This window comes from Crinia signifera, chromosome 3, assembly GCF_055691185.1.
Source record: "Crinia signifera chromosome 3, ASM5569118v1, whole genome shotgun sequence".
NCBI lineage: Eukaryota > Metazoa > Chordata > Amphibia > Anura > Myobatrachidae > Crinia > Crinia signifera.
This window is the reverse complement of record NC_139219.1, coordinates 288,240,744-288,312,832: the sequence shown is the minus strand read 5'-3', so window position 1 is coordinate 288,312,832 and position 72,089 is coordinate 288,240,744.

The window sequence follows — 72,089 nt, the reverse complement described above, 5'->3', positions numbered from 1 at the left end:
GTCACTCAATGAGAGGGGGGGATGTTGAATCCGCGGCCAGCGCCATTTTATGTTGCACAGTGAGTCTGTCTCACTCTGACAACTCTGACTTCAAGCAACCTAACCAGCCTGCTACTTCTTTTGTGTGGACTCAGAGACGGTGCAACACACACAGTATGTATAATAATGTATGCTGGGATATTTTGGCACTGTGGGCCGGGGGGGCATATATGGCACTGGGGTATATGTCTGGCACTGTAGGGGCATCTATGGCACTGTGGGGGCATAAAATATCTGTGTCTGGCACTATGGGGGCATATGTGATTGTAATGGGCATCATGGTGTGGGGTGTAATGGGCAGCATTATGGTATTGGGAGTATTGTGTAAATAATTACCATCACAGTGTAGGGTGTAATGGGCATCATGGTGTGCAGTGTAATAGGCATCACGGTGTGCGGCGTATTGTGTAATTGGCATCACGTTATGTGGCGTAATGGGCATCATGGTGTGCAGTCTAATGGTGGTATGAAACGGGGGGGTGACACCATGACTTACTACACCGGGTGACACCAACCCTAGTGACGCCACTGGGTCATTGTCCTGTTGTGGAGGAGGAAAACGGCTCCATTCCAGAACTGTCCACAGTGTATAGCATGAGTGATAGCCTTCCTTATTCAAAATCCCCTTTACCTTGGACTTCTTCTTTGCCATTCTGCCTAGAAGTCCAGCATCCCAGAGTTGCCTCTTTACTGTAGACTTTGACAGTGGGGTTTTGCAGGTATCATTTAACGAGCTGCCAGTTGAGGGCCTAAAAGTAGAGACTTTAATGTACTTGTCTTCCTGCTCATTTGAGCCTCCCACTTCTCTTTCTACTCTGGTTAGATCCTGTTTGTGCTGTTCTCTGAAGGGAGTAGTACACAACATTGTAGGAAAGGTTCAGTTTCTTGGCAATTTTTCACATGGAATAGCATAAATTTCGAAGACCGGGAATAGACTGTCAAGTTTCACATGAAAGTTCTCTTTTTCAGGACATTTTTAGAGTATAATCAAACCCACAAATGTGATGCTCCTGATACTCATCTTGCTTAAAGGAAGGCCCGTTTTATAGCTTCTCTAATGAGCAAACCTGTTTTCAGCTGTGCTAACATAATTGCACAAGGGTTTTCAAGGGCTTTTGTAATCACCCTTTATTCTTCTTATGCAATTAGCGGTACTTATGTAGTATCTAGGCTGCCGATTTTGTGATTGTATGCCTTACCTTAAGGCATACAATCAGATGCGATGCGATGCGATTCGATGCGATTTTGCATAGGATTCAATGTTAAGAAGGTCCTGTTCATTTCCCCACTATCCAAGTGGGCATAGAGTTGATTTTATATAGCGTGGCGAGCGCAGCGAGCCACCGAGCCCGAAGCGTGGCGAGCGAACGCATATTTCTTAAAAAGTATTCTGTGTCCCCTCGCGGGGCTCGCTACGCTCGCCACGCTTCGGGCTCGGTGGCTCGCTACGCTCGCCACAGGTTTATATCCAACTCCATGCCCACTTGGATAGTGGGGAAAGGAAAAGGACCCCTTTTTCCCATTGAATTCTATGTTAAAATGGACTCAGACCATTTTAACATTGAATCCTATGGAAAAATCTTGACCATCGCATCGCATACGATTTGGTCGCATGCGATGCGATACGATTCGATGCGATCCGATCCGATTTCTAAATCGGCAGCCCAGATACTACATAAGTACCCAATTAGCAAACACAATGTACCATTAGAACACCCGAGAGATGGTTGCTGGAAATGGGCCTCTATACAACTATGTAGATACTCCTTTAAAAAACAGTCATTTACAGCTAGTATAGTCATTTACCACAATAACAATGTATAGATTTTAATTTAATGTTATCTTCATTGAAAAAACGGCTTCTTTTCAAAAATAATGACATTTCTAAGTGACCGCAAACTTTTAAGGGATTATGAAATCAATAAACACAAAAAAGTATCAGATAGATACAGTACAATTTTAATCATTGTAAAGCTCTGGTATAATTTGGGATGATGACATCACCTGTTTACTTATTCTGCTGTCATACCGTATTTATGTTTTTCTATAAACGTTGGGGAATTTGCTAAGTGACTGCATGCTTAATTGACTAGTAAGCAGTTCATCTAGCGTAGAGCTTATAATAGGTCAACCTGCTCCTTTAATTACTGTGGAACTTTCCCTTCCAAAAATAACTGCCTTATCTGTGGACTCCAAAAGACCATCAGTGAGTTTTGCTTCCCTCTGATTGGCTCATTATTACAGATTGAAAAGCACCCTAGGTACCAGAGTGAGAAATACCGGGTTATTAACAGTATATTTCAGTACTGCCCTGTGGCTCATGAAATCAGTAAAGTTTATGCCGCACCTGTTGAAACGAACCACAACTGGAAAAGATCGAGGCCATTAGTATAATGAGTTTGCCTTGTTATTTAACCCTCCTTCTAGTAGAGGTGCACAGAGTAAAACAGCAATATCTAAAATAAACTTCTAATGGAAGTGACCACTGAGCTGTTAGCTACAGTATCTCAGTATCATTGGTGTATATACAGTATAATGGGTGTAGGGCAGGCATGTCCAAACTGTGTCCCTCCAGCTGTTTTGAAACTACATATCCCAGCATGCCTTGCAATAGTTTTCGCATTCCCTAATTTAAAAACTGTGGCAAGGAATGATGGAGCTTGTAGTTTCACAACACCTGAAGGGCCATAGTTTGGCCATGCCTGGTGTAGGGATGCAGTAGCTCTGGTTTCTGGGAAACAGGGGGGTGGGGGGGGGGGGGTGGAGGGAGACACCACAAGAAAAATAGATCCCATTGAGTGCAGACCAGCACAAATACACAATTCCCATATACTGTAACTGCTACAGAAATGCATCTTTCTGGTGATATATTCAGTAAATGGGCACTAGCTCAAAGATCACAAAAAATAACTTTATTTTATAAAGCTTCATGCAAACACATCAGTGTTGGACATCAGTTATATCAGTATTTCTGATACCGGGTCCTCATGTCCGCAGCAGCTCATGGTTTGAGTATACCTCCAAACTGCCCTGATTTTCAAAGGACAGTATACATTTTTGGGGACTGTACCACCCATGGACCGCAGTGTACCACGGTGTTGCGGGTGCATGGAGCAGTTGGGAGTCACCCTGCATGTGCATAGCATGTATTCACCAAAGAAAGAGGAACCGAGGGCATGCCAGCTGCTCATAGACCACTGGGTATGCCCCCACAGTGATGGCAAATGAGAGGCTTGGCTGACATTATTTGTCGAGGTCATCACCCATGCTGGGAGTGTGACTTCGCCGCACGTGGGAGTCTCGTCTGAATTATTTAAAATGTTGGGTGTTATGGTTTGAGGATTGCTGTCTGTGGAGACAGCTAGGATGGTTAGTGACCAAGCCAGAGTTGGAACTACCATCGGTGCAGCAGGTGCAGTGCATCGGAGCCCCTGAGGACTAAGGGGCACACTGTTGCCCCGTTACGTTTTTCTTGTCACCCAATGTTTTTCCCGGTTACACTGCCTCTCCCTGCCACGCTCTGCCTCTCCCAGTCACGCTCTGCCTCTCCCAGTCACGCTCTGATTTTTCCTGTCATCCAGTGAAGTTGCATATTGTGAACTTGAGGGGATGGAGGAGAGCCCAAATTATATATTTGCACCATCCACAATTTCCACCACTGGACCGAGTCTAATATTTTACTACATGTCATCATTGCATTACTGCAGAAATCATGAAAACCAGAGCCTGTCTCCATCCCATTCATCGCACAACTGCTGCTAACCTTGTGAGGAAACGGACACCTAGTCATACAAACTGTGTCTTCAAGCATTGCTGGATGGTATGCTACATAAGCAGGTGACAAGTGCCAAAAAAATGCACCTATAGACTGTATGGTTTCTAATGCTTCGGAGCTTGTTTTAACCTTTAACTTTTTCTTCAATTGTTAGATTAAATTGTACATTTCTGTAATACTATACATGCATCGGCAGGCACACATACAGTCTGCAAAGCAGAGAGGCACTGAGCAGGAAAGTGCTGCTGTCTCATACCTCACAACTTTGCCTTACATGCAGGAGGTATTATGTGCATAAGCAGTGCTACTCCTGCGGGCGCATTGTGTGCATAAGTGGTGATACTCCTGTGAGCATTGTGCGCGTAAGCAGCGCTACACCTGTGGGCATTATGTGCATATGGGGTGCTACTCCTGTGAGAACTATGTGCATAACCAGTGCTACAGCTGTAGGCATTCTATGTGTATGCTTCACTTCTACTGTGGGCATTATGTGTGTAAGGGGCGCTACCACTGTGAGCATTATCTATATAAGTGGTGTTACCACTGTGGGTTATTATGTGTAAGTGGCACTACTACTGTGGCCATATGTGTATAGCGGCACTATACTGTTTATATACCTGTCTCAGTGTGGCTCTACTTGCCACAACATGTCTAAGGGACTACATGGTGCAGTGTATCTAAGGGGCTCTTAGGTGGTGCAGTGTGTTTAAGAGGCTCTACTTGATGCAGTGTGTCGTTGTGGTTCTACTTGGCATACTGTGTCTAAGGGGTTCTACTTGAATCAATGTGTACAAGTGATACTATGTGGTGCAATATTGGACACTACTGTGTGGTGTTGTGAACTGGTACTATTAGGTGACCACACCCCTTTCCATGAAGCCATACCTCTAATTTTTGGTGTTTGTTTTTGGCACGCAGCATCTCTATTTTTAGACCCCGGGGTGCCAGTTCTGGCATAGGGCACTAAAATGTCTAGTTACGGCACTGGGGTACAGCAACCCCCCCACACACACACACACACACACACACACACACACACACACACACACCTAAAACCATTTAAGAGGCACCAATCACTGCAGTGCACTCTGCACTTCATTATACAGTGAGTCGGTGGGCACTGAGACCCACCAAGACTCACATTACAGGTCCATTCTGAAAGTGCTACTGTGCAGTTGTGACAATGCTGTGGGTATCTCTCGCTCAATGCTCCCCAGATCCTCCGGGCCCTGCTGCATCTTGTGTGGCTCCAGTTAGTCCCCTTTGCAACATCTTTAATTCATTTGATCAGCATCACCTGAAAGAGAGAGACAGGTTCACTTAAAAACATTTTGCAGTGAAACCAAGCTGCTGTACCTGTGTCAGTGATGAATTAGGTCATCTATGTTTATTACAAAAGAAACAAAGCTTTTTCCTTACAAAGTCACAGAAAGCAGCAATGCATCCACATTACAGAAAGCCTGAAACATTTGCACAATCATTAATTTCTAGGTACTCAAGAACCCTTCTACCCTTACAGAGTATGATGCATGCTGAACCAGGTGCACTACAGTGCCCAGAGAACCCTGTACAGCTACTGCAGGTCAAATCCCAGTATTACTCTGCTCTGTTCCTGCACTTCCCTGGTAATGTATGATTGCCATCACCTGTGGTGAAACACCTTTCTTATCAATTACCCAGCTCACCACAGGTGCTGGCAATCATACATTACCAGTGAAGCCCAGGAACAGAGCATTTTCTCCCTCATGGATCAGGTAGGGTCAGGTAGGCAAGTATGCGTTAACCCCAACATCAGGTAGGTAGTGTGGTGGGATTTTACAGCTGCTTCTAAGGAGGAGGACTTTAGAAGCACTAAAATGATATATATTGCACCCACAAACTAAAAAAGTTAACACCTGTTATGGATATTTGATAATCAAAAATAAATGAAGGCCCTTATTCGGTTCACTCACAAAGGCAAATTCCTTCTCAAATGGACAAAACCATGTGCAATGCAGGTGGGGCAGATGTAACTTGTGCAGAGAGAGTCCTTGAAGATTGTTATTCAGGTAGATGTGTATACACGCAGTGCCCGTGCAAGGCTCCGATGCTCTCCCACTCCCCGGGGAGGGGATGGGGGGGTGCTCCAATCTGGCCGGGGGGGTTTCTGGTAATTGCAGCGGCAGGCCGCCGCGGCGTTCCACGGGGGGGGGGGAGAGTTGGGGCCACCGCCGTTGCCACTCCGGATGGGGGGGAGAGTTGCGGCCGCCGCCAGTCGCTCTTAATGGGGGGGAGAATTTCGGCCGCTGCCACTCACCTCCATCTGGGGGGGGGGGGGGACCTGCTGCAAACTGCCGCCCTCCAGAGGCCCTGTATACATGGAGCCCGCAAATGAGATATATTGCTTACTGCTTACAGGAAAATTCTTCAGTCTTATATACTTTAAAACATTGCCATTACAGATCAAGGTAGACCAATCAAAATAACTGTTTAACAAGTCAATCATGTGCAAAGGCCCTTATTCAGATCTGATCGCAATACAGATGTATGGTTTCTAATGCTTCGGAGCTTGTTTTAACCTTTAACTTTTTTCTTCAATTGTTAGAATAAATTTGTACATTTCTGTAATACTGTACATGTATCCGTTGGCACACACACAGTATGCAAAGCAGGGAGGCGCTTTGCAGGAATGGCGCTTATTCAGATCTGATCGCAATACAAATTTGTTTTCAAAATGGGCAAAACCATGTGCACTGCAGGTGGGGCAGATGTAACATGTATAGAGAGAGTTAGATTTGTGTGAGTTATTTTGTTTTTATGCAGGGTAAATACTGGCTGCATTATTTTTACACTGCAATTCAGATTTCAGTTTCAACACACCCGCCCGAATTTAACTCTGTAAATGTTTCATCTGCCCCACCTGCAGTGCACATGGTTTTGCCCATTTTAAGATAAACAAATTTGTACTGCGATCAGATCTGAATAAGGGCAATAGACCAATCAAATACTGTCATTTGGATTATTCATAAAACGATTTAAATAATAGTACAACCCAATGTCATAGCAGCTTATATTGATATTGAAATGATAACTCCCTTAAGCTTAATTTTCCAATTCCCAATTTTCTGGATGCTAGCTGACCACAGTCTTATGATATTGTGGCCACCTGGTGCACTTGCATAGTTTCTAGTAGTGTTTTAGACTGGTTACTAATGAGCCATTCAGTGAGCTGGGAGAAACCATGTATTGTTACTTACTCAGTATACCCCTCCTCCCATGCACCTGAATGGAATTACTAAACTAATTGAGCACCTGGCACTAGCTATGTGCACTTGCATAGTAAGCAGAACCTGTTACAGACATCAATTATATAATAATCATTGTTACAAAGACATTATCTTTTTTATTCCTGTATATATTAAAGCATATTAAGCTTCCAATAATTATTTAATAATCCATATCACACCACTGCATTCCTGTGATGTTGGATAGTGACTGTCCACTCCCAGAGTGCTTGACCCTGTACATCAGCAATGCTCACACACATAGTTATAGCAATGAACGGGGGTCATAGATGAGGGAGAAAGAGGAAAAGAGGGAAGAAAAAGATGGAGATACTGTATATGGGTGGGGAAAGTCTAATGGCCCACTTACACTTGTAAGATTTTGTCAGATTTGACCCAATTCAGACGGATTAGGACAATTTATCTGACAGGATCTGATGCGCCTGTCTGACAAAATCTTTGGTGTCTGATGTGTAGGACCCAATGCACAATCCCGTGCCATTGGGTATAACCAAGAGATTGGAAGAGATTGATCCTCCTGCACATAGGATAAATCTCGAGTCAATCAGGTCCAACTTGTTGGACAATAAGTTGAAGAAGTGTAAGGGGGCCTTAAGGGAGTAGGCCAGGTTTGGGAGGGGGGTAGAGTTTGGGAGGTGGGAGAAGTGGTGGTGTTTCCCTCCACTGCCATCCTAACTGCCACATCTCCAGTTTAGAGAACATTGGGGCAGATGTAGTAAGCCTGGAGAAGAGGTAAACTGTAGATAAAGTGAAGATAAAGTAAAAGGAGATAAAGCACCAGCCAATCAACTCCCAGCTGTAATTTTCAAACACAGTTCATTGGCTGGTGCTTAATCTCCTTCACTTTATCTCCATTTTATCTCCAGTTTATCTCTTCTCCAGGTTTAATACATCTGCCCCATTGACAGATGGTGCTGAAAAGACGTAGGGGGATGAGGTTACAGATGAAGCGCTGCTCATTTAGAGGGGGTCTGGTGGTTGGATTGCCAACCGCCAGCCCCCACCAGCAGCCGGAAGGGGACACACGCACATCCCCCACTCTATCCCACATCCCTGCTCTCCCCCTAACCCTGCCCTTATCCCTGAAGAGGAGATGTCCCAGTCACAGATGCAGTGCCTCTCTGCAGTTAGATCGTCAGCGGGGGCATTCTGGAGATCCCTGGAGCTGGCTAAGAGGCGCTCCATCTGTATATGGCAGACTCACTAACTAGCAACCTGGAAAAGAACAAGTCAAAACTATTAGTTTTTGTGAGATGCTGGTACAGGATGGCAATATAGTGAGTGGTGAGAAAAATGTGACATAACAATGACATCATCAGCTGGAGATGGGAATATAACCAGAGGAAGACACTGACATGCTTTTCTTGATATCACAATATATTTTCAAGCCTATAGTGCCACTAGCGAACCAGCTCATAACTGTCATTTTTCGAACACAGTCGGAACATGACAGTTAGGGGCTGGTTGACTGGTATGTTATCTCCACCTACAGGTTAGAATTTTTTGCCAGTAGTAACAGCGAGCACTCATATCTGCATTCAAAGAAGTACAGAGCTATCCTCTTTCTAAAGGCTAGAGCTGTACTCAGACCCCATGATTTGGTTTAGGTTTTGGTTCTAAATTATCATTGTGTTTGATTGGGAATTATGGTCTGGTTTTAAATTGATAAACAAAACCAATAGTCATTGATAAATATCGATAGAAATAGATAAAACAGCTAAAATCATGTACAGTAATATATGCAATCCAAAAACAGAAACTTCGGATTCAAAATTTGAATGCCAAACTGCGGGAATATTTGAACCAGGTCTCAGTTCGGATCAGACCTCCTCAGGGGTTCCATACCAAGCTTTGGTTCGGATTCACAAAATGACAACCTCTTATCTGGCTGCCAGTATAATCACAAATAGTGCCAACCTCTGTGATATGACTAAAACATTAAAGAGGGTAAATAATCATTTGGTTAATCCTTATTTAAAGCAATAAACTTGCCATCGGTAATCCTTATGCCCCGACACTTTAATAACTTATCTAAACTTATCTAACTTATACTAAAATAAAGAGACAGACACAAGTGCTGGCGTTTCAATATGAATGTCAAATTTATTATTGACAACTATTTATATATATTGATCTATAAAAGAGGGTGGCGGCCCTAAAGAACGGTCATAGAGAAAAGAAGGGTAAGATGACATCACACCATTCACACAGCGTTGGTGTTCAACTCTCCCACGCAACCCACCCGTGCGGATGGTGCAGCCCATCCCCTGTCCAAGGGGCATGGGCTCGTGGCGTATCATTGAGGGGAGAGCGCACCCCACTATCCTCATATCAGCATTTGAACAAGGACCGTTCTTTACCGCCACAAGCCAAGCCTTAGGCTGCAGCACCGCCACCCTAACGCTCAGCACTTCCACCTAACAACTATAACTTCAACTAAAAACCTCTAAACAGGTCGTCCAGGAATATTGCCATTCCTTCGGGACTTAAATGGACACCGTCCGGCCTATACAGGGAACCCCGCTTATAGACGATGGAGTCATGCCTGATGACACCACCGCTATTCGCCAACAGGTATCGCTGCACCGCAGCATTGACCTTTCTCCGTGCGCCATCCAAGCGGGGCCCTGACCTGGCTGTCCTCCAGACCCGCCTGGGAATCATTGAGGACCAGACCAGGCGGCAGCAAGGGAGCGTCTGGGCTATAATATGCAGGTCCCTGATAATAATTGACCGCAACTCTAAGGCAGTGCATCGGCCTAGATCATTTCCGCCCAGGTGCAAAATTAGCACCTCAGGGACTCCAAAGTCCCGCACTGACCTTAGCAATAAGCCCTGCAACGCTCCCCAAAGCATGCCACGCACTCCCAACCATCGAACCATTCGAGCTTTTGCATGCATACCCTCAGTCAAACTCTCACACGCTTGTGACGCCCAGTGGACAAACGAGTGTCCCATCACCCACACCATCTTGACGTCTCTGGGACCTGCAAGATGTAAACAGGTTAGGACGCATGCCATCAACATCTCGCCGCTCTCAACAATACAATCACACTGGAGAGGGAGAGAAGAGAAAGAAACCGTAGCCGACCAGACCTTGAGGCACACTGCACAGAAAACCCCCGGAGTAAACTATCCATGACGCCATGTCAAATTGTAATTCAGCCGAATTGTGCCCCCGGGGGAAAGTGGACCACCTCAAGACTCCCGCTAAAGTGAGACGAGTACTTATGCGTCCAGTCGGCTACAGTCAGGCAGTTGGACAGACAGACCAGGCCGAATGTATCTGCGGAATGCTGCCGAACGCCATCGACCCAGAGACTGTATCTCTGCGTCGGATTGACCCCCAGCAGCGGCAGATGTGGCCGCCCCAGTCCGCAAAGAGTTTGTTCCAAACTCCTTCTGATCAAGGCCAAGCGAGACCAGGGCACGCCCCAAAACGTGGCAGAACTGGTATTTTGTCAATGAGGAACCATCCAAGTGCATTAGCCATGCCCCCGGGCAGTCGGGCCGCAACAGGGCGTAGGCGCTTGCCATCGTCACTGGGCATATCCCTTCCACCGGGCACGGCTGCAATGACAGCCATTGACCTCTCCCAGCCTGGTCCGTCTTGGAACGCCGGACCCGGCACCAAACCAAGTCGACCTGAATTACCACGTCCTCTATCAACAGAGGCGAAGGCCGCTGCCTTGACGGGGCTACCAGCTCGCCAAACCTGAAAGCTCCGTGGAAAGCCATAGCATATGCCAGGCGAAACAGTTGGACCTCATAATCGGAATGACATATATCCCTTACTGCCCCCAATAAAGGAGGCAGCAGGGACACGTCTATGGGCCGCCTGCTATCCGGAGCCACAGGGCAAGCGCGGCGCCAGCCCCTCAAGGCTCTAGACACCACAAAAGACCAGCCGGGGTCCGATCTCCCATACAGCGATGAGAAGAACGACACACCGGCCAACAGCCGTCTCACGGCCGACACAGTCTGCCCCCTGGAGTACAAACTCCACACAAAAGCCTTCATGGCATCACTCGGGGCCTTACCTGCTTGGGATGCGGACAGTCTGAATTGTTCCCATTCCAGCCAGCCAGCTTGGTAACAACGCAGCGTCCTGGGGGCAATAGCCCGCATGGCTAGTTCCTCCATGCCTGCCTGATGACCTGCCAAACATAAGGAGGACAGAGCTCACCACTCAATTCGGCCCCTGGAGCCAGGGACCAAAACCTAGCCCAGTCACGTCTGGACAGGGCATCGGCAATCGAGTTGTCCACCCCTGGCACGTGCCTGGCAACAAAATGCACGTTAATCTGCAAACATTTCAAAACAAGGTGGGCCAACAAACGCACTACCGGCAGCGAAGACGAGCTCTGCTTATTGATGGCCTGCACCACCCCCAGGTTATCACACCAGAAGGTGATGCAGGCATCGCGCAAGCGGTCGCCCCAAAGTTCTAAGGCCACCACTATTGGGAACAGTTCCAGCAGTAGCATGTTCCTGGTGAGCCCCTCCTCCGCCCATTCGTCCGGCCATGTCGCAGCGCACCAGGATCCATGCAGGAATGCGCCGAAACCAATGCCCCCCGCAGCATCGGTGTATAGCTGCAATTCCCTGCTATTGCTTGCAGGGCTAGGCCACAACAGTACCCCATTAAAATCACGTAGGAAAACCTCCCACACTCTTAGGTCTCTTTTGAGCTCTGCGTTCAGGCGTACAAAGAACTGGGGCCTATTGGGGCCGGACATGGCGAGCTCCAGTTTTCAGCAGAAAACCCGGCCCATGGGGATTACCCGGCACGCAAAGTGGAACAGTCCCAGGAGGGACTGAAGCTGGCGCACCCTGAGCTTGCCAGAGGCCAGGGCCTGGGAGATCGCCCCCCGCAGCCGTGCAAGCTTATCGGAGGGCAACCTGCAGCACCCGGCCTGCGTGTCAATCTCAATACCCAGAAAAGACAGGCACATAGTCGGCCCCTCTGTCTTGTCTGCCGCGATGGCCACGCACTATCGCCAAAGCCTCTTCAAAGGATTGGTATCGTACATGACACAACTCCACCGGAATTGCGTCATTCACGGATAACCCCGGAGGGTGCGATAGGTGTTGTATCAGCCGGAACTTGCCCTGCTCCTTCTTGGGCACCACCCCCAACGGGGACAGGACCAAATTCTGAACCGGGGGTTCAGGAAATGGACCCACCATCCTACCCAGGCTTACTTCCTTGGACACCTTTTCCAGGACCACGTGGGGCATATCGATGGCCGATTTCAGGTTTCTAGGACACCCAGACGCCACCTCCCCTTGGATGGGGAGACGGAATCCCTGCGAGAAACCTGTGGCCAGAAACTTCGCCTCCTCTCTGAGAGGGTACCGCCCCAGCCAAACGGCCAGGCGGTCACCCCTCACCGGAGAAGGAGCTCTACTGAGGAAGGGGTGGAGCCGGGGCTGCTCCGGCATTATTCCTGGCAGCCCCGCCTGTTTGCTTGGTGCGCGGGCAGTCCTTGACCGAGTGCCCTCCCCAGCATTTGGTGCACTGATGCTTAAATCTGCAGCGAGCCCCATTAAAAGCAAAGCATCTCCCAGCTGCCTGTCCTCCACCTGCGCCCCCGCGAAAGGACGAAGGGCCCCTGCGCGGGACCGCCGGCGCTGCCGGGGCCGCGGATGCAGCAGTCGTGGTGGTCGAAGCCGATGGCTTCTTACCCATCCATACCTCCACATCCTTGGCCCCTAGAGCCATGATCTCGCAACCCGACTGCTTTCGCCGGAATTGCTCATCATAAGCCCACCATACGCTCTCGCCATCATCCATGTACATGGCATGCATCATGTGAATGTACCTTATCACATTCATATGTTCCTGGGGCCTGGTTTCCAAATAACATGCCGCGAACATGAATAGTCCCACTTGCCACCTCTGGTACGTGCAATAAGCAGCCTCCCCTATGCCCCCTTTGCGCTTCGCTGCGCGATAATCTTTCTCATCTTGAGCAGTCATCGTGAAAAAGCTCACGTACCTGCCCTCCCTGATACGGTCCCTGACGCTACGCCGTAGGCCTCTCAGGACTGCTGTGTTTTCGCAATGTACTACCTGTCCCCTAGGGAACAGCGGGGAGCCCGAGTCACCGCTAGAGGACTGGGATCGCCTGCGACGTCTCCCAGAACGGCGGTGCTTGCGTCTGGACCTATGACCCCCCTCCTCACCGGACGTCACTGATTCAGACCCCGATGACGAGGAGGTACGGGAACGTCTACGCCTGCGCTTTTTGTGTGTGCTGGAGGACCCACCTGGAACAGCTCCTGCTGTGGACGCTCCTGTGGACCCCGAAGGACCGGCCACCTCTGTCGGCCCTGCCGCCTCGACACCCGCCAGCCGTTGTGGTGTCACTGCTGGGCCTGGGACCGCGGAAGGAATGGACCCCATCGCCGTGGGTGAAAGGCCAAGGGCAGCCAGCACGTGAGAAGCAGGCCCTCCCTCAGCTATAGTACCAGCAGCAGGGGTAGTGGGGGGCGGGGACGCCAGTCCTGTCCCGGTGTGTGGTGTAGGCTGCTGACCCGCCAGCTGCCTCACCACAGCCATGTCAACAGCCTGTGAAGACGTCTGCGCAGGGGGAGGGGCTGGAGCCGCGATGTTAGACTCCCCACCCTGTGATGGCCTATAGCCCTGTGTTAACAGGCGGGCCCTGCTGAGCCACCTTCTCCTAGCCCTCTGCAGGGGAGTCATGGGGGGCCCCGCCGGCAGGCGCCGTGGGGTTGATGGAAGCGGAGCTGTGGCTCCCTCAAGCGCTACCCTTGTATTGTCAGGAGCCCCCTGCGCCCCCCTCCCCACCGTTCTCCTGGATGCTGGAGGAGTGCGCGCACTCTGGGCATGCTGGGGGACGCTGCGCGCTGCTGTAGCCCGGCGGCCATCTTGCCGCACTGTGGGAGCGCCTATCGCGTGCCCTGCAGCTCTCCCCCTCGACCTGGTGCCTCTCCTGGGACCCGCGCCGCCCCCAGGGGGCCTCCCCGCCCAGCCGGCTCGCCGCCAGCCGGGGCAGGATCAGAGGGGGAGCCTTGATCCAGGTAACGGGCGGGTGGGTTGCGCGATCTACGTGGGCGCGGCATAACTAGGCCGTACTGCTGAGGAGCACGCTGCAGTGACAGAGAAGGCTGTCAGAACCCCGGAAAAGAGCGAGATAGGGGAGAGAGAGGAGAGAGATATATAAAGAAAGAGGAGATGTGAGGATTATGAGAGATGTAAAGGAATTTAAGCAGAATCAAAGTAGTTGTACAGGAGGGGGTTCTGAACACACCTTGCAGCCAGGAAATTCGGACCAGAGAGGCAGATCACCTGACCCTCTGGCTATTCCTAACTGCATGAACTCCTCCCCTGCTCCCTAATTGGCTATTTGCTGCAGCATCATAGCCCCCTTAACAACACAACTTAAAGTGCAGGCATCTCGGATTCCTTCAGCAGTTTATGGCACCTCTAGCTTAATCAGCCCTCGGTTCTCTTATGGTGCCCGTGTTGCCTTCCTGTGTTGAGAACTGGTTTCTCAGCACTCGATAATGGTACTATTGGGTAATGTCATCATTCCACACATGTGTCTAAAATAGCATTTGTTTTATAATTCAATCTCACAAATCAACATACTGGGAGAGGGGGGCAGTTATATATTTTTTATACCACTTCAGCCCACATAATTGGTACATATCGGGACGGTATTCAATTGTTTTATACCAGAATTTCAGCTTGATATCCCCGGGGGTGGTGAGCTGAAATGAGCGAATGCATTGTTAAACCTGACCATAATGAGCACTACAATATGTGCAAAAAAAAAAAAAAGATCTATTGAATATCCCCCCAACAATAGCTCTTTATTTTAGAGACTAGATCACAAGTTTTATAACAATTGAATACCACCCATTGTGTCAGCAGGGCTGCCCCTCGACACCCACCCCGCCCCCACCCCCACTTGAGGCACTTTTAATACCTTAAGGCTGGGGACCGGGTCTGGCAGCTCCTCTCTCCATATTACGCAGCAGCTTGCAGCAAGTCTCGTGACTGTGCTGTTGCGCTGTTCTTCGATCAGTCTCAGTCACGCGCGGCGTGACGTCATTAAGTCATGTCACTGTTGGGGCGGGGCTCCATCCTTTGCCGAGTCTCAGCGGCTGCCTTTTGAATGATGCTGCATCTGCTATGTGCCGCCACGGCCGCCAGGCTCGTAATCAACTTGGAGCCAGGCAGGCGGGTGGGCAGGCTCAAGCCGGACACAGTGAGGGGGTGAGTGACTGCTGGGTAGAGTTGCCTGGGCCCTACCCTCGGTCAGAGCCGGCGGGGCCCGGGACTCAAGTACCCCCAGACCCCCCCTGTCGGCGGCCCTGTGTGTCAGGACATAGGACTGTATAGCAGTAATAGCCTTGTAGTGCAAGAATGTCCATGCAAAGTATTGAAGGTCCAGTTTCAGTCATCGCTGGGTGCTGCTCCTTATTAAAAAAGGTGACAACAAAAACAGCAGTATCGATGCTCTGTGAATCAAAAAAATCACAAGTATAAACCACGTATTAATCTACACAATGAGTACGTACGCTTAGAAAATATTAAGGTGTGAAAACAAACCCTAGGTGTTCAGCTAAGCCCATTAAGTAATATGCATTCTATGCAACTATGCATTCAGTACAGTACTGCATACAGTATGCTAGAGATCACATGTCTAGATGTACCTGGATGAATGAATCGCTATGTATTACTAGACAAGATAATGTTTAAGCATGTGGAAACATGTACTTTTACCTGCAAAGTAATTTATTTCCTACCAATTAATAATAAAATAATAATGTTTTCCTAGCAACTAATAATAAAATAATAATATTTTCCTAGCAACTAATAATAAAAAGTAATACAAAAATGTTTTTTTTTTTTTCTTTTCAATTGTATGCAAATTATTGCTGATGTTTCAAGTTTTTATTTCGGCTGCATAATTATTATTTCCTTTTCCTTTGATTTAAATGAAGAAAGTTCCTTTTGAACTGCAGGAATCTGGTTTTTGCATTCGACTCAACAGCATCCCACAGACTGTTTAGAATGGCTTTGAATTTGTAACTGTGATTAAAGTGCTGTTATCACATATTTGCCTTCAAACACTTTGCAAAAGCCAGCAAGAATCCCAGCATTTGGTCCATTGCTACTTAGTAATCATCTACTTATAGATCACCGTATATACTGTACTGTGTATATATATGTATATAGCACTATAGCCCCAATTATATATAAAATACATTAAATAAAATACTGTATATATTTAGGTATCTTTATATGTATATATTTTTATAGGTATCACCTATATATATGTCAAGTGTATGTGTGTCTCTGAAACACTGCCATCTGTTGGAAGCGGGTAAAACTACATCACTTTCTCTCTTACACATGCACAAACACAGAGGCAAGTGTTTGTGCATGTTTGTATAAAGTACTAGATTAGCTTTGAGCGGGCTTACTTCTATCTATCTATCTATCTATCTATCTATCTATCTATCTATCTATCTATCTATCTATATATATTTATATATATATATATATATATATATATATATATATATATATATATATATATATATATATATATATATTGCCCATTCAACAATGGGTGGTAAAACAATCAGCTTCCAACAATCATTTTTCAAACACATGACAGTTGTGAGCTGAATACATGATATGTGCTAAGCTTTGGAGAAAAATTAAGCATTGAACGTTAAAGTACCAGCCAATAAGCTCCCAACTTCCATGTTATAGACTGGGGTTTAAAATGACATTTAGGAGCTAGTTGGCTGGTACTTTATCTCACTCTGCTTAATCTCTCTCCAAGGGTAAGTATATAGACCCCTCTGTCTGGTGCTATATTTCCACTTATTTCTTCTAATATGCACAATTTAATTATAAGTTTTATTCATATTACATTGTCTTTGAGTTTGGCTAAGTACAGCAAGCATTTCCAAACTATTGCCTTCCAACTGTTTTTGAAACTACAAGTCCCATCATGCCTTGCCACAGTTTTGCTATTAGGGAATGCTAAAACTATTGTAAGGCATGCTGGGATGTGTACTTTTGCAACAGCTGGAGGACCATAGTTTGTACTGATGTACCGTATAACGTTCTCAGATTGGGGCTGTCCTCACCGAAAGCAAATGTGTGAGCCCCATATATTTCCCTCATTTTAAGCTCATTTTTGTGGTTTTGCTAAAAAATATTTGAATCTGATTTATAAGATTGCAGAGAGAGCTTTTGCGGTAAAGGGGGGAGAAAGCATTTAAGAAAGACTTTACGAAACTTGGGAAGTTTCCCATAACAACCAATCAGCTTCTAACTGTAATTTCTTAGACTACGCTTGATAAATTACGGTAGAAACTAATTGGTAATTACACTTCATCTGCGGAAGGTTTGATACATCTCCCCTTAACTTTCACATCATCAGCAGCAATGTATTGGGGCCTACACGTTGGGCGACTGTGCTGAGCGATCTGAGAAATGTAGACCGCTCAGCACACAGCGATGTGCTGAATAAAGATTGCGTCCATTGAGTGTTATTAAATTCAGGTGCACAATCATTCACATTGGAGGCCATATACTGTTGAAGACTGTGCACCTTGCATGAGGATGGTGCAAGTTTTGATGCTGCGACCGCTGATTGCGTCTCGGTGTGGTCAATGTGGGCATCTGAGTTCTTGCACACTTAGATGTGCACTAATACACCAGGGAAGAGCTAGTAACTGCATTTGTACATAGCTGCAAAAGCACGTCCCGAAAAAATCCACTCACCGCAACATCCAATCAGAAACAGCCTCTTACTATGTATTTGTATGGTAGATCATACATGGTAGATCATTTTTAGTGTAAGTTCCACTAGGCCAAATGTATTTAGCCTTAGCAACTGATACAGTGGAGAGCGATAAAGTACCGGTCAATCAGCTTGTAACTGCCATGTTACAGGATGTGTTTGGGAAATGACAGTTAGGAGCTGATTAGCTGGTACTTATCACTCTCCACCTTATCACTTGTTAAGGGTTAATACATTTGGCCCACTGTTTGAAAGACTGGTGTTCCTGGTCCTACGGAAGAGTGAAGTGGTGAGTGCGGTAAGGGTTAATGAACAGACTCCCAGACTTCCCCTGAGCTGCCACCTTAGCTCTGAACTCAGCCTTTTCCTCCTGATCGGTTTCTGGCTAACACAGAGGGGAAAGAAGTCAAGTCTTAAAGGTTATTAATTTGTCTTCAGCTTTTCTGAACACTGAACAAACAGAAATCTTGAAGCGAGTCTCCACTTCTCTTCCAGCAGTCAATTTGGACAAGTTTAAATTATTGAAGGATGTAAGTTTGTTTGCCAGGAAGGTAATTAACCAAAAAGTAAAAGCATTCCCAATTACTGATGTTACTTCATTAGAAAGAAAAAATAAGGATGCTTTACAAATCTAGAGAATTGTGATGAGATAAACTGATTTTTCCCCCCTGATTTTTGTCATGTGCATGATTTAATAATGTAAACACTGCCAAGAAGTGAGAGGAGGTTCTTTATAATTGCATTTTAAAGTGAATTGCTAAATGAAGCTTTAGTATTTGGTTCTGTGTTCTAGCCCTACAATGACTTGCATCTGACTTCACCAATTACAAGTTGCTATACTGCTTGTGTTGTACTTTCTCTACTTGTAATTACTATATACTTGTGTTACCCTGATTCAGCAGGTTTTGTGCACAATCTGAGGGATGCCCAAAAATGTTGGTACCGTGCCTTGGAGCCGGGTTCCATTCAGTTGACAGACAATATACGGTATTCAATGCCTTCGGTGAGGGGGTTTGTACGGCGAGGATGGCTTTTCCTCACTGAAAACAAGCCATCTTCGCCACCAAACCCCCTCTCTGTCCCCTCGCCGTGTTTAATGTAAATCTTCGCCATGAGAGGACCGCAAGGATCCCCTTAAACAACAGGGTTCGCAGCAAATTCAGCGAGTCTGCCACATTTTGTGGTGAGTCCCGACAGTTTCCCGCCACAGCATGCTGGGTTTTCGCTGTGGGGGGAATCACCAGGAAAAACCGGTGATACCCCATAGAAGCCTATGGGTTTCTTAACGCGACCCAGCACAACCCGGCACGGACCCGCGCCAACCGCCGCTCACATGTGTCCGGGAAGCACAGTGCTGTGCTGGCCGGACCAGTGAGCTCCTCCTCCCTGCACTGTACATCCTCTTCCAGGTACATTGTTATGTTGTAGTGTTTAAGGGCGGGGAGGGCGGGAGCCCACCCCGCAGCAGCAGCATCAGCCGGGTAAGGGAGGGAGAGGGAACCGCTGGAGAGCCGACGGGGACCTCCTGCACATCGCAGCCGACGGGGACCTCCTGCTCATCGCCGCCGCAACGCAAATGGCAGCTGTTAACACAAGAGCCGTCAGCTGTTAGTACATATGCTATAATTATCTATGTGGTAGCCAGCAATGTGCGGCAGAGAGGGGCGGCGTCCCGCCCTAAAACAATACAACATGACTATAATATTGCTGCCCAGTAATCTGTAACTACAGTATACACACACACACCAACACACACACAAAAAAAAATGTATATGGGCAAACACAATGCAATCCTGAAGCCTATGGATATATCCTAGCTTCTGCAGAGCCTGTTAATGGGTCTTTAAGGCTATTGACATCCACTTTATTGTACAGTTCGCAGCCAGCCAAGTGAAGTGTCTGCTCCTATTCCAACATAGATCTCTGATATGCTACACCAGACCATTTTGTGCATGGTTCCTCACACTGTGGCCCTCCAGATGTTGTGAAACTACAAATCCCAGCATGCCTTGCCACAGTTTTGCTATAAGGGAGTGTTAAAACTGTGGCAAGGCATGCTTGAATTTGTAGTTTCACAACATCTTTTAGGACCCATGATTTAGTGCATAACCAAAACACATTGCTTAGATCGTCTGTTACTGAAATCAAGCTGACATCTGCCAGGGCAAAAATATGGGGGAAGGCAAATTTGCCAAAGCAGCTCTAACATTGCTATATGACATATGGATTTATTAAAAATGCTCAGTGTCATGTTCCATACAGAATACAATAAAATATATACACAATCAAAACCATGGTACAATAAGTAAGCAACCAAATCCTGTACTGCAGGATAATACAGTGCATTTGTTAATGTTAGCCTTCTTTCTCTGTCTGACATATATGTGCACATAAACTGTCATTCCATGTAATAACTAGTAAAGTTAATTTGCACAATAAGATGTTCAGCGTTTTAATATTTAACGAATTGAATAAAACTCACATTACCCACATTCAATTTATTTTATATAGCCATTCTACTTGTTTTACACCGACGCCTTAGAGTTTCAAATGTAATTTGAAGAAACAGCTTGATTCTCCAAAAAAAAAACACGGTGTTCTTCATAAATGTTTTTTACATGACAACAAATTTCAATTTGTTTAATGGTTTCTAGGCTAGAATTGGCTTTAGGACAGTTTTAGCAGATCAATTCTGCTGCAATTAGGTCTTCTAAGCTGTTTGCGTTTCAATACTCTTCCTGAGCAGAGGCATCATAGAATGCCAAGAGAATATTTTCCAAGCTGAAAGACTGAACTTCTGTACATTGTCATTAGCAATTCTAGGTTACATTATCTGTGTACTTCAAAGGGTTAATAAGATGCTGTGTCAGCAAGAGAGTGCAGAAGAGCTGACTAATATTTACTCCAAAGAGCAGGGCTGGGCAACACCGGCCCTCCAGATGTTAGTGAACTACACATCCCAGGATGCTTTGCATTAGTTTTGCTATGTGGCCATGCTGAAACTGATGCAAGGCATGCTGGGATGTATAGATCATCAACATCTGGAGGGCCAGTGTTGCCCAGCCCTGCCATAGATGGATAGTTTTTTTTTTTTCCTAGTTGAATTGAGCTTTTGGATCAATTCTGATATATTGGGGGGAAATTTACTAAGATGTGTATTCTACTTCACATGTGATGTTGCTTATCGGCAACCAATCAGATCCTGTCTACTATCTTCTGGAGGGTGCTAAATAAAAAAGAAGTAGATTCTGATTGGTTGCCCATAGCAACATGACATGTGAACTAGAATACACATCTTAGTAAATTTCCCCATTATGTCAAAAGTGACTTTTAACATTAATTATGTCATACAATTTTCCCATTTGCCACCAGTTCAGCCCAACTAAGGAAGATTATGATTCCCTCTCCCCTCCGTGAGATTGTGGGACCACATGGCACAGAAAGGAAATGAGGAAGTCCACTGAAGCCATTGTTGGTCTTCAAAGTGACAAGACAGCCCCCAACAGGTTCAGAAAAGAGCTGAAAAGACAGCCCATTGGCGAGTGCTCCTGAGAAGCCAGGTGAGAAACTGTTACTAGTAATGATGGCTGCGCTTAGGGATAGAGGGCTGGGGGTGGTGTGATAATGACCTGTAGGTAGGTACTGTATAACTCAGAATATGGGTGGCTAGCTGTATAGCATGTTCAATCACAGTAGGACTTCCGGAATTACAACCACATTTCTAAAGATTAAAAATCAGGTCCTAAGAGTTATGCGAACTTCAAATATACAGAACCTGTTTGTAGCCACTAGGGGGAGTGGTAAACAGAGAGAGGGGGCTGGAAAGGAACTTGATTAAACCAGACTAGAAGTATAAACTCCCATTATACTTTTTCTAATGTCAGATTTTAACTGATTCAAATCCTTATGTACAGATCTGGATGATGGGCTTGGTAAACATCTTACTGCTTATGAAGCACATCTTATAATTGATTTTCACTGTAGCCTTAGGATCTGCCTAAACCCATGATTAAATTACTAAATGCTTGGGCTCACTTTCCAGAGAAGAGTAAATGTCAACCAGTAAATAGTTGATAAAATAAGGTCAGTCCAGTCAGGGAAGCGTTATTCAACTCTAATGCTCTTGTTTGTAGATGGGAAATAGTAAATGTTTGAATCTTAAAGTCTTTTGTCCCAAGCATTGTGATGGGTATTCTCATACCCCTTTCACATTGCACTTTTAAAACAGTATATTGCCGTTTTTTCCCCATTTTAAAACGTTTAAGGCTGCAATGTGAAAGTGCCAAAGTTGATTTACCGGTTAAAGATAACCGGTATTTCAACACGGTTAAAAAGCAGAGTCCTACACGTTTTAAAGCCGTTTTTTAGGCAGTGTGAATGGCTCTATTTCAATGGCTTGAAACGTGTCCCTTGGGGGTTAAACGGGTTGAATTTTGAATGGTATTAAATGATTTTTAAAACGATTTTCACCTGCAATGTGAAAGGTCTCAAGGCTCAGACCCGTTTTAAAGTCCCATTTAAGAATACCGTGTCATTACCCATTTCTGCAATGTGAAAGCAGTATCAGTATACAGTTTATGCAGAGTCCAAATACGTAATTAGACTTTTCCTATCGGGTGTGACAAGGAATCTCATACACTGGATAAAAGGAAGTCTTGGTCTTTATTTTGTAACAAGTAAACCACATATCAGGTGAACAGCATGGCAAGGATGGTTACAAAAGCCTCAGTATGTTCGTGGTCCCTACCATAGCCCACACCCCCAGCCTATCACCTGGGTAGCTCTTCCACCATCAGGAACCCTGACCCTATGCCCTGGAAACACTTATATAAGGAAGCACAGATGCTGCTTTTCAGCCCAACCCTGATCGCATTAGTTTTTTTGGTACTTATGTATTATCTGGGCTCCCATGTTAAATGCACCCCATTTTTTTATACCCCTACTATCCAACTACGCATGGAATTGATTTTATATAGTGTGGCGAGCGTAGCGAGCCACCGTGCCCGAAGCGTGGCGAGCGCAGCAAGCCCCGCGAGGGGACGCGTTCTCATAAGAAAAACGGGAGCCCAGATATTATATAAGTACCGTTTTTTTTTAATATAAAACTTACTTGAAGAGAGAGAGATAAAATGCTCACATCATTCAGAAATAAGGTTTTTTGTTTGTTTTTTGTAGGCTCTTGGGTAAGAGAATTGTTAGTAGATGTGAGATTTGGAGAGAAAAGAATGTACAGTAGATGAGAAAGCTGCGTGGTTGAGTTTCAAAAGTGTCTTCACAAACTTTTTAGGGTATCGCAAGGCAATAAAACTATTCTGGACAACCTTTTTACAAAACAATGTGGTGCAATGTATGATTAAGTATATAGGATTGGTTTGAGCTGCGCTCCGTCCCTATGTGTTTTGGTCTGTTTGTCCAGACCTACTATAATTCTATCAATATGTTGATATGACCCCAAATGTCTGCACCAGACTTGCAGTCTGTCTTGCCAATTCAGGGATATCCGTCCGTGGTATGGTTATGTGGATGATTGATATGTCCAATTGTTCCCAATGGGGATGAGAATGGGTCTTTCTGCACAGTCTAAAAAATGTATCTGAGTGCAGCGTCACATTTTATACAGACACATTTTTTAGACTGTGAGACCTACTCTCATGGTGTTTGCACATGCGTATATACACACATGCACAGACCCAAACCATTGGTCAGGGGAGCGAATTCGGCCCGCTATGAGCATTTCCGAATCGCCCCCTAAAGATGTGTGATTGTAAGCAATCTTGTAGATATTTTTTAATCTTTGTTTTCTTTTGGAAACTGATAAAATTAAGGAGACATGGCATTTGAAAATAGACATTTATTTGTTCTGTTCTTAATAGCCCTCATTTGCATAAATCTGCATTCCATCTGATCACATTTAAAGTTATTAGCAGGAAGGAGCAAATTGGACCAATTTACTTTGCATCTTAGCATTAGAAAGTGAATTAAAAGGACATTTCATGCCATGTTAATTACCTGTTTTATGGGCAATAATTCTTATCGCGGTGGGTTTTTTTTCCTTCGTAGTCTGAGATTTCTCTTGGCATGCAAGTCACTTAAAAACAAAATCAATAATATATTTGCCTTCGAAGTCAAAGACACCTTTGAAATTAACTCGTAGCATCTGCCTCAATGATTAATGAGTTGGATTAGCATAATAATGACCAAAATAGATCCTAAATCCTGTTTATATGACTGACTGTTCAGCCACTGTGTAGTGGAATCCTGGACATTACTAATTATGCATTCACAACTGAATAAAACAAGCTAAAAGCTTAGCACCAGTTCATAATAATTTAATGAGCCAGTAAGATGCTGTACAACAGAAAATCAAGATTTCAAACATATGTTACTGGAATTTGTTCTCTCATGCAAAAATCTCACATAATTAAAGGCAAGTGTTCATGTCTTGTCACACATGAAGCAGATGTTGATACAGGATTTGCGATGGATTTGTGAAATTGTATGATTTCAGTAGCATTTACTGGCAGACAAAAATATATAGCAACACATTGTCAGCTATTGCCATGGGAGGGTAAGACGCTTGTACACATTGGCACACAACATGTTCCTCAGTTTGGAGAAAACAAGAACATAGATGTTTCACAGCCTGATGTTCTAGGTTTCTGGCATTCCAATTTGTGGAAATTAGAAGACGTGATTGTTCTATACAATAGATGCAGTTGAAAAAAATATTTAGCCTGTGTATTTTCTATATGTTACATATGTCAGATCCAAAGTGACAAAATACTCAAGGCATAATAATGGTACTCTTCGATGCCCATATAGTATTCCATAGTATATCTGTAATTCTACGATATTGTAGATCAGCATTTCACAACCTTTTTTCTATCCCATACCCCTTGATTAGGCTTTTCATTTATAAGTACCCCCTCCTCCCAATCTGAAATATCTATAGTCAGTGGCGTAACAATGGAGGGTGCAGGGGATGCAGTTGCTATGGGGCCCGGCGGCTCGGGGGGCCCCGAGGCCAAGCCAGCAATCCCCTGCACCCTTTTAACTTTTTTAAATAATGCCACAGGCAGTGGCAGAAATCAGGGTACAGTATATATATAAAAGTAGAGCGCTTGTTTAGTGTGAAGAAAAATATGTGAAGAAAAATATGTATAGCATGCCGTTTAAAAAAAGTGGCAGAAATCAGATAGCAGAGCCGCAGCCGCTGCCTTGTGCCAGTGACAGCACAGCGCCACAGTCACTCACTGTATGAGGTGGACGGTCCAGCCACTAGAATCCTGCCTCTGACTCCTCCCCCTCTCTTCGGGGGCACGTCAGTGACCAGCCCCGGCGCGCTGGAATACAGCTTCCGGCGCTAACAGGAGAGACAGTGGCAGTGCAGTATTGGAGACCCGGCAATGCTGTGGAGACCAGGCGTTGTGAGGCACGGCGGAGATTGGGTGGTGCGGTGTACAGACCCAGCATGGTTCTTCCGGCAGTAATGTAATCTTCCCATGGGGGATGGGGACAGACGGATCTTTACTGGGAGGGGTCGATAATAAATATCTACAAAGCAGCACATGTACTGGGTAAGGGGGAGGTGGGTGATGATTAAAAGACACACAGCGGCATCTGTACAGTCTCCCTCTTTCTGCGCATTCTGTCTCTCTTGCCCTGTTTCTCTCCTACACCCTCTCTGACAGTCTATCTCCCCAATTCTACCTGACACTATCTCTTTCTCAAACCTATCTGTAGCCCTGTCTCTCCCAAACAATCTCTCTTTAATCTTTCAATCCTACTCGCCCTTCCTCTCTTGATCCCCCTCTCTCTTTCTCCCTGCCTCTTTTTCAATGAAGCTCTCTCCCCCTTTATCTCTACCCGACACCTTACTCTTTCTTTTTTTCTGCCTAACCCCCCCCCCCCAATGGGCATTGTAGTGACAATGGAGGGGGGGCTTCCAAGATTTTGCTATGGGGCCCACACGTTCTAGTTACGCCTCTGTCTATAGTACAGTACTTATGAGTGGAAGTGAGCGGTATAGATATCCTTATGTGCGTCCTTAGACATACTGTACATACAGGGGTAATAAAATACCCCAAGGAAACACTTGAAATTACTGCCTGCCAAAATTATGTATGTGTTCTAGGGTTAAGGAGTATGAAAGAGTAGTATGCGGTCAGGAATGTGTCTGGCCGCTGGCTGTATAGTGTCTAATGATTGTTTGATTCATGTCGCTGCTTCTTCCACCCATGTCAACACGGGGCAGATGATCACTGATGTCTGAGGGCAGAGTGGGTATTTCCCAGTGGATTGCTGGTCGGGCAAAACTATGATGAGATGCTAATGACGCTCAGACGGAACTGGAAGTGACGCAACGTTGTTCATCTCCACGGCAACGAGAGACTTATTCCATCGTCGGGAGACTTCTTACTCTTCTTCCACCATTGACAATATTATTTTCAAGTACCCCAACCAGTCTGCAGCATTCCCCCAGGAATACACGTACCCCAGGTTGGGAACCACTGTTGTAGATAATGGAAGGTAAATGGGACAAAACATTTTTAAGATTTTAAAGTATATAAGGGAAAGGACAAAAGTAAATAGAGGAATTTAAAGGCTTAAGAGAGAGGGGGAGTATATGATTTTTGCTCTGCATTTCACACAATGGGCCAGATGTACTAAGCTTGAAAAGTGATAAAATAGAGAGTGATAAACAACCAGCCAATCAGCACCTAACTGCCATGTAACAGACTGTGGTTAAAAAATTACAGGTAAGAGCTGATTGGTTGGTGGTTTATCACTTTCCATTTTATCACTTTTCAAGGCTTAGTACATCTCGCCCAGAAGGAGAAGGAAAGGGGCCAAAATTAAGTTGCAAGGACATTCACAAAAATGAGTTTGATACAAGAATATTTACAGAGGAGAAGGTTCTAACAGAACTTTCCAAACAGAAAGTGTATAAGGCAGTGGGGCCAAATGGGATACATGCAGGGATACTAAAAGAGCTTAAAGGTGTTCTGGTAACTTCATCAACAGATTTATTCAATCACTCTCTGACTACAGGAGTAATTTCAGAGGACTAAAAGATAGTGAATGTACTGTAATCCAACTGCACAAATGTTAATGCAAGGAAGATGCAAGTAACTACCATCTACCAAGCTTTACATCAGTAGAAGGGAAAATAATGGTAACACGATAAACAGAAAGAGGGGTGGAATATCTCAAATCCAGCAATTTACAGGATCCCAAACAGCATGGATTTACCGGGGGGAGATCAGGTCAAACAAATCTAATAGACCTTTTTGGGTATCCGGACTATTGTTAGACAGCACTTACATCGACAGCCATTACATCAACACCATTAGTTCGACAGCTCAATAGGTCGACATGGTTTTAGGTCGACATACCATTAGGTCGACATGTCATTAGGTCGACAGCTCATTAGGTCGACAGCTCATTAGGTCGACATGTTTTTAGGTCGACACTACCATTAGGTCGACAGTGTCTATGTCGACAGTCAAAAGGTCGACATGGGTTTTTCCACTGTTTTTTGAGCCGACATGTGCCGACAGGCGGTATTTCATGCCCTACTATCCACTAGGGCGTGGTGGGAGAATAAAATAGTGTGCCGAGCGCAGCGAGGCACCGCGCCCGAAGCATTGCGAGCGAAGCGAGCGATGCGAGGGGCTGCGGTACACTTTAAACTGTGTCCATGTCGACTGTGTCGACATTTAGGCCAAAAAACAGTGAAAAAACCCATGTCGACCTTTTGACTGTCGACATAGACACTGTCGACCTAATGGTAGTGTCGACCTAAAAACATGTCGACCTAATGAGCTGTCGACCTAATGAGCTGTCGACCTAATGAGCTGTTGACCTAATGACATGTCGACCTAATGATATGTCGACCTAAAACCATGTCGACCTATTGAGCTGTCGAACTAATGGTGTCGATGTAATGGCTGTCGATGTAAGTGCTGTCTAATATCCGTCCCAGACCCACCTTTTTGACCTGGTGACTAAAGAAATACAGTACATAAAAGAGGGGTTGCAAATGTAGCTGATCTAGACTAGTAAGGTTTGTGACACGGCAATACGTTGCAGTTTGCTACACAAACTGAGAAGCTTGGGATTGGATTCTAGAACTTCTGAATGGATAATACTGTATCTTGGCTGCAGGATAGGAAACAGAGAGTAGCCAGTGCTGATTTTTATCTTTGTTGGTGGCATTGCAAATGGTATTGGAGGCAGGGCTGCCAAGAGAAATCCTGGGCCCCGGTACATCAACTTTCAGGGGCCCCCATGGGGGTGACACGGCATGTTAAGGGCATGTTTAGCACACGAGAAGAACCCACTCCCAGGAGCATGGCAGCATAAATATACACACAAAAAGCCATTCACTTACCCATATAAATACCCCCACTGTAGACCCATCTCTCCATCCCTGCCGGGCGCCTGGGTCCGTCCTACCGGAAGTGCTTTGCAACGTACTTCCGGTAGGAAGTCAGGGCACACTCACGTGCGTTCCACTTATCCTGCTCCACTTTCAACTGGCCGGCAGTATCCAGCTACATCATAAAGGCAGATCCACGGCACCTATTCACTGGGGTCTAAATTAAAATCGCCTCATCTGTTACAGCTGGGTGCCGTGGATCCACCTGTCATGAGCTGGGTACTACCAGCCAGTGAAACGCAGAGGGGGAGCAGTGGAATGCACGTGAGTATGCCCTGACTTCCTACTGTGCGCAATAGGGGAAGTAGGGTGCCGAGCACTTTTGGGAAGATGGATCCGGGTGCCCAGCGGTGACTACAGTGGGGGTATTTATATGGGAAAGTGAATGTCTTTTTGAGTGTATATTTATGCTTTGGAGAAGACCGTTAAGGAGCCCATAGACACTCCGTTCTTCTGCCGTCCTTTTAGTACTATGCGATGCGCACTCCCGCGCATCACATAGTACAGTACAAAAGTACAGTACAAAAAGTATGTGCTGCACATACATTTTGTACTTGGTTTACATTGCATTGCATCACATTGCATGCACAATGCATGCACCAGGCATGTGATGCGATGCGATGTGTACTTTAAAAGTACAAAAGGGACAGGAAAAATGGAGCGTGTATGGGCTCCTAAACTCACATCTGAAGAAAGCTAGTTAGACATCACTGACTCCACCACTATGTGGCACATTTATGGAAACCGCTCTATAGGCGACTGCAGAAACAGTGATGATGACCACAGCAGAGACATTCAATATGTTTCCCTAAAGTGTGCTTGAAAAATGATGGAATCTGTTTGGTTGCTATGGAGAAAGTCACCTTTTATATTGTTAATAAATGATTTTCATGAATGTAAAAAAAAAAAAAAGCTATATATATATATAGATAGATAGATAGATAGATAGATAGATAGATAGATCTATAGATATTGATAGATAGATCTATAGCAGGGGTGGGGAACCTTTTTTCTACCGAGGGCCATTTGGAAAATTTGAAAACCCTTCGGGGGCCATATAAAAATTATCAATTATCGGCATATACGCGTGGGCATTATACACAGGGCAGCGGCATATACATGTGGGCATTATACACAGGGCAGCGGCATATACATCTGGGCATTATACACACGGCAGCGGCATATACATGTGGGCATTATACACAGGGCAGCGGCATATACATGTGGGCATTATACACACGGGCAGCGGCATATACATGTGGGCATTATACACACTGGCAGCGGCATATACATGTGGGCATTATACACACTGGCAGCGGCATATACATGTGGGCATTATACACACTGACAGCGGCATATACATGTGGGCATTATACACAGGGCAGCGGCATATACATGTGGGCATTATACACAGGGCAGCGGCATATACATGTGGGCATTATCCACAGGGCAGCGGCATATACATGTGGGCATTATACACAGGGCAGAGGCATATACATGTGGGCATTATACACACTGGCAGCGGCATATACATGTGGGCATTATACACAGGGCAGCGGCATATACATGTGGGCATTACACACAAGGCAGCGGCATATACATGTGGGCATTATACACAGGGCAGAGGCATATACATGTGGGCATTATACACACGGGCAGCGACATATACATGTGGGCAGACACACCATAAAAAGTGACAGTGTGGAGGAAGGGGAGGTGTCACCCCCAAACAGGTTAATGTGATTATGTCTGATTATGATAATCAGACATAATCACATTAACCTGTTTGGGGGTGAATCCAGGGGTAAATGACAACCCCTGGATGTGTCAGTCACTGGGGAAGGGAAGGTGAGAGAAGCAGCATTTACCTTTACAAGTTTACACTGATTTAGCTGCGGCACCACCGTGTGATGGCTGCTGCTGCTGCGGCTGCTGTACTCTGACCTCCGATGCTCCCGCCCATGCAGTGCAATGCATGGCGGGCGCATCCCAAACCTCGCGAGTCCCCCTCCCTACCGCCCGCATCACGCCTTCTGCACATCTCCCCCGGCTATATTACCGATTAATCAGCCGCCCGCCTATATTACTGATGTATCAGCTGCCCGCCTATATTACATACCAGCCGCCAGGGATGGCTGCTGCTGCCGGGGAGATGTGCAGAAGACGCGCCCGACAATCACAGTGGCTGTGGAGGTGATGCGCCAGCAGTGATTGGCGGGCGCGTCTTATGCACATCTCCCCGGCGGCAGCAGCAGCAGCCATCCCCGGTGGCTGGTATGTAATATAGGCGGGCGGGCGGCTGATTAATTGGTAATATAGCCGGGTGGGTGGCTGTTTAAAAAGTAATATAGGTGGGCGGGCCGGACATACTGGGTGCGGGGGCCATATCCGGCCCGCGGGCCGGTGGTTCCCCACCCCTGATCTATAGAGATAGATAGATAGATCTATAGAGATACATAGATCTATAGAGATAGATAGATAGATAGATAGATAGATAGATAGATAGATCTATAGAGATACATAGATAGATATAGATCTATAGAGATACATAGACAGATAGATAGATCTATAGAGATAGATAGATAGATAGATAGATAGAGAATAATTAAGTATTAAGAGGCAGGGCAGAAAAAAATGTACTTACAGGGCATGACTCGGAGGCAGCCAGTTTCAGGAGCTCCTCTGGCTCCAGCCTGCACTTCATCTTCCCCTGTCACATGCCGTGCGTCCTTGCAGTCACGTGACCTGACCTTCTGACCTTCCCCTCTCGCGTCTCAAGAGCTCTGCTCTGCAGCAGAGCAGACACAGTTTCTCTGCAGACGCTCCGCAGCTGGATGCCGGCCTCTGTCACTCTGCACACAGTGAGAGTGAAACATTCTGCCGCTGCTGACCCGCACCCCCGCTAAACCGCTGCCTTAAAAAAAAGGTTTTTTTTTTCCAAAAAGTGTGTCTTTGTGTCCCCTGGCCCGGGCCCCCCTGATAGGCCCGGGCCCAGGTAAAATGTACACTCCCCCCCTCCCTCTCGGCGGCCCTGATTGGAGGTAAAGTACTGTATGCCTTTTTGCAGATGACACAAAAGTATTGCACACCGGTATACACAGTAGGAGGGTTAAAACAAATAGTTGATGATCTAGGTAGATTATCCGAATGGGCAAGAATGTGGCACCAAACAGTTGTGACTCTCTCTATACATATTACATCTGCCCCACCTGCAGTGCACATGGTTTTTTCCATTTTGAGAACAAATTTGTACTGCAATACAATCTGAATAAGGGACAATGTTTTTTTATCACCTGGAATTCTTAATTCTATAAGTGAATACCGTAATCAATAGCTATATCACATTTTTACATTTGGGTGTATTCAATGCGGCCAGAGAGGGGGTTTTTATGGCTAGGATGGATGGTTTTCGGGGAGGATCACGATCGGGGCGACGTAGGCTGGCGGGGGATGGCAGATGGTGATCAGATCGCTGGAAGTTGCTCTACTGAGAGTGGCTCCATCTGTAACCGGGAAACGGAGGAACTTTGAGATTCTGCTCTTGCAGCTGCACAGTGGGCGTTTCTCACTGGTCGCATCAGATGTGACCATGTCAGGGAAAGCTCAGCCTGGTGTTGTCTCATCTGATGCGACCACACCAGGCAAGTGGTCAAGGGCCTGAATGGTGGCTACAAATTTGCATGAAACATCTGTGTGAGTTTATGCTAATATGGCATCCATATGTATTAAGACTCCCATGCCCTGGGAGCTGGACGTGATATCTATGCATTCATGCAATTTACCAATCTTTGGAGCTAGCAGGAAGGTCAGTGTTGGGCACATCTCTCAACTACCCCAATTTTTGCGGAACAGTGCCTTTTTTGGAATGCCTCCACAGTGATAGAAATTGGGAAGTGGTGCATCATCCCATGAATATATGCACCCCTTTTGCAAAGCCCATGCCCTGTGTTGGGACAATTATGAAGTTCTAAACTATGGTGTTGGGCTTGCCCTGTTCACACGCCCTGCACATTTTTAAGAGAACTACCAAAGGGTTCTCTTGGGCACAACCATTGGAAACTCTTTACACCATTAGTGGAGTCACAGGAGTAGACCCCTCATTGTGGCCCTACTAAAGTAGACCTAGACAGAAATGGAATAATCAAACTGAACATCACAAATTTTTACTTAAACAGTGATCTGCCTAGCATGTGAATAGTTAGTTATTCTAAGCTTACAGTAACATGCGATTTAATGGCAATTTTTACAAGAACATTAATCTGTTTAAGTGTTGCAGGATATGGAGAGAGGAAGCCATGAAGACAAAAATTGGAGGTAGGTCAGAAAAACTGTCACAGCTCAAAGTGAAAGTACACTGCAGAAGCTGTCATTTTACTGGGCTTTTTAACTAGTAAGTTTATAACAGTGTATATACAGTGTAACAGTATGGGCTGTTAAAAATCAGGTACTATAGGTATAATATGGACTTGAACGATTGGTAGATGTGCAATATATACTTCTCTTTTTATTTAGAGAGGAGATGATTTACCACATAACCACAAATAATGTGTAACCTGCTATTCCGCCATTTTTATTAAAAAGACAAAATTAGATTAAAGGTACATTCAGGCTCCATCTGCTGATGGGCATCATGGGAAATGTAGTACTGAAACAGCTGGAATGCCTTTGGTAACCTCTCTCTGACCTAGAACAGGTTCTTAGCGTATTTTCCCACAGCTCCTTGCTCACATATTGCTTTTCTACAGCAGCAGGACATGCATAATACAGATTGTACTGCTGGAAATGACCAATAAATCAGGCATCAGTTGATTTGTTTGGTACAGAAACTGTCATGTCTGTATTTCCATTTCCAATGACAAGCCCAGGCTGCTGCCAGTCATATATGTGCATTCAAGAGGATTCTCATCTCCTTCTATAATAACACACCATGCACAGAAGAGACGAGCATCTGGGTTTTACATCACTTGGCTTCACAAATACAGTTGGCTGTTGGTGTAAAGAAAACATCGGCATGTTGTGTGCATTTTGCATGAAGTAAACAGATGCCCACATAATGAAGAGTTTAGGTAATAACTGAAAGAGTCACTGGTTCATGTCACTTGGAAGCTAAACTGACAAATGATGACTGAAAGGATGGGATGGAAAAAAGCAAATCAGACACTGACCTTGGATGAGATATTTCAGGGTGGCTTTTGTGCCAATAATGAGAAAATAATTATTTGTTGCTCCACAATTATAAATATTGAGCAGTGGTGGCTCCAGAGGAGGGGCTGCGGCACAGATAAAAATTCAAATAAGCGAGCCACACCCACTGCCAGTGAGTCAGTTTGGAATGGCAGTTGGTGGAAGTGGGTGTGGCTCCCCTATTTGAATTATGAACTGTGCTCCAGCTCCCCCTCTGGAGACTCCACTGATATTGAGCATTCTACCTTCATAAGGAATGTTTTCTATGATAATAAAGCAGTTAAAGTAAGTCCATATATTTGTGGACACTGACACAATTCTTGTTATTTTAACTGTTTTACAAAAACATATTTAATTTAGAGTTATATATTGAATAGTGAATATGGGGCCTAAATCAACTTCAATTACTAAGTTGAGAAAATGCAATTGCTACGGTCAAATAGAAAAAAAAGGCCCATGTACTGTGGCTGTTGCTTGTTACCTTCCTGGCTGTTGCACAGCAATCCACATGTAATTCCTAGTATATGCAAGTATACCTGGCCAAATAAAGCTGATTCTGATTCTAAAGGGTTAAGGAGTTCTCCAGCCTCAGAGTGCTTTGCAGCCAGATAACAGAACCTGGTTCACTGCAAAGCCAGGGATGGGTCTCTGAAGTGTTTTGGGGAAAGATGGGAGGGCTCCTAAACACATGGCTCCACTCCAGGTTTTATAGACCTGCACAGCCACAGGTGGGAAGTGGGCTAATTGCAATAGAAGGGATAACATCTTACTATGGTTGGTGCACAGAGTGCTGATGCCTGATAAGGGCCAGTGAGCAGGGACAAATATGATAGCGCCAGGGACTGCTAGTACCCAGAGGCACCACACGCACTGAGCACTGCATGACAAGTATCTTTATCTGATTGTTTATATGATGCCTTCCTTGCTGTGAGTGGATTTGTGCCTTGTACAATATCTCATTAAATACATGGACAAAAAACTGCCTGCTGTGTCCTATCTGAACAGCGAACCTGTTACAATGGTCAGTGTTAATGTCAGAGACCCTCCTCAAAAACTCCTTGGCATGCCTGCATTTTTCCCAACGCACCACGGAAACAGCAGATGTCCACCCCTAAATGCTGGCTTTCTGTCAGTCAAACTGTGACTTTTATGCATTTCCATGACATGCACCATGTGGATGCAAAGTTGTTTGATAATCGCTCAGTTAGCGAATTCTCAAATTAGTGGTCCATGTTAAATTAGGACCTAATATAGATTGATATTTCATGAGCTTCACAGACACTGTTTGCAAACACCTTACTTTTGGATTCTGCTGTCCCTGATATTGCTTCTGTACTTTTTGCCTTGGCATTCAGAGTTGCGATTGGATGATACATAGGGCCTTATTCTAGTTCACTCTTTCTGACAAAATCCTTCTTAGATGGACAAAACCATGTGCACTGCAGGGGGGACAGATGTAAAATGTGCAGAGAGAATTAGATTTGGGTGAGTTATTTTGTTTATGTGCAGGGTAAATACTGGCTGCTTTATTTTTACACTGCAATATAGATCTCACTTTGAAGTAAAACCTCACCCAAATCTAACTCTCTCTGCACATTTTACATCTGCCCCCCCCCCCTCCTGCAGTGCACATGGTTTTGTCCAACTAAGAAGGATTTTGTCAGAAAGAGTGAACTAGAATAAGGCCCATAATGCCTGCCAGGTCACAAAGTGGGAATGCTGCTGATGCTGTTGGCACTCCATCTGGCCCCCTATATCACAGCAGCAAATGCAGATAGGGAACAGAGTGTTGGACAATGGAGGAAAGGTGCCCTATTCAGGGCAGGAGCCCGGAAGCAGCCAAATTTATTTTGTCTGGCAGTTCAACCTTTGTATGGAACTCCTATGGCACCATATAATTAAAAGATTATATCATTAATAAAACAAATATAAGGGACACAAGAGAGGTGAAACACATAAGGCGGAAAGCCTTAAATAAAATCTAATTTTTATTACATTATATAGTGTTAAAATGCATGTAAAATTAATTTTTATAAATTAAATATGAAGACTTATTTCAAAATTACATACAATTTTGGGATTTATTTGGGGCATCCTAATATGTCACAGACCAATTAAGTAGAAGCTTTCCCCAAAAGTTGTCTACAATTAACTCAACTAATATGCAGTATGCACTCTATTAGCATCTTGGTCATTAAACTGGATTATATAAACACAAAGCTATCTCTAGTACTTATTGTCCTGTGGTTTATAAAAGCGTGAACTTTCTGATGTTTTAAATGAAAGTAAAAAGATCTCATTATTACTGCTGTGTCCTCATTCTAATAAGAAATGGAAATGTTACTGTTCTTTTATTCTTCGCTTTTCATCCTTGGATTTCAAAGTGCTATAGAAAAGCCAGACACCAGGCCACTTCTGATAACCCATATATAATTCCTACTCATGTAATGTTCTTAAGCGTAACAAAAGGGGTGATGTGGCCTCAAAATGAACTTGTAAATCTGAAATCCTGTCCTGGTAATACAGCAGGAAAATATCAACCTTAAAGTTCACATATATGGCCAAAATGGTAATCTAACTGTCAGTACTATTGCTATGGCTAACAGCAAATTAAAGAGACCACGTGAGAAATCAATGTTTTCCCTGGGGTAACCCTTATAAAGTGCAGGAAGCAGTGGTTACCGCTTTCTATGCAATAAACAGTAATAGAATTTGGAATTTATCTGCTTGACTAATAGACCCCCTACACGCAGGGCCGGCTCCACCACTAGGCAGCTTTAGGCATTTGCCTGTGGGCACCGACCACTGGAGGACGGCATTTGGGAGTAGGCCAGTGGCTGCCGAACCCCCATTCTACCCACTCCCCACGTTGAGCCAGGTGAGTGGCACCTGCAACCCCCCCTGTTGAGCCGGTTGAGCGGTGCCTGCACCCCCAACCCACTCCCCGTGGTGCAAGTTAAGCGGCGCCCTCACCCCCTCCCATGTGGACCATGCACTGGAGCAAGTCAGCGGCGGTAGCACTACCCCCCCCCACCGCTGTGGAACGGGTGAGCGGTGGGGCGGCTGCATCCCCCCACGGGTGAGCGGCGGGGTGCTAATATGCTTTGCACTACATACACGGTGCAATAATTGCATGTGTCTCGGTCTAGGTCGCATCGCATGCAAATCTGCAATTTGTGTGCAATGAGATCGGGATCTAGGTCAAATAGTATGTGCAGAACATACTTTTTGATCTGTGCGATGGGATGTGCGTGGGAGCATGCATCACACCCACAAATCGCACCGTCTATGCGCACCTTTCCTCAGTGTTCCCTGCACATGGACTGCCTTATGGGCCTAACGTACAGATGGGGCCAGGCTCATTCAGCGGGGGTCTGGCGCTCGGATCGCCAACCGCCATACCCCGCCAGCCGCCGGAAGGAGATGCGCACGCCTGAGATGCTCACACGTCCCCTTCCCACAAAACTCACAGTTGGTCCCCACCGATTTTGCCGCCGGTCCCTACCGCCTCCCCGCACCCCCTAACCCTGCCCGTCTCCCTGAATCAGAGACGGGCAGGGTTCGCGTCCCCTGCTTCCCTGAAAACGGGAATGCACGTGCAGATGGAGCGCCTCTTCAGGCATTCTGGCAAGCACCGGCGCTGGCTGAGAGGTGCTCCATCTCGATGCACAGATCAAACTTAACCAAATTGTGTGCAGACAACAGATTACTGTACTCTACTGAAGAGGTCTTTGGCATTAGCAAAAGACTGTTTATAATAAGCATCAAAATACACAATGGTCTATGCTGGTTCAGCCGTTTAAGCAAGCCTTGTCCAGGCAGACTAATCATGGTCAGTATTACAAAAAAGATGATATGAAAATGTGTGAAAAGGCTGGTGATTTAGTTCACAAAAGGTGAGATGCACATTTACTGACGTGTAGGGGGAACAGGGGGGTTTCCGGGTGGATGCAGCAGACTTGCCGACCTTTCTGGGGAGCTACTGTATTCCAGGATGGTAGACAAGTCTGCTACAGTAATTTTAATTTGTTTCATTGCCATATGATCTACGTAATATTAATTGCTATTACTGTATAGATTTCTACCAATGCATATGATAAATGCACCTACTGTAGATAGTGCAGACTGCAACAGTGCATCCCAACACCATCAGAAATCCATTAATCGCCAACTATGTGCAGCAGTAATCTGTGTTTTGAATACCTATAGAGGCTCTGCAAACACCTACAGTACTGAAATAAGGATGTCTCCACCAATAAGCACTAATCTAATCCTATTCCCTTCAATCACAATATCTCACCCCACTACATTAAACCTTGTGTTTGTATGTACGCTCAGAAGCAGACAGATTACTGTGCCTAGCCTGCACTCTCCATGGGACACCTGACAGCTCTATGGTACTTATAACGTTTTACATCTCAAGATGGCTTAGAACCGTCCTTTTATTTTCTGCGTAAATTCTGATTAATAACAGTAGGCATCAAACAGATTAATGGGTTATAAATGAGTCTTCTTCTATCAGTGTTATTACTTTGGGCTCACGTCAGTCTGTCTATTTGTGATATCATTGAGCTGCTTTTATTGATTAATGGCGCGCTAATCCATCTAGCCACATTCCTCTGGTCTATAGAGGAGCGCGGCTCGGCAGTTTGTGCATATCAATTATCTTCCTCGCTCACACTGTGATGTACTGATTTCACTGCTTATGTATAATCTTCAATTTATTGTGTAGTATTGAACCAACAACATAGTGACTTGTCATATATTTAATTGCAGCTTTATGAAAACATTTGTCACTGTGAGAGGATTTTCGGGGCTCTAGAAAAAGGTGTGCAAATATCTTACATTCAAAGAGATCTTTTTTTTTTTCATTTTTGTTCTAAAAAAAACAAAGATATAATTTTCTGCAGCTTTTTTATCCATCAAGATACCCTCAGTCTGTTGATATATATATATATATATATATATATATATATATATATATATATTACTATGCACAAAGAAATCCCGACTGTCGGTGTGTTATATCACACCCGGAATACAGTATGTGGCTGGTGAGCCCGGGTAAAAAAATAAAATTTGGGCCTTCCACCACAACCCAAGTTCACAATATGCAACATGACAGTGGGTGACAGGGAGAGGCAGAGGGTGAAAGGGAGAGGCAAAGGGTGATAGAGAGATGCATTGGGAGGCAGAGTGTAATAGGAAAACAGTGGGTGACAGGAAGATGGTGACTTGGGGCCCCTTATTCTGCATGGGGCCCGGAGCACTGCACCGGCTACACCAATGATAATTCCGCCTCTGTATAAAAGAATACATCTAATAATACAAATGTAACTGTGCATAATGCTTTTGACAAACCCATTCATAGCTTTCTGTGCTAGTGTGGAACATCTAAATGCACCCAGCATCCTACAGGAAGCTGCATGAGGCTCTTGATTTTTGGAGCAATCCCCTCACATTTAAAAAAAAAAAATCCAAATCCCCCGTGTGTCCGCCCAGTCTTTTGGATATCACCACAAGTCCCCCCACAACCCTGGAAAGGTAAGAGGCTCTCCCGCATCCTGTGTGTTCCTATTGAAGGGGGCAGGTTTGTATGTTAATCAGAAGAAATGGAGTGGTGCGCTATAAACAGCTGCTGGCACTGGGTTGTCAGACCCAAAAAGTATTAGAATTGTGGACGTCAGTAGGAGGATGTACAAGTGACCAAGATACCAGGTGACTTGTCCATCCTCCCACTGACGTCAACAATTTTCCTATCTCTTCTGGACTACCAAATCTTTTAGTATATCTGCAGTATTCCTAACCGTTCCAGTATCTAAGGAGAAGACGCCTAATAGGGAGGTTTGAGCCCTCATTAAGGGAATTTCAGGACTCTGTCACCACTTTTTTCTGGCCTACAAACTTTACCAGAAAACATTGGATGGTACTGTAATATACACTATCATATTTATGAATCATCTAAATCAAGCCATTATATATGGAGCTTCCAACCACATATTCAATATCCCTGTGATATCTTCATTGCTTATCACCACTATATATGTGTTTTTATTATATACATTTTTATGTGTATTCAATTTTGCTTATATACAGTATGTGTATGTAACCATTAAATAACTTTTTTTAATTCAAAACTGTCTTGTCTACATATTGGTACAGCCAGCACTGGTACATCTCCTATTTTATATGTTAATCACCTGCAATCACGGTAGATGTGGGGAAGGGGTGGGGCTAAATGACTTCACAACATTATTTAGCTCCACCCCTGCAACATGGATCTGAAAATCACTATTTTTACCTTATGTTGGGGCTGGGGCCTAATGACAAGAACATTATCCTCACCCCCTGAAGTTGCCTGAAGTATCTCCTCTCCAAGCTTCTCCCAGAGAGGCAACTTACTAAGTAGGTAAATATGAACCTATTGAACAAACAACCTTTGGTACTCAATTGTGCATATTCTTTTCTACAAGTATAATGTTCATCTTTCTATATAGTGTCTTTTTTTTAGAACATCCTCACGAGAATAACCGCATACCTCCCAACATGACTCATTCTAGGATGGACAAAGCTTAGCCTACCAGAGGCAAAGGGGGACATTTACTAAGAGGAATTCATGAAAAAAATTCGTATTTTCATACGAAAATACATTTTTGGGGGCTGTATATTTGTATTTACTATGCCAAAAATACGAATTTTCGTATTCCGATTGATGAGACATTCGTATTTGTATTTACAAATATGAATAAATACACCGTCAAATGAATACGACAGAAATCACCATTCAAAAGAATGGTGGTTCGTGATTTACTTAGCGGCCGTATTGAAAATACGGATGCTAATTGGCGTAAAACGCCCGCGAATGGTGGGCCAAATATGGCAGGAAAATACACTTAATTTTCCTGTCGTATTTGCAGGCTTTAGTGTAAAAAAATTGAAAAAATAAATAAAAAAACAGCGTGGGGTCCCCCCACAGCTGTAACCAGCACCGGGCTGAAAGAGCCGGGCTGGTAATAAAAAATCAGGAAACCTAGCAAATAGCGGTTCCCCGATTTTTTAAAACCAGCCCCAGGCTCCAGGGCCGAGGCTGGTTCCCAAAATATGGGGGACAAAATGAGTAGGGGTCCCCCGTATTTTTAAGAACCAGCCCCAGGCCAAACCAGCCAGCAGGGTAATGTCACAGCCGGGGGACACTTATTATATTCTCGGCCCACTATACTGCAACCCTCTATGGGGTGTGAGGAAGAGTATTTGAAGCTCTACATCATGTAGTACTTTTGCCTAAACATTCATGAGGCTGTCCGTACACATCTTGCTGAATTGAATTGTTGGCTTCATCTGTTTGTTTTGCTTTTCATAGAAAAATATATATTTTTTAAATATTTGTTAGAAAAACAGCTTTTGGGGAAAAAAAATATATGTTAAGCAATTATATCTCTTTACAGTAGCTGTATCTTCAGATGTAAATAGAATCCTTAGCAGGGCCCAATAAGTTGTAGAAATCAATGTACAATGGGAGTTATGGCTTCAAAATGGCCGACATGTCACATGGTGCCTGCTTTTGCTTAGGGCCAATCAAAACAAAGAAAAGTTTTTACTGAAACCCCTCATTTAGCCATTCTCAATAACTGCCTATTTAATTCCACCTTAGGCAGGCTGCTCATTTTAGATAACAGCAGGAGATAGTTTTTTAATGATGCACAAATGCTTTGAGTAATGAATTGTTTTGTGAGTGTGTTTTTTTGTTGTTGTTGTTTGTTTGCTCACACTTGCAAGTGTATTTTGAATGAATATTTCATGAATAATTGATTTTCTTGTTTACATAGCTAGAGTCTTAATTAGGGAGCATCAGCCACTTATGCTAATTAATGTATTTTTGATTTGATGCAGTAAAGGAAAATAATGTTGCAATTTAAGATAAATGGTCACAGTGTTTCATATATGCAAATTAGTGGGAAGAGGGTTATGGGAAATAAATAATAGTGGTTTTAACAAATTCAAAGTCATCTGTATAAGGAAGGACAATTAAGTTTGCTAGCAAATTGGGGCATAAATTGTTCTTAGGGCTAGTGATTTAGTAAATTAGTTGTTAATATCTCACAGAGACAAAGAGTCATCGTATCACACATAAGCAGCTTAAAATGCAATGCCTAGTACCAGTGTTCCATAATCTGTAGAATAAACTGTATATTATTCTTATGTTAGAAAAAGGATGCTCAAAACTATTTTGGGAAATGTTGTTAAAAATCAACAATAGCGGATTTGTACTGGATTAGGGAGCTGGCCTCTGAGCAACCCATTTGCTTCAACAAAATGAAGGGAAAGTTCAGCTGTAATAGGAATGGGTTTATGATAACAAAGTATTCTTTTATCAAGTAATATTACAGATCTGTGAACTGCAAGCATCACAAAAGATTTAGGAGTTTTATCATACTCAATTAGTTTTAAAACTCATTGCATAAGATAAATGATGCACCAGCCAATCAGCTCCCAATGTTTTCTAACACAGGCATACCTCCCAACTTCAGAACCTGAAAAAAGAGGTGGAGCCACGGTGGGGTGGACATGATCACTCTTGAAGAGCTGTGGCCTACCACTGCGATCTCCATTTTCATTGTTTTGGGAGCGTGCACAGAGCTCCCTGAGCAGCTGTTAGGTGGTTCACCTCCTTGCACTGGTAGGCATGGCATCTCTTCAGGGATCCCCAACTGTCCCACCCATCCGCGGAACACTGCGACCCAAGGGTGGGACAGTGGGACAGGGTTCAATTAACGGACTGTCCCAATGAAATAGGAGCACCAACTATCATACCCAATGAGTTTAATGCTACTCGTTGTCTTCTATAAAACTCGTTGATAAATCAGCCCCTAAATATCTATGTAATCACACATTCTATGTGTCTCTAGATTACAAAACCACTATTACTGGAATGATCTCACATAATGACCCTGTTTATTTTGGCAGGCTTATACTGAATTCCAGATTGAGAACCTTCTAAAATGATGTTTGAGATTTATAAGTTTCTAATTTGAGAGATAAAATTAGATTCTGTGTGTTAAATTATTATCTTGACAGTTACTTATCTGTTACTTGCAATTTCTTCAAATTATCTCTTCTCACTGAATATCATTATATTTTAGAAGAAAATATATTATATGATATGAATGCATGGAAATAAATGTAATTTTTAAGACCCTGTTCCATTGCATATGAATTCTGCCACAATACAACTGAGAATTTAACATTACAAGAAAACTTGTAGTTGGTTTCTTCTTTAAATTGAACAAGAGATACAGGGCCTTATTCTGGTCTGTGCGGCCGGAGCCGAATATGCGGCCAGGACCGTGCGTCCTAAACCCCGCCTTCCGTATGGATCGCTCACTCCATCCGAATGCGGTAAGCCGCTGACCGCATGGAGCACGAGTGGATTTCTCATGTATACACCTCCTCCATCTCTGGGAACCTCCCCCATCATTCGATGGTCGCATACCATCGAATGAAGGACCGAGTGGTCAAGCAGCTCCCGCGAGCTCAGACCACTCGGGCATTTCTCAGTGCAAAAGCAGGGATCTGGGCGGGCAGCTGACATCCGGCAATGTCATATGTCCGTCCCCTACACGTGCGTAACGGCCGCATTACCATACGTACGCCCAGCGTTTTCATGGGAACGCCCATGAAACGCGGGGTGTATGCATATGTTAATGAGGCCAAACAGCCCTTCACGCCCCTCTCCTCCCCCTGTTCGTAGTGTAAACAATTCATGCGGAATTTGGACTTATGTCCCTTTCGCACATGCGCAGAGACGCCTCTGCACATGCGCAAACACAAAACATCGGCGGAACGAACGCACGCGGACATATCCGCACCAACCAGAATAAGGGCCACAGTGAGATTGAAATGTATAACTAATGCCTTGCCTCTATCATGATCTTCAGACATTCTAAGGGCCAGATGGACTAAGCTTGAAAAGTGATAAATGGAGAGTGATAAACAACCAACCAATCAGCTCCTAACTTGCATGACACAGGTTGTGTTTGAAATAATGACACTTATGAGCTGATTGGCTGGTTGTTATCACTCTTCATTTTATCACTGTTCAAGGCTTAGTACATCTCGCCTTTTATCTTTAACTCTGAGTTGTTATTTGTATAGTTTTCATACGATACACACAACCTGCATTCACACAAAGCTAATGGGTGCATTTGTCCGGTGCACACAGACATCTATGCCCTTACTGCACACCCTGCACCCATTTCCTAAATATTTACATCTCCAGTGTCAGGCCCAGCACTTTAATATTACACTTTAATATTACAGTGAAAAGGGAGCAGTGGTGTATTTTTATCATTTGAAGTCAATGGGAAAATGGCCATCGTGCCATCTTTTCCGGAGACCTGAACATGTGCAGTACAATGCAGCTGGCTGTAAAGAAAGAGGTCCAAATGGAGACTGCACATGTGTCACCTCCTTGCTTAATACATTCCTGCACTAGAGACTAAATTTAATATGCAGTCCTTTCTAAAGACAGAGGGGTAGATTTATTAAGCTCGGTGAAGTGATAAAGTGCCTGTTTTTTATCACCGGCCAATCAGCTCCTACCTGTCATTTTTCAAACCAAGCCTGTAACTTTACAGTTATGAGCTGATTGGCCAAGCTTAATAAATCTGCCTCTCAAAGTGTTATGTAGTTTCAGCCAATAGATTTAAAGGGGCAATATATTCAATATATAACACACTTGTATTGTTCTTAATTGCCTCTTTAAATCCAATGGCCATTCCAGTTGACAAAACTGATGAGGAAATATGGGGTAGGAGTATCACCACACCCAAAGATAAAATACTGTAAGCACAATAGAAAAATAAATGGACAAATCAAGACGCTATAAAACTATACATTCCTTTTGCATTTTTCACAATCACAATGTGGTGTCCTCGGGATCAAAGTTCCATGGAAGATCAGTGTACCTCTTCTTACATGTATTCTTGTGAAAATATATGAAGAAATGAAAAAGACAAATTGTGTAGAAACGTCTGGGACCACCACAATACACAGATCTATGGAGACAACACACTACACAAATGTATGGAGACAATCCAGTATGTTATTTTCTATATTCGGTGGACAAGCATACCCGACTTACAATGTGTACACCAAGTATAAGTGATCAAGGTTTATTTTATGTGTTGCCTTCACCCAGAGACTCTATAGTATAATAATGCATTTACTTAAGGAATAGTAAAGTCTTTCACATAAAGGTTTCTTTCTGAAGATGTAATAATATTACGCACCACACTCACAGTTCAGCTAACTGTATAACTCCTATCTAGGTTTCTTTATATTGTTCAATATAAATATAATGTACATATGTCATATGGTTGAGTCCAGAATAATGGATTAGTCCAGTTGTTCCGAAACTCGGTCCTAACAGTCCAGGTTTTAAGTATATCCATGCTTCAGTACAGGTGGCTAACTAAGTATCTCAGTCAATTTGATATAACCATTTGTGCTCTAGCATGGATATACTTAAAACTTTTAGTGTTAGGGTGCTTTGAGGTCCACCTTTGGGAGGAACTGGCGTTGGCCATAAAATGAACATCTCCTCTATATGTAGGTAATGAATACGCTTGCAGTCACGATCATGGTTTCAGTCACAGAAAATGTATATTGTAACATAATACTACTGTGTGTTTTTTTTGTTGGGTAAACTTTCAAAATGATAAAAATGAACACGCAACATCTAACACCCAGATCTATGTTTGTTATTACAGCTAAATATATGATGTACAGTAGAAGATAACAACTATCTACATCGCAGAACACGTCTTAGAGAAATCCATGCTCTCTCCACTTCCATCAATCTTCACCGTGACTGCTAATATTCCCAAACCTGGCTATGATGATACCTTAAATCTTTCCAATCTGTTACAGCATTTAATGTATTCTCAGTATCAAGCTGTTGCAAGGCAACATATTTCCGCCAAGCCTATTCAGAGTGTCTTTCAGGTCAATAAGAAATTCCTTGAAAAATATACGAGAAGAAAATAAAGCCATTTGAAGAGAAAAATCAATATCTTATCCAGATGTTTTTTTATTCATTTAATTTTAAGTGCTCTTCCTTGGCTGGTAAAACATATACTGTATTGTGCTAAACAACTACATAATTAATATTATTTTTGTTGAAGCTGTGTGTTCAGTATGTATTATACAGATGGAGTGCCTCTCTTCTAGCCGGGGGTCTGGCGGTCGGATCACCAACTGCCAGCCCCTGCCAGGTGCCGGAAGGGGACGCGCGCATGAAGCTCCTTCCAATGGAGCTCCCCACCGGTTCCCGCCTTATCGCTGCTGGTCCCCAAGTGCGCCCCCATCCCCCACTAACCCTGCCAGTCTCCCTGAAGTGGAGATGGTCAAGATTTGTGTCCCCCGCCGCACGGAAACCGGGACGCGCGTGCATGTGGGACGCTCGTGAGTCCCAGTCAAATGGAGCACCATCTCGCTAGCGGGGGCATTCTGGCAAGCCCCAGTACTGGCTGAGAGGCACTCCATCTGTAGGTGCAAGGGAAACTCCTAGTGAAAAATATAATAGTGGTCACCAAAACTACACTTGGAGCACTATGTGTATAAAAGGGGAACACAATGTGGCATTATGATTATTGGGGCACTAAAATCTGGCTTATTAAGAACTGGCGGCACTTTTATGGGACATCAAAAAAACTAGGGCATTGCTAAGGAAAATAGAAAGAAGAACATTATTCTTCTAGAGATGAGTCTCTAGAAGAATAAGGGAAGGGCCTCCTTCAAAATGTGGTGATTGCACCCACAAAGCTTGAGTTATGCTTCTGTCTGATGCGTATATGCATCTAGCTGATACACGTTTCGATGTTTCGATGGTGTGTCTGATGGTAGAGTCGGAGGTGCAATAATCAGGATAATCACATCCAAAGAAATCAAACAAAGATACTTGTCCATGCAGTGCTCCATGTGCATGGTGCCTTAGTGCCTCCAGGCACTGCCAATCCAAGTCCCTGGTGCTACAATACTTAGGCCTACTATCTGGCCCCTACCAGGCATCAGCGCAATGAACAGCAAACTTAGGGAAGCTTAAATCTCTTCTATTGCAATTAGCCCAGTTCCCACCTGTGGCTGTGCAGGTCTTAAAATCCTGGACAGGAGCCATGTGTTTGAGAGCCCACCCTTTTCTCCCTCAAACACACCTCAGAGACCTATTCCTGGCTTTGCAGTGGAAAAGGTTCTTTTACCTTGCTGCAAAGCAATCAACCTGAGGCTGTAAAGCTCCTTCTTAACCATTTACAGGGCAGTTGTGGCCAGAAAAATACAGCACTCTCAGGAGAAACCACCCATTTCACCACAATATATATTGCTATGATCTCTATGACCTCCTTTGAAATGAAATTATATTGTTATGATCTTTGTATCCTATAGGCATTTTTTGTCTTTATATAATGTATATTTCTTTAGTGTTTTAAAGTCTCATGTTTCTTTTGTACATATATACTGTACATAGCTATGTATTCATATGGAGCATGTATATAACAGAATGCACTCACCAGGACTTTTTTGAGTTAAAAAAAAGTTTAATTTCTCACGTGGGTTACAGCGACAGTTGTCAGGTCATGTGTCGATGTTTCGATCGCGCTCCGGCGGCTTTCCTCATGACACCACCAATATCGCCACCAGCAAGCAAGTCCACCTGTCAATCCTCTAGAACACCATTAAATAGCCAGCAGTAATCAATTACACAAAAGTGTCTCCTCCCCTTATTAACCTACAGGCCGGAAGTGACGCTTACTAAATAAGGGTAAGTAAACAGGCACAACTCTCATCAAAAGTACATAATTCATTAAATAAAACATACCACAAAGTGCTGCATCATTCTTTCCGGCGTCTCATATTCCACACAGAGAATCTCCCGGACATTTTTAGTGACCTACCTCCGCCCATGTGTTCCAACCATAGGCGAATCTAGGGGGTGGTCCGGGGGTGCACAGGACCACCCATTAGCCCATTTTGTAGCTGAGGGATGGAGCTTTCCAACGAGCCCAGCCCCGTGTCTCTAGCCCCCTGGGAACCGGAGATACGACCAGGCAAAGTTGGAACATTTTCCCTATAGGATAACATGGGACCCGCTAATTCCGACCCCCACCCAGTTCAACGGCTGCAAGTTCCCCCTTCGGCATCACTGAAGCTCGAGGTTGATCTCAGTCGAACCCAAATTGCTGGGCCTTCAATCTAATACCAGGCTGGATCCATATGGGTTAATTGGTTCCAGGGATATTGAGGTTAAACGGTTTGTTTTTTTCATTTCTTAAATGTAATTTCATGACTGTTTATGTTCTTTGAGGGCAGATTTCTCTGTAACCAAACAGCCCAGTTTCATGGGACCAAAATCATTCGAAGCCAACTCAAAAGTTCTTCAATATGATACTGGTCTTATGTAAATGGGTCAGTTGGTTCTGAAGATATAGCTGGTTGGTTAAAGGGGGGTAGGGAGATGGAAGTGGTTGTCTCTCCCCCTCACACCAGAAAAGGCAGGGACTAGGCTGGTGTATAAGGTGTCAGCCTGGGAATGTCCCTGCATGATCCTGGAACCATATTCCCGGGTAAATCCCTGAATTTTCTGTTGTGAAAGGGGTATTATTTCAAACAGCCGTGACCTGCAGTGCTCTGATTACAGCCGGGCAGCCCCCTGCTTTCTGCCCAGCTGTCAATGACTGTCACCCCTGCAGCTTCCACTCCAATTCTTCTTCCCGCTTTCACCTCAGCCTCCCCCCCCCCCTTTTAATCATGTGGTGCCGGCGCCCGGCGTGCTCCCCCGACATCATGCACAACAACAGCGCGCACAATATTTCAAATGTCCACTCGGATAGAGGGGACACCAGGAGGGGAGTGTGAGTGTGCTCTACGCTGCGCTCTGCTCCTCTCCCCATAGAAGCAGCTGCACCGCTCTTCATCTCTCCCTGCAGCAGCAGCGAAGGCTCATATAAAAATTTACAGTAAGTGGCACTTTTGGGGGCATTGCTTAAGGGACGCTACAAGTAGCGGTATGTGGGGGCATTATGCATAATGTGTGGCATAATGTGTAAGGGGCATTATGGTGTGCAGCATCATGTGTAAGCGGCATCACAGTATGTGTGCTGCATCATGTGTAAGGGACATTATGTGTGCAGCATCATGTGTAATGGGTACTATGGTGTGCGGCATCATGTGTAATGGGTACTATGGTGTGCGGCATCATGTGTAATGGGTATTATGGTGTGCGGCATCATGTGTAATGGGTACTATGGTGCCATCAAGCAAGAACCCCCTAGCAATGCGCACGTAGGTAAGCAGCACTTATGTGGCAAATATGTAATGGGCATAACGGTTTGTTATATAGTATGTAATGGGCATCATGATGTGTGGCACAATGTGTAATGGGTATTATGGTGTGTGGCCTTATGTGTAAGTGGCATTATGGCGTGTGGCTTTATGTGTAATGGGTATTACAGAGTTTGCTAAAATGTGTTATGGGCATTACTATGTATGGTCTAAAGTGTAACACCACACCCTTTTTGTGATGACACGCCTCCTTCCCATGAGGCCACGCCCCTTTTTTGCTGCGCGGCTGCGCCGCGCTAAGGTCCCCCTACTGTTATGTCTACATTTGGGACCACCCATTACCATAATTCTAGATTCGCCTATGGTTCCAACCACCGGAAACGGCACTAGCTTGCGTTCCAGATACCGGGGACGCTTGTTACTAGGGCACATTGTGTTACTGGGCTCACAGTTCCGCTTATGCGGCTCACAACCCGGACCCAAACTAAGACTCATGCATTCCATTAGGCAGGATATCTAGCACACAGCACCATCAGATATACAAAAGGCTAGTATGGCATATTAATACGGTTAACCATGAAGTACCGGCAACAACTACAGATATGATAATTTCCGGCATTTAAAGTTAATTGTTTTCATTGTACCATTTTAAACATATTCTGTACCATTGTACCATTGCATTTAATAATTGCACTACTTGCTTATATATTTTTATGTATTTGTATTTTTAACAAGTATGTACTGTATATAATTGTTGTTTATAGTTGTATTCATTTTGGGAAGATGAGGCAATCAGGCATCATTCTAAGTAATATGGCCCTTTAATTATTTTATGTGGTATATTCAACCACTGTAAGCTATTTGGTCTAAGGCCGTATTAGATATAGGTCTTTATAGAGTTAATGGATCAGCTGCTGCTGAGATTGCCTCCTTCGAAGTGTGTGATTTAAGGGCAGGAGACTGACGCTAGGCCAGCCATCTGACAAAGTTGATGAGGAAACGCGTTGGGGCATGGCCTAGCGTCGTCTCCGACCCTAAGAATTTTGGGTGACTACCTTGCTGTTGCCGATCCTCACGGCCAAGTGGAACCGGCTATACCGCCGACGCCAAGTGTAACTAGCTGCATCGCCGACGGCTATCGCTGAGTGGAACCGCTCCTACAACTGTGCATGTAGCACTTTCTGCGAACTACTACTTGGGTATGTGATTCTTGACCGCATTGTTACTTTTATGTGTGTTCCTAAATAAATGTTTTAAAACTTTATGATGCACTATGGAGCGCTCTCTCTTATTGCTGTTATATATATATATATATATATATATGTGTGTGTGATGGGGTCGTGGCACTCGTGACGGACTTGTATAAAAAACAGCTCCACACACCGGTGGTGCGGCCAACGTTTCGGCCTATACCTACACGTACCTTATCTACATCACAACTGAGCATCGGATATTGTGGATCTGGTCGGCAGTACTACATAGATCTGGTCGGCAGTACTATATAGACGGGATGGTCCCTTAAAAATTAAGACACCTAATATTTGCACCAGAAATAGGTGTACTGAGAAGGCCGTGGACACCCCATATGCTTGTGGATTCTTCTGCCTCACATTTGAAACATCTGATATCTGAGATCCAAAATTTACCCAACTGATGGGGAGGCCATAACAGCCAACAGTCACTAACCTATTACACCCCAAAGGTGTTAAAAGAAGGTTGTGGATACTCCACACGCATTTGAAGCGTATGATATTGTACCTAGTGTAAAACCCCTGATGAAGTCTTTTTTCAAGACGAAACGCGTCGGTTTGTTGATGTCACATTCCGAAAAGGAAACAATGTCCAGATGTGGATCTTGAAATATAATAAAGCATTCTGGTTTTAAGATCAAACATTGTATTGGGTCACTGTATTATGTACCAGTATTATTGGTGAGAATTCTGTAAGGTGGTGAAAGCGCTCTCTATATTTCCTGTTCCTATATATATATATATATATATATATATATACATATACCGTATTTTTCGGACCATAAGACGCACCTGACCATAAGACGCACCTAGTTTTTAGAGGAGGAAAACAAGAAAAATTCCATTACAGTGTGTTATATAGCGCAGCAGATTCCGTTACAGTGTCTTATATAGCGCAGCAGATTCCGTTACAAAAAAATCCCCATTCATTTTAAATTGAAGCAGCCAAAATATTGGATATTCTGGCTCTTCACTTAAAGCACTCAGTGTAAGGAGGAGGGAGTCACTTTATTATGGCAAAATATTTAACATCAGTTTTGACAGCAAACTTGGCATTTTCAGTATGACAGAAACACACACACACACACACACACACACACACACACTGTAGACACAGGTTCATTTAACAGCAGTACACACACTGTAGACACACTGTAGACACAGGTTCATTTAACAGCAGTACACACACGTACTGTGTAAACACAGGTTCCCCGCGTACAGCCTGTCAGTCAGATTACTGCCCAAAGCACTCGACTCGAGGAAGGAGGAGGTGACGAGAGGAGCGGGGGGGAGTCACGTGATGCCGGCTGATGCGGACGCTCTGCTGCCGCGCTCTCAGAGATGCCGGGATCAAGATGACGGCGAAGCAGCAGCAGCCAGCCAGGACCCGCCGCTGTTACCGGCACCCGATAACTGCTGCCTCTCCCACCCAGCGCAGTTAGCCGCCGCCGCTGTTACCGGCACCTGATAACTGCTGCCTCTCCCACCCAACTCACAGGTTTTTTCTATGCATATTCGTACCATAAGACGCATGCACTTTTTCCCCCACATTTTTGGGGAGAAAAAGTGCGTCTTATAGTCCGAAAAATACGGTATATATATATATATATATATATATATATATATATATATATAGTTGCAGACACAAGTAAGGCAAAAGATGCTAAAGCGCTCCCAGTAGTGTATGATTCTGAATCAGCCCCAGTGAATCTGTATGTGCGCAGTATTGTTCAGTAAGCAGTATTGTTTTAGACACTACAGTATGTACAATAAAATTACATTTATTACTTTTAATTTAATGCATTTCTTTATTACTTTTACTGTTACAGCCAATCAAATACAAGATGCAGGCCCGCAGTGTTATAGAAGTGGGATCTGTGCGTAAGCATTGATGTGCTACTTTGTAAGGTAGACTGCATCAAATCTTGGCAAGAGTGCTTTGCATCACAATGGTGGTGACAAGTGCACATTCTTTTCTTGTGCTCGGTGTCAGTTCATTTAAAAGTAACCCTGCACAGAAACCGTACTGCAGCTATTAAATATGCGCTGTCTGTGCTTAATGACAGTTCTCTATACAAGTCTGCCCTCTTCTACAGCAGATGAAACATCAAACCGCCGCTCTATGCATTGCAATTCATGTTGAAATACTCAGCTTATTATCTTTTGCCCAATGACATTTCTTGTCTGAGCAGATAAAAACAGTACAGTTTAGTTGGCTGGCAGGAGAATAATGAAGCTAGTCATTCAGGGACTCCTTAGCCCCATTCCAGTTATATCTCTGAGTTATTCTGCTTGTTTCCAGAATCGGCTGCATCTCTTAAGTAAAAACAGTGAAAAGACCATTGGATAAATACCTTAGGGGGTTTGTGTTCTCTCTACCAAATGGTCTCCATGTTTCTGAGAAAACTTGACTAATCTGATTATATGGAAGGTTTGTGAAACGAATCTTGGCAGAGTCTGAGATCTCTTCTATAATCTGTACATTGCCCGAATGGCCAAAAATGCATTTCCATAAAAATACAGCAACTGCCTTTCAATAATCAGAATAAATGAAATACTTACTTTAAAGGGATATGGTCATATTTAGCAGAGAATACTTAATGGTATTAATATTACTGAGATATTGGATCAATAAAGTAGATTTTTACTAAACAGTTTGATAGCTTACAAATTGCATGTCATATATTGTTATTATCATTTGTTAATTATTTGACACATTCATCTATTTTTTCATTGCAGTGCGCCCTGATGTCATAGTAAGCGCCAGTGAGTTTGATATCTGGAGGCATGTGAAGGGAGTCCTGGCAGGGGTATGGGTCATAGGGTTGTTGCATGAAGGTCGACATACATTAGGTTAACCACTAGAGGTCGACACCTGATATATGTGGACTAGACCAAGGTCAGAAGGTCGACACATGCATTATGTTGACAATGGGCTGGTCGACCAAAAGGTCGACATGAGTTTTTTACAGGTTTTTTGTCCCGAACTTCGACGTACATCGACATGGATACCTTTAAAGAGTACTGTGTCCCCTCGCATGCTTCGGGCACGGTGCCTCGCTGTGTTTGACACGCTATTTTATTCTCCCACCATGCTCTAGTGGATGGTAGGGTATGAAATACTGCATGTTCAAACGTCGGCTCAAAATAACATGAGAAACTCATGTCGACATTTTCACTGTCGACCTAATGCTTGTGTCCAACTTCCGACCCTGTCGACTATAGTCATGTCAACCTATTTCATGTATCGACCTAAGCCTCATCAAGCTTAAGTGGTCCACCTAATCTATGTCGGCCTTCATAGTGTCGACCAAGTGACCGTATCCCACTGGTAGGACCTTGGATACGGTCCTGGGATATTAATATAAAAAGTAAAAGAAAAACGTAAAACCAATCTGTGCAGTTTACTTACTGTACAACTTTATTACAATATACTGTAAACTGCCACTAGGATATTTGGGGCCCTGCCCCCCCCCCCCCAATTTCTCACCCACAGAAAGGGCCGGATTAAAGCAGAGATAAAAGGGGTCAGTACTCCTGGGCCCCCCTCTAGCTAAAGGTTTGGTAGGGGTAGTGCTGCAGCTTCACCTATCTGCCAATGTGACGATGATTAATGGTGCTGAGCATTGGGTGCCAAGGCATACTGACTGCACAAGTGTGCAGTGCATTACTGGGAGTTGACTAAGTCCCATGACACTTTGCACATGAGGTTAGAGGCTGAGAGGCTTGTGCTAAGCTATGATTTGTGGAGAACATTACATGCTTCTCAGGCCCATGGAGGACAGCTGCAGCAGTCTAGTCATGGGAGGGTTTTTAATCAGAGGCATCACTGGCATCACTGGGACTGTGAGGTCTCCTACAATCCTACAGAGTAAGGTGCAGAGGAACAAACACAGGCTTTTCATATATACATCTCCCCCCTGCAGTTACCCATTGACCAAGTTTATACTGCCTTTTCTCTGTGCTTTGACAGTGTAATATTCTCCCATGCAGTTTGCGGCTAGTAATGACAAGTGCAAGGGGTCCCCCTGTCTAAAGTGCCCTGGGACCCCCAAAGGCTTAATCTGGCACTGCCTACTGGTGGCAGCGGTGCGGCAGCACCCTCCTGCTTCTCCCACTCAGCGTCTCTTCGGTCCTGACTTGGGAGGGCACATTGCACAGAGCAGCCTGCAGAGCACCGAGCCTGGAACACAGAGGGGAGTGCCCGGATGATGCTGATCAGCGCTCCCCTCTGTGGTGTATGTGCCTGGCTGGCTTGGGAGCTGCTGAGTGGGAGGCAGTGTGCAGGCGGGGGGGGGGGGGGAGGTGGCGCCGTGGCCCGAGACAGCTGTACCCCAGGCACCCCCCTGTCGGCAGCTCTGCCTGTAAAATGGTTTAGGAGATCACGTCAACACTATTTCCGGAAGTAAGTTCTTAGCCCAATGCCTATGGGCAGTTAAATGTTTATTTAGCATGCTGTATATAATATTAAACTTGCCGTAAGTAATTACATGTAAACAAAAAAGGTGATACTATGAACAACGTTATTCTACTGCCTATAATTATATGAGTTGTTTCTTTCCACTTAAATATCTCTTATTGAATGTGAACTATAACAGAAAACAAGTTCAACCTAGCAATTACATGTATTATTCATGTGATTCATGATCACAATATAATGTGCATGTAAGTATAGTGGGAATTCAATTGTTCTGCCTTGAACTGCATGGCATTAGTACAATATACCTAATGGAAGGCGCGATAGTCTACTGTACTAGTCATGCACTGTACAAACCTATCGTTAAAATGTTTTTCTAGCCATGGATTATAGATTTTATAGTTATTTGATTTAATGCAATTATGCAATTAACCAATAATTAATCAGTAAAATAATTAAAAGCTCCCATTCTGTTTCTGTATACATGTTCGGCAGTATATAAAGGATTATCTCATCGCATGCATAAAGCTGAATACATGCACAATGTGGAAAACAATGGTGGACTACCATTGGTGCAGCATTGCACCTTGGTCGATAAGGACTAAGGAGCCACTGATGCCACTCACTGCTGTGTGACATATTGTGAACTAGGGTTGTAGTAGAGGAAGGGGGCCCAAATTATATTTTTGCACCTGGGCCAACTACTTACAAGTAACCCCCCCTCCCCCACGTTATGCCTGTACCTGGCCTGCCAAATCTGTCTGCGGTCACGGCCCCGTCTCTCCCGGCTCCCACCACCGTCTCTCCCGGTACCACCGTCAGCCCCTGCAAAGATGAGCGGCACCACATCTGTAACTCTAAGGGACACATTTATCTCAGGAGCAACACATGTGCATATTACACATAGGGATAAGTGGATTAGGATCTTGGAGAACCAAACCCCCCTGAACTTTACGATTTGAGCTGGGATCCAAGATTGGCTTGGGTTTTCACACCAGACTCAAATCCCAGATCGAGGCAAAACGTCATCATTACGCTGTCAGATTCTCATGGGTCCAAGCAGGGTGATTGACCTCCTGTGTGCTCTGGGCAATATAGCTGTGCTGATGTACAGTATATAAGTCCAGTGGTGCTGCTGTGTATATAAATCCAGTGGTACTGCTGTATATAAGTCCAGTTGTACTATCCTATGCTGCCATATACAACTCCAGTAGTGGTGCATTTTGATACAAAAATGGAGGACACACAATTTGAAGATCAGGAACCACTTCCTACTACACCTGCTGAAGCTGCAGTCACTAGTCATGATATGAACAATGTAAGTCTATCAACGTTGTCTGCTAAGGCCAATGCCTATTGTCATAGAGGGCATGAAAAACCATAGCGGAGGATTTCATCGGTGACAGCATCCAAGTAGCATGACTGGGCCCAAGTAATGCAGGGGTTGTGGCCTAATCATGGAAGGTGTGCTCACACAACCTTGGGGAAAACATCATACACAATAATGTGAAAGACCCTGTAGCTGAAATGATTGGTTTGTTAAAGTGTGCATGTTCTATTCATACAACGTAAGGGTGGGATGGAGGGCCCAAGGTCAATTCCATTTTGCACATCTTTTCTTTGTATTATGTGCGCTTTGGGGCCTAGTTTTTAAAACTGCCATCCTGCCTGCCGCTGCAGTGCCACTCCTAGGTGGGCCACATCTTTGTGCCGCCCACTTGTGCCACTTAGCTTAGTCATCCAGCTAACTCGGTGCAACCTTTGGCCTAAAAACAATATTGTGAGCTGTGAGGTGTCCAGAATAGACTGGAAATAATTGGAAATTAATGTTATTGAGGTAAATAATACTCTAGGAACAAAAAAAATCTGTAATTTTAGCTGTCTTCATGATTTTTTCTAAAAACCAAAAGCCGGAAAGGTGGTTTTGGCAAAACCAATCCAGATCCAAAATACGAAAAGGAGATCCAGATTCAAAACCTAAACACAAAACCCCCTAATTACACACCATGATGGCAATTACAAATGATGGTCTGACAGTGTTAGCAGTAAATGGGCACATTTCTACACAATATTATATTTTTTTACAAATGTGTACATTGTAGATGTATGAAATACATAACAGAGAATATTAATATCATGGCTGGGCCCAAGTAATGCAGAGGTTGTGGCCTGATCATGGGAGGCGTGCTCACACAACATTGGGGAAAAGATCATGCCAAATAATGGAAAGCAAATAATGTTACACTGTTTGGCTGGGAAATTCTGTAGCAGAACATTTATTGCATGCAGGTACAGGCACAACTACATACAGAATATAGACATGCTGCATATCATTTTAGTCAGCAGAAGCTGCTGGTGTATTCGATTAGCATCCAACGGGACATAAGATGCATTTAACAGAGAATAAAATAACCTGTACACTGCATGAGCTATTTTGACAGAAATAAGTAAATTTAGCATATTTTAATTTAAAAATATTTGATAAAAATATGCTGTCATTTTGTACTTGTAAATGAATTTAAACATTGCTGTATATTATTTACCTAAGCAAACCAGCTCTAATTATTTCCAATAGATAGATAGAGAGATAGAGTGATAGATAGATAACCAAGAGCTACGCCAGATGCGGAAGCTGGACAGGTGAGAGCTGGCGGTATCATGTGCGGCCTACCGGCTGCTGTGGCTTGTGAGCCGCAACCCTCCTCCTGCATGCACACACACACTCCCGCTGTCATCCGCCATCCATCCCAACAGCACCGCTGGGATCTCAGTGCTGCCGGGGTCTCCAGGCTCCCCGAGTGTCTGCCTGTGCACTAAGGGCTGCAGTGCCCTTCCTCAGCCCTGTCAGGGTGCGTGACCCGGCTCCTAGTTCCCGCCACCACCGTTATTGCTGCCACTGCTGCTGCCGCCCAGGTGTCTCAGACCTCTCCCTGCCAACCGGTGACTGCGGAGGAGGAGGAGCACAGTGTCCGGGGTGGGTTGCCGGTTCCCACCACCACCACTATTGCCCTCTCCCTGCTCGTCCGTGACTGTGGAGGAGGAGCACGGAGGAGGAGCAAGGTCCGAACATGGGAGCCCAAATGAACCCTCATGAGCTCGCTTTACTCATCATGCTTTGGCACGGTGGTTCACTCTGCCTACTTCCTTTACAACCTGGTTACGAAAGGAAAAAGGTTGTGGCGTGGATAGTGACAGTGCAAGGCCTTGCTCTTCTCACTGGCACTGCATGTCATGTGGTTGGGCGTGAAAGGTTTAAGCAACTTCCCTTGGCTCACACTACTCCATTAAGCCCAACACCCTTTTCCCACTCTCTGCAGGAAACCTTGGCTTCCTGTTGGTCATTGGTGGCCATCTAATTGTTACCTGCAACAGTGTGGTAGGTAGCCATATTTTGTTGTTTTATTCAGCATTACAGCTAAAGCAGAAGCATAGGGCAGGCAGGTGGCCTTAAAATATAAAAAAATGTAGTGGCCCAGGTGACTGATACAGTAGCTCTCCGCCCACCGGTCCAGCCTGCCACTATCCTTGGCCCACCATCCACCTCTTCAGATATAAGGAGTAATAACTTTTGGCTGTAAGAAATTCTACACACAAACATACTGTATTTGCGTGCATTTTTTGGTCGCATGCTCAATACGGAAAAGCGAGTCTTCCATTGAAAAAGCAGAAATACACGAAGGCTTGGCTGAATTACTTGTATAAAACCACTTTTTAAATGAATACTTTTACATGAATCTTAAACACCTGAACAGATTTGTGCATCTGTTCCGTTCAGTACTGAGTACTTTCATGTAGAACGATTTTTAGCTTCTCTGCTAAGGCAAAATAACGTATTAGCCTAGACCCATTTGGAAGATTGCCCTTAGTGTCCAAGTAATTGTGAGTATTCAGCTGAAAACGACCGTAAAATACGTACAGATATTAAAATGCAATGTATAGTTCTAAAAATGTGGATAATGGGAATGAAATGTCACAGCCAATTTTGTCTACTTAGTAACAATTAATACTTTGTGCACAAGAAGAATATATTAATTTTATCACATACCGTAGGTTTGAAACGGAATATACAGTATAAAAACACTAAATAAAAAAAAAAAAATATATATATATATTTATATGTGATGTAAGTAATTGATGTGTATACAGTACAGTATGTGTAAATTGCTGTATGTACTACAAATATTCTGGTTAAAGGAACATGTTGTATCTTGACATACCTTTGTTGCTTTCAATTAATCTTGCACACTGAAGATTAGATGTTTTATTTCTTATGTATAAATCATACTTGCAGGAGTACAGTTAGACATCCCCACATGCTTGCTCTCCTTCCCCTTCTACCATCCTCTTACTTCCTGGTCACATGTTCTATCCCACTGCAAGATTCTTAAAGAGATACTAACTTATCTAACTAATGCACATAAACTATCTTTATATATACTACATCTCCCCCTTCCTTTCATATGTAAATGACTACTTTTAACATAACAATGTGCTGACTGCATTTGAGCATAAACATTGACCCACAATATGCAATACATATTAAACTTGAAAAACATTTTAGAACAACAAATTATGAACCATAAATTGAAAGTCATATCTGCTCAATAAGCCTTGTGGGAGGTTTAATGGCTCTGCCTCTTCTCGTCTGAGTGTATGATCCTTCACTCAAAGGAACAGTCACAATAGAATCACTTGGTGTTGAGGATGTTATAGGTGGTGTGTTGACATCAGCTTGACTTGGTGCATCAGAAGAAAAGGATGGGAATATCTTCTTGAAATGGGACACATTTCGTGTCACAGTGTGATGGTCATTTTCTGCAACAACCATTGTTCCTTTCCTTTTCACTACAGTCAGTGGACTTGGATGAAAAGTCGTCATGTCCTTGCGTACTACTTTTTGTTTCACCAGAACACGATCTCCTTCTTGTAAGTCTGAAACAATAGCTCTTCTTTTCCGGTCTGCATATTGTTTAGCCTTTTGTTTATTGTCAGAGTCCTTCTTTCTTACCTGAAGATCTCTAGATGAAGGAGTCAAATTGATTTCTGGAAGAGTGGATCTGATTACTTTTCTTTGAAACATTAATGTCTGAGGAGAGACATTTGTTGTAGAATGAGGCACAGAGCGATATTGTCTAAGAAATTGATTTAGAGATTGTTGAATTGGAATTCTGGATACCTTACAAATTCTTATTTGCTTTCCCAGATTACGCATGAAACGTTCAACAAGACCATTAGCCTGTGGCCACAGGGGTGTAATCTTTTGATGTCGAATTCCAAAATGTTTCATAAATTTGCTGAAATCATCACCTTGAAATGGCGGACCATTATCAGTCTTTATTGTTCCTGGAATTCCATAAGTAGTAAATATTTTGTCCAACGCTGGTAAGACAGATGTGGCAGACGTTGAAGATATTATTTCAAGAACAGGATACCTTGAATATTCATCCACAGCGACTAATATGTATTTTCCATTGTACATTGGCCCATAGAAATCAACATCAACATTTTCCCAGACATTGTCAGGTAGATCAGTCATCCGCAATGGTTCACTGTTATTTTGTGTAGAAAGAAGGTTACATGTCATACAGTTACGAATTTCCGATTCAACTTGTTGCTCCATGGAGGGAAACCATACCTTTTCACGTAGAAGTTGTTTGGTCTTTACAAGTCCTAAATGACTGGCATGAGCAATATCAATTACCCTCTTTCTCAAAGCAGCTGGAATGATTATTTTGTCACCTTTGAGAATGATTGAATTATCATGTACAGTAAGTTCTTGACAATGTTTATGAAGTGTTCGGAAGTCTTGCTCCTCATTAGTTGAAAATAAAAACTGTCCCAGTCGCCAATCATTGGACGTAATGCAATGTTTTACTGCTGACAAAACATTATCTGAAGAAGAAGCCTCTTTGATGTCGGCACTAGTTAGTGAATCAGGAATTGAATTGTTAATAATAAAGTTCACATATTCCTCCACTGGAGTAGATTGCAATGTGTCAAAAGGCAAGGGATGTCTGGACATGTAATCTGAGGGATTGTCAGCACCAGCTCTATGAATGATGGAGAAATGATATGCCTGCAAACGTAAACCCCATCGCTGTATCCTAGCTGGTTGTTTGGCATTTGGATTTCCAAAAAGTGTCACTAGAGCTTGATGATCAGTCTGGATGGTAAACTCAATGCCGTATAAATAGAGATGAAAACGTTCACAACCCCAGACTACTGCAAGAGCTTCCCTTTCTGGCTGAGAGTAACGCTTTTCCACCTCTGTTAAACTGCGACTTGCATATGCCACAATATGATGATCCCCATGTGTATTTACTTGAGTCAAGATAGCTCCAAGCCCAACAGGACTGGCATCCACAATAAGTTCTGTTTTCCAGTCAGTGTTGTAATATGACATTGTGACACTATCCTGCAAACATCGTTTTATGTCATCAAATGCTTGTGATTGAGAAGAAGTCCATAGGAACTTAGCATTTTTCTTTGTGAGTTCCCTAAGTGGGGCAGTCAGAGTAGCGTAATTTGGAATGAATTGGGAGCAATAATTAGTCATCCCAAGAAATGACTTGACTTCACCAGCATTGACAGGTTTGGACATGTTTGTGATAGCCTGGACTTTTTGTGGATCAGGACTCACTCCATCTTGAGAAAAGATGTGACCAAAAAACTTGAGTTTCTGTTGAAGAAAAACGCATTTATCTCTGTTCAGCGTTAAATTTTTAGCTTGAAGACACTGCAACACTTGATGCAGAGCTTCATCATGTTCCTGGCGTGTTGTTCCAAAAACCAGGATATCATCACTGTAATTTATGGCATTTGGAACCGTCTGTATGACCTGACGGATAGCGTTTTGAAACAGCTCTGCTGCGGATATGATTCCAAATGACAGTCGTTTGTATCGTCGTAACCCAACATGAGTTGAGAATGTTGTTATTTGACGTGATTCTTCATCAAGTTCTAGTTGATGATAACCTTTATTTAAGTCCAATTTAGAAAAGAAACTTGCACCTGTGAGTCGATGTATGATATCATCCATAGTAGGAGTAATATGACGCTCTCTTTTGATGGCAACATTAGGACGACGCATATCAACACATATTCTCACTGCGTTTGGTTGACCTGGTTTGGGCACTACCACAATAGGGGATACCCATGGTGTTGGGCCAGATACCTTTTCAATTATATCTAAGTCTTCAAGAGTCTGTATTTCTTCTTCCACTTGTTTCCTTATATTTATAGGAATGCGCCGATGTTCTTGTGCAATTGGGATGACTGAGTGGTCAATGTGAAGATGAACTTGATAATCTTTAAGTTTTCCAATGCCATGAAAAAGATGATCATACTCCTGTAGTAAAGCATCCACATCACTCTGTAGTGGTTTTGGGTCATGTATGACAGGAGTGATATTGGGAGTGTCATTTAAGATAGAAGGAGAATCATGAGTATGTGCCACAATTTGTATAAGACCCAACTCTGAAGCAGTATCCAATCCCAAAAGATTACCTCTTGCATATTTGGTGACATAAAATACAGCTTTTGTCTTTTTGTCATTTTTGCGTGCAATGATGTCAAAAGAACCCTTTAGTGGAAGAGGTCGTTTATTACCATACGTGAATATTTTCACAGATGTTGGATTCAAAATGATATTGCCATGCAGCTTCTTGAAACTGGTAGCATCCATTATATTTACAGAAGCACCAGAATCTATTAGAAAGTCAACAGAAGTGTGTTCCAAAGTGATTGCAGTTTTTGGACTGACCTTGTTGTTTCCAACCTGATGAATCATGTAGATAAATCCTTCTGACTTGTCATCACTGTCAGATGATTCTGCAGCTAGATCCATTGTAGAATGCTGATCCACACAACGCACTGTTTTTCGCCTGGCTTTAAATTGCTGTGAAGATTGTCTGTGTGTAGACTTGATTTCTTTAGATTTGCAGACTGATGAAAAGTGATTCATTTTTCCACATGCAGTGCAAGTTTTTCCAGTTGCAGGACAGTCTCCTGAATGTGGATAGGGGCGCCCACACCTGTAACATGCTTTAGCTTTACCTGTCTCCAGAATGGAGCTTGTGTCAGTATGTAATTTATTGCACACTTGCAGCTGGTTCATGCCCCTCTCCATGTCTTTAGCATGTGTCTCTGAAAGTTCTAGACTTCTAGCATATTGCTGCAGTTCAGTCAGCGTCATTTCAGATTTAAGAGCACGTCTGCGTAGCTTTCCACATTTACCAAATGCAATTAACTGCTGCTTAATTTCATCTTCTACATCATGGAACTGACAAGGTTTGGCAAGAATCCTTAATCTAGTAATATATGCATCAACAGATTCAGTTTGTAGTTGCATAGCTGTCCTGAACAAGTATTTTGAATGTGACAGGCTGCATTTTGGAGCAAAGTAGGCATTCAGAGAGCCCCTGCATTTGTTATAATCCCTGGTGTCTTCCTCTGGCAAAGTATCATACAGTTCATATATCTTGGGGCCAGCACTGATAAGAAGCATGCTTTTCTTTTTGCTGTCAGAAGTTATCCCCATGGCTTCAATAAAGTGTTCAAACTGGCCAAGCCATTTTCTCCATAATTCTGCTGCATTAGGGGCATCAGTATGCAGAAACTGAGGAATTAATGCTAGCATGTCAGCCATGATTACTTAGGAATATATACTGTAGTTGCTGAATGTAAGTAATCAAAAGTTTATCCCATCCTCGTCGCCAGTTGTTGTATCTTGACATACCTTTGTTGCTTTCAATTAATCTTGCACACTGAAGATTAGATGTTTTATTTCTTATGTATAAATCATACTTGCAGGAGTACAGTTAGACATCCCCACATGCTTGCTCTCCTTCCCCTTCTACCATCCTCTTACTTCCTGGTCACATGTTCTATCCCACTGCAAGATTCTTAAAGAGATACTAACTTATCTAACTAATGCACATAAACTATCTTTATATATACTACATCACATTTTCTATTTTGTAGATAGGGAATCAGGACTTTCTTTTTTCTTTTGTATTTCTCATAAGTATATATTTCAAGATACATGTACAAAATGCTGTTATAACAATGTGTAAATTTGTATTATTGTGGTATATAGCAGGACTGCAACTGGTGGGGGGGGGGCGTAAGGGGGAATGTGTGCTGGGCACCGGATTTGAGGAACTCTGAGTGGTCACAGAGGAGAAAGGGAGAATACCAACAGTGCTGCATGGCTTCGGTGAGAACAGCAACCACAGCTGAGAGGCTGGACGTTGTGTGCTGGGATGCCAATCCCAGGATGTGGAAATTAAAAATGCAATCGGGATTGAGTTCAACAATGAAAAGATGAACTGTAATCTACATGGAATGACGTGCGGCCATAGCTGGATCCCCATCCCTTTCCCTACCTGAAGGGCACGGTGGGGTCTTCACTGTTTGGAATGGCAGTCGCTGGAGGTCCTTCGTGCCATTGCATCTCCTGGCGGAGTTTCCCAGTGTGCTGATAAAGTGCTGGGGATGTTGTGTAGCATATAGGGTAGGTAGTGTAGTGTAGTGTATTGGGGTACTAGATGTATTATAGTGATGTAGTGTAGCATATTGAGGATGTAGTGTACCATTATATAGGAATGAGAGTACTTATGTAGTTTCACAGCTGCAGCTGACCGCCCGCTCCTTTTGGATCCGCGTCCCCTCACGCTCGCCTCACTTTATAAAATCAACTACACGCCGACATGGAAAGTTCATACCCTCACTATCCACGTCGGCGTGGAGTTGATTTTACAAAGTGTGGTAAGCGCAGCGAGCCACAGAGCCCGAAGTTTGGGCAAGCGCAGCGAGCCCCGCAAGGGGACACGGACCCAGATGGAGCGGGCGGCCAGCTGCCGCCGTTAAACTACACAAGTACCGGTATATGTAGTGTAGTGGTGTAGTGTACTATATAGGAATATGTAGTGTGGTGGTGTCGTGTACCATATAGGAATATGTAGTGTAGTGGTGTACTGTAACATATAGGAATATGTAGGGCAATGGTGTAGTATACCATATATGATTATGTAGTGTAGTACTAGGGTATGTAGTGCAGTGTATAGGGCTACTAGATGTAGTGATGTAGTGTAATATATTAGGGATGAAGTGTACCATAATATAGGAATAAGTAGTGTACTTGTGTAGTGTACCAAGTAAACAAAGAAGTGGTGCTTGATTGATGAAAAAAGACCAATATATTGAATAACAATGATTATATGTCATAACAAATTTGAATAAAAAAACATATATAAAAAAGGTACATAATAATAGAATTGAAAAAGTTTTTTAAAATAAAAATAAATGATAGGTAAAACACTATGTTGGTGGGACCTAGATCATTGATATGCCGTGGGGGGGAGGTCTCAGACAGATGGAGCGCTTCTCTGCCCGCGCCCGCATGATCCCCTTTCCGCTGACGTCCGCCAGCGCTGGGGATCTGGCGATTACCGGCGCTGTGTGAGAGGTGCTCACTCGGCTTGCCATGGATGCCGGGGACAGAGCTGCAGCTCCCGGGGACAGTACGGTGACTATGCTAACTACGCAGGGCTGCCGCAGAGACATTACGCTTACTACGCTAGGCAGCCATTGGGCTACGCTGATAACGTAGCTTCAAACGTAGCGTAGGCTGCTGCCGTGAAACTACACAAGTACCCAGAATTCTTCCTCAAGATCTTGAGGTGATAAATCTGGTTGTTGTTTTGTAGTCCAAATGTGAGTCAAAATAGTAGGTATTTTCTCCACACAACTTGGCTAGTGGAAAGACCAAAGTCAGCCACAAATATTAAGTGGGGTGGAGAAAATACCTCCTATTCTGACTCACATTTGGACTACAAAATATCAACCAGATTGATCACCGCAAGATCTTGAGAAAGACTGCTGCAATGCTATCACAAGGGATTCACATCCTCTAGCGGCGTTGGGTAAATACAAGTCCAGTGGCACATGAAATGCTACAAACTTGTTTCCAATAGACTATCAGCCAAGACAACTTTCTGCCCCCCCCCCCCCCCCCCCCCACACACACATATCTATGGTCTAGGGGGGTTATTCTGGTTGATTTGCAAGGCTGCAAATTCGCAGCCTTGCGAGTCCACCAAACCCCGCCCGGCGAGCAACTGCCCCCCCCCCCCCCCCCGGCTTCGCCCGAACAGCTGCGAATAAACATCCATTCACATGGCTCGGGTAACCGCCCACATCTTTCGATGGTCACCGACCATCGAATGATGTTTAGTGTGCACACATATAAAAGTGACTTTTCAGTTACTTACATTTGCGTGCACGCTGGCGTGGATATAGGCGGGCAGCTGACATCCGGTGATGTCAGCTACCCGCCCCCCACACCCGCGTCACTGCCTCATTACCATGAGAACGCCCATGGAACGCTGGGCGTTCCTATATGGTAATGGGGCAACCCAGCGCCCCCTCCCATCTCCGCCCCCCCCCCCCCACGCTGCCATGGGTGCGTGCACCCGGCAAACCGAATGGTCGCCGTGGGTGCACGCACCATACGCCTGCATGGTCGGTGTCAATTCTGGTGTCAGAATACCTCCACTGGGGTTGACACCTAATAAAATTGTCATGGGCTTAAGTCGACAGGGTCAATAGGTCGATACAAGCATTAGGTCGACATGGGGAAGGTTGACAGTCAAAATGTCGACATGGGTTTTTCACTTAATTCTCGAGCCGACATGCCAGCAGGCGGTATTTCATGCCCTACCATCAACTAGGGCGTGGTTGGAGAATAGAATAGTGTGCCAAGCATAGCGAGGCGCCGGGCCCGAAGCATGGCGAGCATAGCTAGCTAGATGCATGTGCCCTGTGGCAGTGATGGCGCTGCTCCGAAGACCCTGGGTGAAGGGCAATGGCTCTGCTTGCACATTCCTCACTATGGCCCTGTCTATCATATACCTTTGGTGTGATCATGCCTTTACATTTTTTTTTTAGAAAATCCTGAAAGCCTTGGAATATTAATTTGTGGCAGCATCCCAATAGTGCTGACTAGATCATATTAAGCAATTGTTGTATATGTAGCAGGTTTTTCCATTATCTTCCGCTAATGCACATAGCTGTCAATTGGAGCCAGATCTGCTGCACACTTCACATAAAGCAATTAGCAGCCTTAAATATGTCTAAAAGTGTTTTAACAGGTGTCTGACTACTCACAGCCTATGGATATTCCAGCCATTATTGGTAATTCTATACAGACATCCTCAGTATTTAATTGACTCCAGGCAAAGACTAGTCAGTGAACATAAATAAATAGCAGCATTGTACACTGATCTAGCTATGGAAAAATACACTTGGAAATCAGAGCGCATATGATGGGATGTGTATGGGTTGGTGCATAGTAGTAGTAGTAGTAGTAGTAGTTCATTTAATTATAAGGCGCCACAAAGTGTCCGCAGTGCCGTACACAGCAAACAAAAAAAAAATTTACAAGGTAATGTACAGGGTGTGTTGATAAAATAAAGCATAAATAGGGGTATAGGTGGTAGAACTAAAATCAGCGACAGTTCTGAAGTAGGTGTAGAAATTGTTGAGGAGACTGAAGCTGAAGTAGAGGAAAGGAAGAACGGGGCAGGAGCACTGGTGAGGTAAAGAGGTAGGGTGAGTACATGAGGAAGAAGGGCCCTACTCATAAGTGTTAACAGACTAAAAGGAGGTGGGTGGACGAACGAAAAACAATAGAATAAGTAGGAACGGATAAGAATGGATGGAGGGTAGGCAGGATAGGAGGAGCAAAAGAGGTTAGGAGGAGGAGGAGGGATAGGCTAGTCAGAAGACGTGGGTTTTGAGGGAGCACTTGAAGGAGGTAAGGGAATCAGAAAGCCTGATGGGTGGCGGGAGGTTGTTCCAGTGCAGGGGGGCTGGGCAAGAGAAGTCTTGGACATGGGAGTGGGAGGAGGTGATTAGGTGAAAGGTCAGGCGGCGGTCGGCGGTGGAGCGAAGAGAATGGGAGGGAGTGTGGATAGAGATCAGTGAAGAGAGGTAAGGAGCGGTGGAGGAGGAGAGAGCCTTGTAGGTGGTGGTGAGGAGTTTAAATAGAACTCGGAAAGGAATGGGGAGCCAGTGAAGAGATAGACAGAGGGGGGAGGCAGAGGTAGAGTGGCTGGAGAGGAAGATGAGCATAGCAGCAGCGTTAAGAATGTATTAGAGAGGGGCGAGGCGGGCGAGAGGTATCCCGGAGAGATGGATGTTGCAGTACTTATGGTGAGAGATGACAAGAAAGTAAATGAGAATTTTGGTCCCGTCAGTGGAGACGAATGGTCTGATGTGCGAGATGTTGCGGAGGTGAAAGCAGCAAGACTGTGAGAGAGCACGAATGTGGGGGTGAAAGAGAGGGAGGAGTCAATGATGACACTGAGGCAGCGCGTTTGGTTGGTGGAGGTGATCTCGGTTTCACCAATGCTGGTGGAGATAGTGGGAGAAGAGGGGATGTTCGGGGGATGGAAGATTAGAAGTTCAGTTTTAGCCATGTTTAGTTTCAGGAAGCGTTGAGGCTGAGACGGGCGTGAGGCATTCAGAGACCTTCAGAGACCTTGGACATTAGTGATGGGGTTAGGTCGGGGGAGGAGAGATAGATTAGGGTATCATCAGCATAAAGGTGGTAATGGAAGCCGTAGGAGCTGATGAGGGTGCCCAGAGAGGTGGTGTAGAGGAAGAAGAGGAGAGGACCAATGACTGACCCTTGGGGAACACCAACTAGCTGCAGGGTAGTAGGAGAGGAGGAGCTCGGAGTGGAGACGGAGAAGGAGCGATCAGAGAGGTATGAGGTGAACCAGGAGAAGACCGTGCCAGTGATGCCAAAGGAGCGGAGGGTGTTGAGCAGGAGAGGGTGGTCAACAGTGTCAAAGGCAGCTGACAGATCAAGCTGGATGAGGATAGAGAAGAGGCCTTTGGATTTAGCCGATAGTAGATCATTAGTGACTTTGGTCAGTGCAGTTTCAGTGGGATGGTAAGGGGCGGAACCTGGATTGGAGGGTGTCTAGAATGGAGTTAGCAGTAAGGTGACTTAGGAGACGATTATAGGCCAGACGTTCTAGGAGCTTGGAGGCAAAAAGGAGGATGGAGATGGGCCTGTAGTTGGATGGAGAGTTGGGGTCCAGATTTGTTCTTTTGAGAATTGGGGAGACAAGAGCGTGTTTGAAGGAGGAGGGGAAGATCCCGGTGGGTAGGGAAAGATTAAAGAGGTGAGCCACGTGAGAGCAGACCGACGGACTGAGATGATGGATAATATTAGAGGGGATAGGATCGAGTGGGTAGGTGGAGGGAGAAGCGGATTGAAGGATAGAATAGACTTCAGCGGCAGTGGTGGGGTAAAATGAGGACAGGGGTGGGAAGGAGGGGAGTGGAGATGTGTGAGGGGAGGAGGGAGATGGTGAGGTCATGGCAGCAGTGATGGCAGTCCTGAGAGAGGAGATTTTGGTTGAAAAGTAGGTAGCAAAATCAGTGGCTATGATGGAGGACGGAAGAGCTGGAGGAGGGGGGGGGAGAGCAAGGAGTTGAAGGTGGCGAAGAGCCTGCGGGGGTTGGATGATTGTGAAAGGATGCATAGAATGAGACAAACATAGAATAGAGAGGGGCCTATTTTATTTAGGCAACTTTCACTCGGCCTCATCATATTTATAATGCTGCTCATATTGAGCACATGATCTAAATGGAATAATAACATAAAGCAGTTCAAACCCAGGCAGACCAGCGCCAATGGATATTTGAAATGTGGTGCCGGCTCATGAGCCAATCAGAGCTTGTGGACCAGCAGAAACAGTTAGCGATTGACTACAGGACCGTGAGCTCTGATTCTCTCAAGAGCTGGCGCCATATTTGAAATATCCGTTGGCACTAGTGTGAGGAGTATGGGTCCTAGGGTCGACCCATATGAGGTGGACATGCATTGGGTCGACCACTGATGATTGACATGGCTTAGGTCAACACATGGAATAGGTCGACATGGCTAAGATCGACAGGGTTGGAAGGTTGACACAATCATTAGGTCAACAATGGGAAGGTTGACAGTCAAACGGTCGACATGAGTTTTTTAAATGTTTTGGTCATGGATGTCGACATAGTCGACATGGACACCACCTAAGTGTGCCCCGTCCCTTCGCAGGGCTCATTGCACTCATCTGTCGGCCCATGTCGGCTCAAAACAAACATGAAAAACTCATGACGACTTTTGACTGTTGACCTTCCGATTGTTGACCTTAGCCATGTCGACCTATTTCATGTGTCGAGCTAAACCATGTCGACATTCAGTGGTCGACTCAATGCATATCGACCCAAATAAGGTTAATGTAATGACCGTATCCCAGTGTGAGCCTCTCAGAAACGTAGGAGTTGAGCAGTGAGCACACACCAGATACAGGCCCTTATTCTGATCGGTGCGGATATTCCCGCATTCTTACGGTGCGGTCCGCACGCCACGGTGTTTTGCCGCGTGCGGCCATCGTCCGTAGAAACGCCCACGTGTCCTCCGCATTCGGACGGACTCACTCTTTAAGAACAGGGCGTGTTTACGGACGACATACAAACCATGCGTGTGCGGGAGAAACACTCCGATTCTGCACGGTATTACAGAGTATTACAGAGTATGCTCGGAAATACCGCATCCGACCGTGAGCCAAGCGGTGCTACCGCACGTAAGCGGAGTATTTACGCCAAACAACCCACTATTATATATCTTCTGTATTGCTAGTATTAATATTCAGTCATGTCCATTGTTAGCAGTTTGAAAGTGTCTGACAAGTACAGCATATGTGGGTGTTTAGTACGGGTTCCTTGAAGCAGCAATGGTTTCAATTAAAGCACTGACAAGCGTCCTATTAGTGAGTAATGAGTAAAGGAGTCGATTCTATTGGGTTCAGGTGTTAATGGTTGTAGTCATTAGGCGTACGTTCGCCTACCGCATGAACGAGTGGTGTCCGCAAAGCAATAGTACACTTGTGGACACCGCACATTTCTTCCCTTTTTGATCGCGTGCATTCGGAGTGGTTTCCGAATGTACGCCCCCCAACATAAGTGTACTCCCCCGTGTCCGCCCATGTTTCCGCCCCGTTTTGCCCACTTTGAAACTACGCCCATGTGTCATTCCGCATGACGCCCATAATACGCCCCTATTTCCCGACTGATAGCGGTGAACAGTTTTGGACGGGATTTGCCCGAACTGGTACCGAGTCAAGGCGTGGCACATGCGCGTAGCGTTCTCCACGCATGCGCAGACGCCATAAAGACGCGATCCGTAAGTACGCGGTAAAGTCCGCGTCAATCAGAATAAGGGCCACAGTGTGGATGGCAATGAGGGTTCCCCTCTTCTCGCAGCAGCAGCAACTGCAGTAGCGAGAAAGCAGATGCCAGATACCGGGTCGACTACATAGTGATCATTACTGGGGCCATTATGTAAGGAGCAGTACTGGAGGCATTGTATAAGGGGCACTACTGGTGGCATTGTGTAATAAGCACTACTGGGGGCATTGTGTAAGTAGGAGTATTACATGTACTGTAGCATAATGTGTAACGCTGGGTACACATCTATACAATCCCTGTTTTCTTCCGACTGTTCGACCAAACGTAGACCCGTCAGACCGTCCACAAACAACAGCCAATACGCGCGTACACACCTGTACAATTTTACTTGCGACGTCCGACGCAAGAAAAAGATTGTACCACCGTACACACTGTTTCGATTTGGGCTATTGACACGTCATATGTGAACAAAATTATCATAATGGGCTGGGTTAGGGCATACTTATAGCAAACCACTATATACGCGAAATTAGTCAGCCGGCAGGGTGACTGAACTTCTATATAGACGGGTTATGCGTCTAAATTTTAGACAGCCCATCTATATAGAACTTTAATCACCCTGCCGGCTGACTAAAGTTTAGACACAAACCCGTCTATATAGAACTTTAGTCAGCCGGCAGGGTGACTAATCTTCTATATAGACAGGTTATGCGTCTACATTTTAGTCACCCTCCTCCACAAGCTCCTGCGACCAGCGATTAGAACGGGGCTGAAAACGGGAGCGCGCACCCGGCGATTTATCGCCGGGGAACACTCCCATCACTGGCAATATGGTCGCTTGAGACCATATTTCCAGCGATTTTAGCCCCAATCGCCCCCGTGTGTACACAGCTTCATAGGTGTTTGAGCTGGTTAAGGGTTCAGACACAATGGGCGAGATTTATTGGGTTTACCTTTTTTCCGAAAATGTGATTTTTTTTATCAAATCGCCCTTTATCGCCGTTTTTTAAAATCGCATTTTTTTCAAAAAAGCGAATATTTAATGAGGTGTGTATTCCGGCATGAAAAGTGCGAATAAGTGCGATGTAGGGCGATTTTCGGGATGAAAATTGCGATTTTTTAGTCACGAAAAGGTGCGATTTTTTGTCAAATGTGCGATTTTGTGATTGAAAAAAATAAATAAATAAATTGGCGTGAGGTCCCCCTTCCTGTACATAACCAGCCCCGGGCTCATTGAGCCGGACCTGGTTCCAAAAATACGGGGGACAAAAAGCGTAGGGGTCCCCCGCATTTCTGAAACCAGCCCCGGACTCTTG